We start from the raw sequence: 72,089 nt of genomic DNA on the forward strand, positions 1-72,089 counted from the left end.
AATTAAGAATTTTATTATTGTAACCGTAATATTGTGTTTTAATTTTATTACAGCAATGATCATAGCTACACTATATAACACCACAAGCACATCTATCTCATCAGCTCATCCTCTCACAAAAAAACATCAAAACAACATTATGGCTGATCTCATAGCCAAGAAGTCATTTCTAATCCCTACATTTCTTAGCCTTATCTTGACACAACAAGCTGTTGCAAGCAGTGTTGTCTATAATTCACAGAAAGAGAAAGAACCCGTTTGTATGTGGACGGATAAGCATACTGTGTCGATAAATGTTGACATGCCCGACCCCAACAGCGTAAGCTATCACTGCAAATCAGCCGATAACGATCTTGGCACTCACACGGGCAATTGGCACTGGTTCTTTTGCGAACATGCTATCATGAAAACATTATTCTGGTGTGATTTTACATGGGGGTCAAAGAAACGATCCTTTGAAGTTTTCAATAGTAAAACAAGGCTTAAGATTTGTGGAAAAGACTGCACATGGTCTGTGAGAACAGATGGATTTTATGTGAAGAAAGGCAAACAGGATGTGAAGATGTATGATTGGCAATGACGACGTAGTCGACTTGTGAGAGCAATTTATGAAATGTTTTTGGAAATAAGACTGAGAAATGTTGTCGATTCATTTTTATTAAATTCTCTATAAACATTGTGTCGTAACCTTTCTTTATAAATAATATTGAATGATTTATTTTTGTTGTTGGATTTTAGTATAAAACTTCTATGTTTCTAAATATAATTTCATACGCTTTTGCAATATGTTTTATCTCTTGTCATGTCAAAAATTAACACACATTTATGAAGAAAATAATGAGAAGGCACAAGAATGAATTCATGGAACCTGTGAAAATCCAACAGAGCAACAAGTACAATGTAGAATTACATCACTTTAGCTCACAATTCGTAATCGACCCACAAGTTTAATTTCTCAAGAAAATTTTTGAGAAATATAAGTGCAAGCAAGAAGACAACTCTCATCCAAGCCTAATGTGAGCAGAAATTATAAAACTTCAATGAGATTTGGACAATTTTTATGAAGCCAAAAAATGTGAAGCTTAAAGCTTTATAGGAGGAACCAAGAATAACTTCGAGAAAGACAAAATTATATGCAGATTGATGAAGACTTTTACAGAATTCGGAAGACATCCACGGAATTCGGAAGACGAACCCAAGGCTTTAAGAAATGCCAAAAGAAGTCCAAAAGGAGTGGCCGGATGCATAGTGATAAATCCACTATGTTGATTGGGCCATAGAAACTCAAGAAGAAATAACAGTAAATTTGAAAGAAAGCCCAATTCGATTAAAAAGGATAACAATGATGTTCGGCCCAAAAAATGCAAATAAGAAGTAATCAATGGAAAGACCAAGCCCATTAAAGAAAGTGAAAGAACAATGGATTAAGACGAGGATTCATGAGGATTCATAAAACCTCATTCGTGATAGGACTTTTTAATGATTCGTGTGATGATGAAGCTTACTTGAAGAAGTTACATGGATTCAAAGAGATCATAACGATGAAGGTTCCTTGGGGATTTATGGTGGGGAGGCACAAATAAGACTTAATATGGAGTATTAATGAAACTCCAAAATGTGTAAAAGGGAGAAGAAGATGATAAGAACAACACGACTAAAACTATCTTTTCCTCTATGTTTTGTTTGTATTTTTGTCTTATTTTTGTTCTTTATGTTTTTCTTGCAATGAATTTCCTCATCTTCCTTTATTACATGTAAATTTATCACGTTTTCCTCATATATATATTGAATTCCACCAATTTATTCTTGTTGTTCTTTCCTTATTTTCCGTACATATATAATATTATGCGAGACTAGCCTGGAGGCTTTATTGAGTCGGCCGGGGAACTCACTATTTTTACCCTTTTGACAGGTCTAACAAACATTGGTTGTCTGAGCAGAATTTCATATACAACAGTTGTAAAAGACGTAGCAAGTATTCTTTTACCATGTCAAATAATATTGGTTGAATTTTTCTTGTTACGGGTTCTATATATATATATGTAACAAATGGTAGGAAATCATAACAAAGCCATCTCACGTGCGAAAAACCACCTTGACCAACTTTTTGTAACAAAAGATGGCATAGAAAAAAAAATTGTGTTGAGAGTATATGTTACGGAAAAAATGCATAACAAAATCGAGACAAATAGACATTTTAAATGAAAAACAATAGCTTGTTATGGCTTATTGGTAGTCAATTCTCACCGTGTTTGTTGAATGACTATTAGACTTATTACTTGTCGCCAAGAAAAATGGAAAGTTCATAAATTTCATCGACTTTTGATACTGGAACCTCAAAACACCAAGTAGATTATGATTGTGTCTCTCATCGATTGTTGTGATGGGTAAATCACCAAAAGATAATTGTATTAAAACAGTAAAGGAGAATCAAAGAAATTAAGAGGTTGAGCATGTTGAAACATATTAATTATATTAAAACATATTCTTCTCCAATTAAGCTTTTGGCCAAAATCATAGATCTGTGTTGATTTCCTTTTGTGCTGGCTACTTCTAACTGTGAACTGAGTACATGAGAATGTCTTTTGGTTGCTTTTTGGAGAATAAATTTGTTCGGAGGCTATATTTTTGGGGTCAAGCATCGAGTGCTTGGGTGTTTCTTGAATTTTCTTATAGGGATGTTCATTTGCTTTCTTTATGGTCTTGCTCAACGATACTTGAGGGTTTGGATTTAACCATGAGTTGCAAGAAGAGCTATTTTTTAGTTACCTATAATTTATATTTCAAATATGTTATTTTGGTTGTGTGTTTGTGCTTTCATTTGCTTATCTATATTTTTGGCGAATATCTTAAGTTCCAAGTGAAATGAAACACTACAATAAAATGTGCCTTATTTTATAATTCCAATTGTCATTTGAAAATGGAAATTTCATGTATAAAATAGAATTGCCTTGTGAATACAACTTGCAAGGCTCCATCAATGTCTCACTGCCAATCATACTTCTTCACGTAATTAGGTGGAGAACCAGGTTCTGTACGTTGCAAATAAAATCCATCTGGTCTCACTGACCATATACAATTACCATTCCGTTCACATTGACTTTCCCAGAAGTTTGTATCAAAAACCCTAAATTCCCTTTGGTTCTTCCCCCAATTGAAATGGCAAGTGAATATTGTTCGACCCATAAAGTTTTCACAAAATGACCAGTGCCAGTCGCCTGAATGATTTCCGAGATCATCATTACCCGAAAAACAGTGATAGCTTAAACTTTGAGGATTTGGAACCTGACTATTTATCTTTACTGTATGTGGTTGAGTAAAACAAAATTTCGATTCAGAAAACCCTAAAGAAAATAATAGGAGAATTACCAACAAATTTCTTGCTATTATTGTATCAGCCATATTATGGTATTATTAGTTGGTATGAAGTATGAATATATCTTAGGAGAAAAAGGGTTTTAATTTGTAATGTATGTTAAATTAAGATGGGGTATTTATAAATGCAAAAATGAAGAAAAAAGTGTTAATACTAACTTGGAGTGATGGCATTAAGGATTTCAATAATGATATAAGTAATGATATTTTATTAATAATATGTAGATGTATTCAATAAAGACGTGTAACTATTATTGTAACATGGTATATACAATTTCATATTAATACTTGGAAGCAAAACTTTAATCTTCAATTGAGCATGTGATAAATTATTTACCGGGATAAAAACGAATGGTGTAGAATATATAATAGTATTGCTGACATTTCATGGAGTAGGATTTATTATTATTTTTTTTTATTTTTTTTTTTTTTTGGTTGAATTTATTTTGGTTTGTAAGAATAAATTTCCTTATACCATTATTTTCCCTGAAATTCATGGATTTTGCAATCCTTTTATAATATATATATATATATATAAATCATTTGATTTCAAAAAAATTCACAAAAAATTAAAGGAATAGGAAGCATTATATGCCTCCAACTCAATAACAACCCTTCTAACTCTAGTTCCATAAAAGTTTGAAACCACAGAGGGTTTCCACATAAATGTAAGATGTTCTATTATTCCGTGGTTACAAGCATTGTGAGTTGAAGAGTTAGTAGACTTATTGTTGTTCGAGCTTAGAATAACACAAGAAACATACAAAATTTGTTGACGAGTTCGATATCAAACCTAGTTCGAGTTAAAGAATAAGTTGACTTATTGATGTTCGAGTTTAGAATAAAAAATAAAAAGTAAAAAGTAAAAAAATAATAAAAATAAAAATATTGGCTTATAAGGCTATATGAATTCCAATAAAAAAGATAGATCTCTACAATAAAATATATAACCAAGTTCACAAGGATAAATATTTATTTTTTAAAAAAAATATTCCAAAAATCATTTCATCTCTAAAATAATAATAAAAGACATGCACACTCTCAAAAAGTAGATTAATAAATAAGTGAACAACCAACTCATTTTATTACCACAATTTCAAATGATAAGGCTGTTCAAAAACAAAATTTTGAATAAAATAACTTTTATTTAAAAAGTGCAAATTTTCTATGTGGAAAAACTCATTAAATTATTAATTAGGTGATGAAATCAATTATTATATTAGGGTTGTGATCACGCCATTACTTCTCCATATCTCATAGTGGAAAAGGACGGCACAGTGAACTATGATTTTTTGAGGAAAAGTCATTACAATTATTATATTGAATATGAATCTATTAAATTCAAGAACAAGAACGACATAGATAATTTATTTATTTTTTTGGATGAATCGATTTATTTGGATGTTCTATCAATTATGGGTATCTTGATTAAATGAATTGCTTGCTTAATTAAGATTACTCTCGATTGAAGTTTAATTTGAATTTATTAAATCATCAATCTGCAATCATATTTGTTATCGAAAAATATATGAATTCGTACTCGTTTATGCATTCATTTTATTATTACTAGACGGAGAATGAATGTTATTAGCACAATTAGTTGTAAAGTCATTCTCATCTTGTTAATGAATGTTATTAGCACAATTAGTTGTAAAGTCATTCTCATCTTGTTATAGATAGATTTGTTATTGATTTAGCTACTTGTATCAAGAGGCACTTATATGAAAAATATGAAGAAGTCTAATCCCTTTTGAAATTCGTTCTGTTGATTATTGTTCTTGATATGGCACATGACTATATTGATGTACGTATGTATGATGTTTGAAATTTTGGATTCTTGATTGGATCATTTAAAATATATAATCCAGAGTAAAATATAAGTACGTGTGAAATCACATTCATATTTAATGTCTCCGCAATTAGATTTAAAATACAATTCATATGAAGTTGATTGAATAGAAATGAAAACACATGCTTTTGTTTGTTTCAATACAATTTGATTCATATGAAGTTGATTGAATATAATTGAAAACACATACTTTCTCGTCTATGTCAACGTGTTTTGGATAGTATATATTTGTTTAAATTCGATTATAATTGTTTACTGTAGTAAATTTATAGTCTATTTTGGTGACATATTTTTTGTCTGTGTAATTCTGCTGCATTTACTAATTTTTTGGACTATTTGATTATTTATAAATTTGAATATTATTTGCTACTGTTAAAAGTTTTCATTTGTATTGGATACATATTTTTAATGTGAATTTAATTAACAATAAATAATATAATATTTATAAATTTGTGAACACAATATGTTGTTAAAGCAACATCTACTGTATAAATCAGTTTATTTTATATATTAGAAGGTATTATGTGTAATTTAACGATTGTTGATTGGCCTAGAGAAAAGTCGGCGATTAAATAGGTTACATGCATGTTCTGTGACATTTAATGTTGTAATGATAATTTGATTATTGTTGTGTGAATAATATATATATATATATATCAAAAGACGAAAATATTATTTGATACATTACTTTATTATCAACATTTGATTGCCAAAAAAAGTTTATCACTGAATAATCAGTAATTTGTCCAAAGATGATTATTGATGTTGCTCGATAACTTGTGATAAGATTGCTACTTTATTTTTAAATTCACATATGTTGCTTTCAGTTGTTTATAAATATTTTTTGTTTTTTTATGAAATCAAACTCGTATGCATTGAACACGATTCTGATTGATTTGGTTTGAGAAAAATAGAGATTCATTAATAATGTTTGTTGCAAACCGTAACCTCTCTAATATGATATTTGTACTTGATAACGTAAGTTTTTCATATGTGTATTTTGATTCACGTGATTATTTTCAGCTCAAAGGCAATTGGTGATCGAAAAATACGATATACATCTACGATAATGTATATGTGATAATTATATCACTCTAACTTATGTGAATAATGAATCATTCAAGTGATTTATTATTTGACATTACTTATCCGCATATAATTATTAGAAAAGATGACTGCTATCAATTAATATTATTAATCCAAATATGATCACTGACGTTGCACTTAGTGTCTTGAGATGATATTGCATTATTCTTTAGTGTCATTATGATGTGTGAGTATATATGTGTATATTTATCTAGTCCCAATACTATTTAGGAACAATTTCAAGCACTACAAAGAATCAATATTGATTTATTTGAGTTGTATGAAACTTGACTTTGCATTGATAATTAATATTGTCTCTATTGTCGAAAATCATTTGATGATGAAATATAAATTTATGTGGGCAATGATAACAAATTAAAGTTGATGCCATTTGTAATTTTAGATTATTATTAAGTATTGATTATTATTTGGATTTGTATGAGAACATTTGTGTGGTACCTTCTTTTAAGTGAACTTTTGTTTTCAACTTATATTTTGGACAAATTCAATTATTATTATTCATTCATAAATAAAGTTTTAGTCTCTTTAAGAATTCGAAATAAGTTGGAACTAGTAACTTATCTGATGGTGATAATCATTATTTGCTTAATAATATGACTTTATATCATGAATAAGTTATTGCACATATTGATACAACTTCCATTATTGCTGGTCTGCTTACTAAAGACTTTCCACTTAAGATCTATCATGAACATGTTCCTCGTACGATAGTGGAACTACATTTTGATATTTTAGTTTAGTCAGCCCGTTCCTAACCTTTTTTAGGCCCAGGGCAAAATTAGAATATTGGGTCTTAAATATATTTCTTATATTATTATAATAATAATACAATAATTATATATATATTTTTAATGTAAATGTATTAATAAAATATTTTTTTATATATTAAAATATCAAAATATAAAAATAAAATTAATGTGACATGTTTAATATAATATAAAAAATAAAAAAAAATATTTGATTTAATATTTTTTAAAAAATATTTTTATAAATAATCAAAAGTGTTTAAAAGAAAATTTTCAAACAAAAATGTTTATTAAGGGTTTGTTTCTTTTGATTGGTTCAGAGAAAAGGTTGGTTTGAATTTGATATTAAAATAATGTTTGATGAGATGTTTGTGAGAGGGAAAAATGTATTTTTTCTAGAAACGCACAGTCCTAATAGTAAAAATTAGAAAAAGTTTAGATTAAAGAAACAAATCCAGTGTTTATATAATACACAAATTTCTAAAAATACTACTAAAAAATATAATAAAATATACAAATTTAAACATATAAATATAAAAATAAAATAACAAGAACACACAAAATACTACTCTATCATATCTTCTTAATTTTACATAATTCACAAAAATATATAAAATCATACCATTAAATAAACACACTAAAACATACAAATAAATAATTTAAAAAATAATATAGAAATCATTTATTTAAAAATTAATTATAAAATAAATTTGTTATTTAAAATTTTATTTTATATATTCTATAGAAAAATTAATAATAATAACAATATATATTAATATATAGGTGTGTATATATATATATATATTATTGGCCCCTATATGGAATGGGCTGGCTCTTGCCAGGGCCGGGCTTGAGTTTAGTGAGAAATGATTAGTAATATTCAAATAAACTGGACGTTACTTTATTTTATACTATAATATTCAGTCTTCAATTCTAAGCATTCAATATTTTCAGTTATTATGAATAAAAGTTAAGGTGGACCAGTTGGAAATATGTATGTTAAAGATCATATTACATAAAATTTTCATACTGTGTATCTGCACTTGATGAAATCTTAAGTTATAGTAATGTTGTGACCATTGATAGGTCTAATTGCGACAAATTATTGTTTGAGTGATGCGGCCAATTAATAATAAGGTATAATATATTAAGATTGTGATCCTAAATATACACGTAACAACATTACTTCTCTATATCTAATTGTGGAAATGGACGACGCAGTGAACTGTGATTTTCTCAAGAATTATGTCATAGACTTGAAAAACACAATACCACCAATCAATTTACATATTTGAATTCGACTACATTAATGGAATCATGTTAAATTTATTATCTTATCTTCTTATCTCACTTATTTCAACACGGTAGGTCTTGGCTTATGATTTAATTTTGGATAAAGTTCTAACAATATGATCCGTTGTAATTATAATTTCATATAGGACTTAATTATAATTGAGATATTTAACTTCTACTTTCAAGCTTAGATGATTTATAAAGTAGACATAAAATTCACTTATAGTTAATTGTGGATTGACTAATTAAATTTGTGTCTCTTTTAACCAATTAAACCTAGACTTTTCTTGAATATTTTGTCGCAAAGGCCCTGGATAATGATTTAACAACTAAAAAGGAGTTTGATAAGAAAAAAGATGAAAAATCACTCTATATCTAGATCAAAAGAGATGTTGAAATATAAAGAAAGTGAGGCTTTCAGATCTGATTGTCCAAATCCAGATAGATGGGGACAACCGAAAATAGCACATGGCTAAATACAGAGATATTACTAGAGTCAACTTGGTTGAAAATTTTCTTAAGAAATGTGCACTCTAAAATCTGACAGACAAGGGCAAAGGTAAGGTCAAACAATCCAAATTTACAGGTAAATATTTTAACTGTAGAAAAACCAACTTATGACCATGAACAGAAAAAGCCAGGTTCTAAACCGGATTGACCATAACCTTAACGATAAGCCTAGTCCAAATATTTGTTTATATGCTTGTAAAATTCCTAAATGGAAGAAGTCAAGTTCCCAACTAGTTGAAAACTCCCAACAGATTGATTGTATCCTTAATTGTGATGATCTTGTCACTGTGGTGTACAAAACAAAAAATATGGAAACTCCGAAGGTGTGATTCCTTAATACTAAAGTCACCTGTCATGTCGATTCCGACAAGATGAGTTTCTCAACCTACAAAGAGACCGAGGTAAGAAATCTACACATGAGAAATTATGTGACTTTTGAGGTTAAGGGTTTGGGGAATGTGGTGCTAAAGATGACATTTGAAATGAGCAAAATATGAATGGTATTTTACATGTGCTAGAAATCCAGGAAAATCACGTCTCATGTTCAGTACTAGTTAGAAACAATTTTAAATTTGTATGTGTAACATAAAAACTATTTTATCAAAGAACAAAATATGCCTTCCGGGGTCCATGTAGCTGTTGCGCCCGCCCCCAGACGACACAACATTTTCGTTCAAATATAGGCTGACCGTATTTTTTCTTTTAGCGGAACTCGAAACAAGAGCTCTTGCTCGGCGGCGCTTTGAGCTAGAGATTATCTTACGAATGACTTATTTAAGCTTAATGTAATTGCTGCGCACTGAGCATGCCCTAGAGGTGATGAACAAATCACGAAGAAAACTTCACTAGGCCTTAATTAGGGCCAGCTCAACCCAATTTTCCAACATTATTACTTTGTATGACACGTCACATAATTACACATAACAAGAATAGGGTCACAACCTTCAAGAAAAGCTCCACAATATGTACATAAGGGTTCAAAGCCCAAAGTACACGTAAGTCAATTTATTTATTAGTTTTTTAGGGGCGTCAAACGGCCCACAACCCTCTAGTCTCTAATATAACATACCAAGAGGGGATTGTACGCAACCCATCCCTTCATCATGGATAACAGTCTAAAGACCTTTTCATCGTGAATGACGGGTACCTCGGAATCACCCAAAAAGGGAACCCGCCATCTCGATCCCTCGACCTAGCCCATTCGGGTTCTAGTTCGAGGTTAGCTAGTTATCCTAAAACAACGGTATACCGTCATGTATTTACAAGGCACGGAGGTGGAAGGCTATGTCTTATCCAAACAATCAACGAGTTGATCGAACTCGACGTGTAGTTTCAATTACCAATTTGACACAATACTCAACATGCTATTAGGCAAATTTAAAAGAGAGTTATAAACTCAAACTGTTCCAATTGCCAACATTTAACCAAGCAAAAGTAGGGTATTAAAACCCAACAAGTTCATTATAATAATACGCCTATTCCAATAGGCATGATCTAACTTCAAAAATCATAATATTGAAACATAATCATAAATAATTTCCCAAGAACCATAACTAGGTTAGGGCAAAACTAGGGTTTCAAAATCATTTCACAAATTCTACGATTTTCAACTTAAAATACTTTAATAATCTTTAAATAAGCCCTAGGAGACATTATAATCAACTTTGTAGAAGAAATTAGCAAAACCTAACACTTCTAAGGCAAATTCATTTGAAAATAATTTTGAAAAATATCACCAAAAGGGTTCTAGGGATTAAAACATATCATTTATCTAAGATTAATCTCACTTACCTTAAGAGAAGAGACCAAGAGGAAGAGTTTTGGAGAAGAAAACTTCCAAGGAAGAAGAAGAAGAGGCATTGGGCGGCGTCTGCTAGCTGCTGCCTCTCTATTCTCTCTTTTTTTTTTTTTTAATAAACATAATAGACTTGGGTCTTTATTATCTATCTTACCCTACTCGGGCCCAAAATGGTCCAAACTCAATTTTACTCCCAATTTTAACCAAATCCTTAATTTCTTACACCAAAAGCCCAAAATAAAATTTTTCGGACTCCGGCTCTTACTATGGCAAGTTCTGGCGAACTTCCGGAGATTATTTTTACGGGGTATTACGTCCTCCTCCCATTAGGACATTTCATCATCGAAATCGATCTGTACGCCCGGAGCTTTCTCAAACAACTCTGGCAATTTAAGCTTCAAAAGATTCGTAGAAAATTCTATATCTCCAATCATATGACAAACACTCCTATAATAAGACAATTACAAGGCACTAGCTCTCCTGAAGGAAGCTTAATCCTTACCGAATCCTCTGTTTGAGAATCCAATTTTAGTTTCTTAGCACATCTACTCGATTTGAAATAAATGGATGCACCGGACTCAAAGAGACTAACTACAACCAAAGACCTCACTAAGAATGTACCGGTCAGGACGTCTCCTTGGTTCTCCACAGCTTGCCCTCTCGTCATGAAATTGATGTGACCTCTTTGGCCACTATTTCCTCCTCCTCTCGCACGCTGAGGTGCCACTGACGGCGTACGACCTTGCTTTTCAATCGCATTCGGAGCTCCAACTAACTTGGGACAAAACCTCTTCACATGTCCCGGCTCATAGCAAGTGACGGACTTGCCATTACAACGAACTCCCGGATGAGACTTCCCACATCGGATACAAACAATCGGACCACCATGACTGCCATTCCAATTCTTAGGAGTGAATTTAGGGCGATATGCATTAGGCGTACCCGAGAACCTCTTCGATTGATCCTCTCGTTGATGGTTCTTCAACCCCTCCTTCACCTTCTCTTTTTCTCTATCTGTCCTGCGGATTTCATCCATCTGCTCTTCATACGATATCCGATTCACCCGATAGATGTTAGCGCCTTCTCGGATGCCTCCTGAAGGGTCATCACACTCAAGCCAGCCAAGAACCGTTGAAGGTCTCGGTTTAGCCCGCCAACAAACCTCGTCAACTTGCATCGATCATTAGCACCAAGGCATATGACCTTGGTGCAAGTACTCCTCCACCATCATATGACCTTGCACCAAGGCACTAAACTCATCCTCCTTTGCTCTCTGAACATGCGAGGGATAAAAGCGCGTCCTTATCATCCCTTTAAAGGCCTCCTACAGCAATCCCACCAAGTTGCTCCCGGAAGACTTCTCATTATTCCACCACTTATTGGCTTCTAAGTAATATGAGGCTATCATAGTCTTCTTTCATTCTGAGCATCTCACTACCTCAAATATCGTCTCTAAATGATCCAACCATTCTCCCAAAATAGTCAGGTCCGATTGACCAGTAAAAGTCAGAGGACTATGACGTAACATTGCATCAATAGCACTCTGGGGCTGCTGAGCAAAATGTCTCATAAACTGACGAAAGATCTCCAATGTCGGGTCTGAAGGCCGAACAGGACTCTGAACTGGAGGCTCGGGGTTTTGGGATTGCCTACTTTCAACCTCTTAATCGGACTCAAGTGCCACAAGAGGCTGACGAGCACACCTAGGGGGCATCTTGGTAATCGAGACTAGACCTAATAAGCTCTAACTAATCAAATAGCATGACCAATGTGCATACACACATGGAATAAACATAAAATGCAATACATGCCGTGAATGCAGTTGTAGACAGTAAAAATATATGTCTAAAATCAATTAAATATCATGTATTTTGGAAGAAAATAAAATTCCAATAAAATAAATATATGGTATTTAATTATGCACATATGTTAATTTTTGTACAATAAAATCAACCATTAATGCAAAAATCTGCTTAAAATGGAAGATATCGTACAAATATTACGTGCATAAATAGAGCCATAATAAATTTGGCAGCAAAATAAATTAATCTTGTCAATAAATGAAGTATATAAATTAATATCTTCCGAAGAATGGCAATGATATAAAGATTCTGGTGAGAAAGCAAGGTGCACAATCAAACCCGTCAAGAATGGAAAAGAGTATCAGATGGAAAATGAAAGATTATAAAATCTTCCTATTGGCCAATCAAAACGCGCATCGTGGCACCGTTAAAAAAGGAAGCCGAAGCCACCCATCCCTATAAATAAGAGCCATGGTCAGTTCATTTGAGAGACCGAAGTTACATCGAGGATTCAAGTAAAGGGGTAAGTCTCTAGACTCTCTCTGTATTGTTCTTCATGTTCTTTGTGTCCTTTGAAGCGTTCTTCGTCGAAAGTCACTAATTTGGACAAATGATCCAATATTGGTTAACGAATCGATGAAGTTAACATTTTTCGTCGTATGTCCAAGCCGGAGGAAGGATCAAAGCTCTCAAAGCCGTTGAGGAATTCGTCAAAGTCAAGGGAAGGTCTCCAAAGTTTCTCTCAAAGCTTCAAGATGTTCATCGCGTTCTTAAACAAAGCAATCAACTAGGCCTTCTTCGATCCAAAATTCAAAGGGACACGCCGCCAAAAGCGTTATGGAGCACCAAATCCACCTCTTCAAGAATCAAAATTCCAAAAGCCGTTGAAGAATCCATCAAAGCCAAGGAAGAGCATCCAAAGTTTCTTTCAAAGCTTCAAGATGTTCATCGCGTTCTTCAACAAAGCATCAACTAGGCCCTTTTCGATCCAAAAGTGAAAGGGACACACCGCCAAAAGTGTTATGGAGCACCAAATCCACCTCTTCAAGGATCAAAGCTCTAAAAGCCATTGAAGAATCTATCAAAATCAAGGAAGAGCATCCAAAGTTCATCCCAAAGCTTCGAGGTGTTCATCGCGTTCTTCACCAAAGCATCAACTCGGCCTTCTTCGATCCAAAAGTCAAAGGGACATGCCACCAAAAGCGTTATGGAGCACCAAATCTACCTTTCCAAAGATCAAAGCTGCGGATTGTCCAAAGAAGACATCAAATCCAAAGCTGAGGATCAAATCGTTCGCACGGAGAGCAAAGCCCTCCAAAAGGCGGCAAAGCCAAATCAAATATCAAAGCCTCGGATCGTCCAAAGAAGACACCAAATCCAAAGTTGATGATCAAATTTTCCACACGGAGACCAAATTCCTTCAAAAGGCGGCAAAGCCAAATCAAAGATCAAAGCCTCGGATCGTCCAAAAAGACACCAAATCCAAAGCTGATGATCAATTTGCCAACATGGAGACCAAAGTCCTCCAAAAGCGGCAAAGCCAAAGCAAATATCAAAGCTTCGGATCGTCTAAAGAAGACATCAAATCCAAAGCCGATGATCAAATCGCCTACACGGAGACCAAAGCTCTCCAAAAGGCAGAAAAGGTAAATCAAACATCAAAGCCTCGGATCGTCCAAAATGGACACCAAATCCAAAGCAGATGATCAAATCGCCCACACAGAGACCAAAGCTCTCCAAAAGGCGGCAAAGCCAAACCAAAGATCAAAGCCGCGGATCATCCAAAGAAGACATCGAATCCAAAGCCGATGATCAAATCGCCCACATGGAGACCAAAGTCCTCCAAAAGCGGAAAAGCCAAAGCAAATATCAAAGCTTCGGATTGTGTAAAGAAGACATCAAATTCAAAGCCGATGATCAAATCGCCTACACGGAGACCAAAGCTCTCCAAAAGGCGGAAAAGCTAAATCAAACATCAAAGCCTTGGATCGTCCAAAGAGGATATCAAATCCAAAGCTAACGATCAAGTAGCCCACATGGAGACCAAAAGCCCTCCAAAGTCTAGCAAAATCAACCAAAGACCAAATCTCTTCGGATCAAAGAAGCCATTGATAATCAAGTTGGAAAACAAATCGACCCGTAAGGAGAATCAAAGGACCCATTTAGAGAATAGGACCCGCTTTAAATTCAAATAAAATATAATTTGTACAAATTTTGTGTTTATTAAAAATAACACAATTTTTTTGTCCACAGCAGCCAAACCCAACTAAGCCTATGATCTAATTGATTTTAGAAATTCTGAAATCTTTCAAATTTTATTAACCAAGAAGCATGAGCCTTTAACATAGGCTCTGATACCAACTGTAACACTCCGGTCAGCTCAAACCGGAGTATCACCGCCACGCCACACCGAAAAACTTATTCGAACCAACGAGCTCTACGTTGTGGCGCTAAGGCTAAAATAACCACTATAAGCAACTAATTAGAAATTTAAAAGCACACCGGCTTATCATTTAAATAAATAAAGTTCGATTCAAAAGCATAAGTTGGGAATAATTCAAAAGACATTAGTTCTTAAACATTAATAATGAATTTCAAAAGCATTATAGAAGATTAAGTACTTCTAGTTCCCCCAGATAGATCATGTGACGTGAATGCATCATTTAGGTATAACGGAAACACCATCACCTACAAAAATTTTTAGAAATAGGGTCAACCCGGCGGTTGAGTAAGCGCAATTATTCAAAGACATATTAATACAGTATAAGTCATGATTCACGTATAAATGTCACAGAATCATTTGAATAAGATAATTTGAATAAAATGTCATATATCACATAAAGATAACTCACACATACAAATCTTTTAGTGCCTCCCTTATATCTCATTTTTATTCTTAAATAATAGTGATGAACAATCACGAAGAAAACTTCATTAGACCTTAATTAGGGCCAGCTCGACCAGGTTTTCCAGCCTTATTACTTTGTATGATACGTCACATAATCACACTTAACAAGCATAGGGTCACACCCCTCAACAAACGCTCCACAATATGTACATAAGGGTTCGAAGCCCAAAGTACACGTAAGTCAATTTATTTATTAGTTTTCGAGGGACGCCAAACGGCCTACAACCCTCTAGTCTCCAATATAACATACTAAGAGGGGATTGTACGCAACCCATCCCTCCATCACGGATGACGGTCTAAAGACCTTTTCATCGTGAATGACGGGTACTTCGGAATTACCCAAAAAGAGAACCCACCATCTTGATCCCTTGACCTAGTCCATTCGGGTTCTAGTTCGAGGTTAGCTAGTTATCCTAAAATAACGGTATACCGTCACGTATTTGTAAGGCACGGAGGTGGAAGGCTATGTCTTATCCAAACAATCAACAAGTTGATCGGACTCGACGTATAGTTTTAATTACTAATTTGACACAATACTCAACATGCTATTAGACAAATTTAAAAGAAAGCTATAAACTCAAACCATTCCAATTGCCAACATTTAACCAAGCAAAAGTAGGGTATTAAAAATCAACAAGTTCGTTATAATCTCAATTTATTTCACAAAATAAACATTTAAATAATATGGCAATCCCAATAGGCATAATCTAATTCAAAAAATCATAATATTTAAACATAATCATAAATATTTTCTCAAAAACTATAACTAGGTTAGGGCAAAACTAGGGTTTCAAACCCATTCCACAAATTCTACGATCTTCAACTTAAAATACTTTAATAATTTTCGCATAAGCCTGAGGGACGTCATAATCAACTTTCTAAAAGAAATTAGCAAAACGTAACACTTTTAGATAAAATTAATTTGAAAATAATTTTGAAAAATATCAATAAAAGAGGTCTAGGGGTTAGAACATATCATTTATCTAAAATTAATCATACTTACCTTCGGATAAAAGACTGAGCTGCGTCTGTTGGCTGTTGTCTCTCTATTCTCTCTTTCTTTCTTTTTTTAATAAACATGATAGACGTGGGTATTTATTATCTATCTTATCCTACTTGGGCCCAAAATGGTTCAAACTCAATTTTACTCCCAATTATAACATAATTCCTTAGTTTCTTACACCAAAAGCCCAAAATAAAATTTGACGGACTCCGGCAAGTTCCGGTGAACTTCCGCGATTATTTTTACGGGATATTACATATACTATATTCCCGGTATGAAAATGATATTATTCGCTAATACTATGTTACAATTTATCAATTTTATTTAAAGACAATATTTCATAATAATAAGTTTATTCGATTATCTGGGCTAAATTTTCTCAAAAATATATATATTGTATATTAATTTCTTCAATTAATATAAATAAAGTAAACTATAATTATCTAAATCATAAGCTAATTATGGTATGTTAATTAATAAATTTAAATTTTCGTAAATTATAATGATAAATTGATTTTTTTTATTTATTTGTGGATATAAATTTGTTTAAATTTTATGTTTCTAAAGCTTTCGAAATTCTTAATTATCAATAAAAATATTATTTTTCCTATTTATATTTACTTATACTAAGGTAATATTTTTTAATAAAATATTATACAAAATATAACTATAATTGGTTTTTCTTTTTAATTGGATTAGTGTGGCCAACAATTTTTGAAATTGGGCTTTATTCAATTTGGATTTTCAAGCCCAATCTAAAATTGGGTCAGACCTATTCGATACGAATTTAAAAATGGGCTAGACCATCTGCACAAAAAAAAAATTCACAGTATTTTTAAAGTATCACTTTTAATCTAAATTTAATATTTTACTATTTAAAATTCAATTTCCAATAACAAACAACACTCCTTTGAGATTTGTATTCTATAATTACAATTAAATCAATTATGAGTTATATTTATTTCTTTTGTATTTTTATTAAAAAAAAAATGAAATTAAAAATTTTCTGATGTAGAATTTATATATTATCATGAAATGAAGATTTTTTTTTTTTTTTGAATAAAAAACAAATGAAGTAGTTTATCACATGGCGTAGATGTATAATAATTTAGTCCTTTTCTTTCAATTAAATTAAACATATATAAAGCCCACCAATGTTTAATTTATAAACTAACGTCTGCAAATGTTTTATAATTTTGTGTTATATGAAATAATATTTTCTTTCTTCTTATTCCATGTATCAATTTTTTATTTTTATTTTTTAACGGTAGATTAAAAAATAATAACATTTTATTAGTTAATAAAAATATGTAAGATTATTTTAATATTTTTATTCTTTAAAATACAAATAAAATTAATTATTTTTAAAAATTAAAGATATTTTGATATTTAAATTTATAAATAAATATAAAATTAAAAAGTATAAATTAGTATTAAAACTATTTGTAATAACTAGAAAATATTTATATTTTATCAATTAAAAAAAAAGCTGATATAAATTGAAGAATTAAAAGAATAATATTAAAAAAAAGTGAGCATGAGAAGATGCATGGTAATGGATGGTGATGATGGATACATTAGCATGTGAATTTAATAGTGGCATCCATCATTAATCCTGCGCCTCTTCCTTGTAAATAAAATTTATTTATTTGAATTATATATTATATTGAAATATAATATTCATAATATTTAAATACATTTAAATATTTTTAATCATGTCAATTAATTTTTATTTTAAAATATCAATAACATCGTCCATATAAAAAATAATAAATAAATATCATAAAAAATATCAAAGAATCATTTGAATAAAAAAAAATACTCCCTCCGTCCCAAATATCATGTTCATATTGCCGTTTTTGTCAATCCCACATAACATGTTACTTTTCTTTTTTGGAAAATGATACACACTTTAATCTTATTTTAAATTTTTTAATTTTATTTTTTTAATTTTAATTAAACTAATTAGTTATTTTAATCTTAATTTATAATTATTTATATTATAGGATAATTATTTTCACTAATACATTTTTAATTATCTACTAATTACACTCCTCCTAAAATACAGTATTTACAGTGTAGCAGACACTGTATTTGGGACGGAGGGAAGTAATATTTTGAATAAAAGTAATTTTTTAATATAAATAAAAATAATAATTATTTAAATAATGTACTATATAATAATAAAAAAAAAAAAATTATTTAAATATTGTACTATATAAAACTGGGTTTTGAAGTACAAGCAAACACATTAGCATCCATGTGATCTATGCAGCTTTAATCCTACAAATCATAACCAACAGTCAATTTTCTTTTCTCTACCTTTTTTTTTTTTTTCTTTTTAATAATTCATAATTAAATTCTAAACATTTTTCACCTATTGGATGCTTAGGGTATGTCTTTTAAATTTTGGTTTGGAAAAATCTGATGTAGATTTAATATTTAAATAATATTTTATGATATATTTTATAAAAGTATACATTTTTAAAAAAAAAAAAAACAAAAATCAAATAGTAGAGTTTAAAATTTGTTATAAAGAAATACTGTTTGTTCAGGGATTGGATTTTAAATTCATTATTCATCTCATTTTTCTCCTCAAAAATATCAAATCAAAAACCTATTTTTGATTTTTTTTATTATACTAAAAATTAATTTTACATTCAAAACATTACATCAACACCTATTTATATCACATCATACAACTATTCAAATTCAAATTTTTTACTATTCAAAATCCCAACTTAAAATTCAAACCCCCAAACAAACATAGTGGTAAGTTATGTTCTGGTTGGAAGCTGAATTCTATTGACTAACAAAAGGTTTGTTTATTTTGTATTTTTGGATAAATTTATTTTTATATTAAGTATAGATAATTTTGTATGTTCTATTTCAAAGTATTTCATACATTAATATCAAAATATTCTTATTTTTTACCTAAATTACAAATATATCATTACAAATATAAAAATTTTTACATAAAGTCAAATGACAAAACCTCTTACACACTTCCACTGTCTAATAAAATATTATTTCTTACTTCACGGAGAGGCTAATTACAGAAAATTTGTTATACACCGAAAAATATTAGGACAAATGTATATACTGATAAAAAAAATAAAATAAAATAACCGTTTTATACCTAAATAGTGAAATTAAAAAAAAAAAATTAATTTTTTCATCAATATATTGAATTATTGGTATAAGACGATATTTTGAATACTAAAAATATCAAATTATATATGTTATCGTACAAGAAAAACTTCAATATTGTATTATAACATACGGAAATTTCAATATTTTCGACAATAAAAAAATAAATAAATAATTTTGGTACCAAAACTTATTATATATCAAAATTTTTATATATTTTTCATTACTTTTTTACCTTATATATAATTTAAAAATATATATTATATTGAAAAATATAAAGGGTGGGTGGGGCAGAGGAGCCACTTGCATCTATGTAGTTCCGCAGCTGCACTTTGAAAACACAATATCAACAAATTCAAAATTGTTGTTTGGTTTTAGATTAATTATGATATAATATAAATTTTATTAAAAGTAATTTTAAATATATTTTGAAAGTTTTAAGGTAATTTAGTAAAACATATTCACGGTGATTGTTAGCTTATAAAAATATAATTAATATAAAATGAAAATTATAGATAATTAATATAAATTAGCTATAAAACTAAGAAATTAAAAATATATATAATTAAATAATCGGTTTGTTTTGATTATCATGTCCAGATTCTCGTGGATACGAGAATTTCGAAGAAATATAATTAAGAATATATTATTAAAAAATAATTATCCTATAATATTAATAATTATAAATTAAAATTAAAATAACTAATTAGTTTAATTAAAATTTAAAAAATTATAAATTAGAAAATTTAAAATGAGATTAAAGTGTGTAATCATTTTTCAAAAAATAAAAAAATAAAATTAGATGTAAACGTTAACTATATGATGTTTGTATTTATATGTCGCTAATTGAATATAAACAATGTGTATTTTGCATATAAGTATAAAATTTTTCAAATATACTCTAAGTTATTTCTACCATTAATGCTAAATGAACGATAATTATGTAATATTTGTATTTATATATCATGTTAATTGAATATAAAGTATATGTTGTTTATATATAAGTATAAAATTGTCCAAATATATTCTAATTCATTTTCATCATTTAGTGCTAAATGAACATTAACTAATGTTTGTAAATTATAGGTCATGCTGATTGAATATAAATTGTGTGCTATTTGTTTCTATATGAATAAAATTGTCTAAACATTTTAAGTTATTTTACAAATTACCGTTGAATGAATATTATTAATTATGTGATATGTGTATTTATATGTTTTGGTAAACATATATTAATAATATGCCATATATATATATATGATATTAAAAAAAAAATTATATGTGCTTATGGAATATAAAATACTCTTTCTGTTTTAGTTATCGTATTCATTTTTTTTTTTTCTCACTTATTCTGTTACTTTTTTTTTGAAAAAAAATTATACATTTTAATGTCATTTTAAATTTTAAATTTATAGTTTTTTTTTTAATTTTAATTAAACTAATTAGTTATTTTAATTATTAATCTAAAATTATTTTTATTATATGATAATTATTTTCACTTATTTACTAATTATATCTTTCATGAATTCGTGTATCTACGATAAAAAGGACACCGTAACGGAAACGGAGAGAGTATGTATTTATTCTATACATATGATATATTGATCATGTGTGTATTAAGTAATATTTTCATATATAAAAATAAATAAGGTTAGTATATTAAATAATTGAATTTAAAGAATACACAAACTTTTACTCTTACTATTATAAGAATTATTAGAAAAAAAAAAAAAAAAAAGAAGAAGAAGTTCAAGAAAGAGAGAAGATAAAATAAAATGACAAACTTTTACTCTGAATTATTAGATTAAAAACTAATCTAATAAATTAGAATTAATTAGCTTGATTGTTGTGTTTTATTATACTACCATAAAAATGCTAAATTGTCTCAAAAAAATTGTCTTGGAATCTTTATAATTGCGAAACAATTAATTGAATAATCTCGAAAATTGTCTCGAAGCCCTTGTCGTGGCCGTTTGCTCGTGACAATCTGGATAGTTACATAATTACGAGACAAAATGTCTCGACGGATTGACCGAGAGATTTCCGTGACAATACATTGTCTCAAGAGTTCTCGCAAACACCCCGTCGAGACTATATTTTGCCGCGAACTACCATGACAACATGCGAAACTATATTTTGTTGCGAACAAACATGACAACATCCAAGGCTATATTTTGTCTTGTATTGCCAAGACAATATTCGAGACTAAATCTTGTCTCTAACGCTCATGACACTATTCAAGACTTTAGTTTGTCTCTAACAACCGTGACAATATCCGAGACTATATTTTGTCTTGAATCTCCATGACAAATTTCAAGGCAGTAATTTACCTCTAACAGTCGTGACAAGTGTTAGATATGTCTTAAATCTAGTTTTTCACTTCGCTGAGTTTTCACAGGAGTCTCGCTAAGCCATGATGTATTCCCTTAGTCTATTTGAATAGACTTAGAGATATGAAATCTGTAATCTGTAACCTTGTCGTCCTCAATAAATCTTTTCTCCATTTCTGCCCGTGGACGTAGACAACACGTTGTTGGTGAACCACGTAAATCTGTGTCGTCTTTACATTTCTATTTTTTATTCGATTATAATCCTAATCCATCACAACAAGTTTTGATACTGTAGTTTGTCTCAAACAACCGTGGCAATGATCGATCTGGTGGCGGCAGTAAGTTTTTCCGGCGGCAGCAGGGTAGTCCGACAATAGGGATATTCTACAATAGCACTATGACAATTTATTTATTTATTTTAATGTAAATTTGTATCTATATATTTCTTTTCTCATTTTTTAATGTAAAGCTGGAAACAAGGGATATGCGGTCGGCTGATGGACACCTATGCCCGGCGGGGATGGAAGCTGCCTCCGCCGGAAATACGGGTTCTCTGGCCAAAACCACTCTAATCGTTGCCCTATGCTTGCTCGGTCTCATCCTTCTTCTCATTCTCCTTGTCGTCTTCCTCTGTTGGTCGAAGAAATAAAAGTCCAATCTCAGCCAACCAGAAGCCACTCCCACCGGCAACATCGACCGCAACACTGCCGCCGCAAGAGAAGTACTCGCCTAGGCGGCAGCACTAAGAAACACCTCCGCCAAAAAATCCGACCATTTGACGCCACAACACACTAACAAATCGGCAGCACCGGCGGCAGCGCCGGCAAACTTACCTTCATCAATGAAGAGCGTTGCAAGTTCGACCTCCAGGAAAGTGTAGCATTATCAAATCTACCATCTATTGCTCGAGAAAGTTTTTGAGTAATTAAGATATTTTTCATTCTTTTTTTCCAAATAGCTGAATCTATTTTCTCATCAAACGGCTGTATGTTAAAAAAAATACCCACAAGTGCAATTATTTAAAATAAAAATATTTACCCACAGAGAAAAAAATCCAAACAAAGCAATTACCCATCAATTACCAAACAAAAGTACAAAAAACATCAAGATTATGAAGAAAGTATATCTATAATCAAAAAATTCACCAAAAAAGTAATTAAAATTCAGATTCACCAAGAAATTAAAAGGGAGTTTAGCCTTTTACCAAAATTGATCTATTACCAACAATCGATTTACCCGAAGATTCTGAGAGAAATCTGCACTCAGTTGCTTCGACAGGTTCTAGCTCTGATACCACTATTGTATTTTATTATATCTATCAAGAACAAAAATCTTCAATAAAAATATGCCCCAAAATTGATATCTAACCGAAACTAAATAACTAGACATAAATGAAATTAGAAATTGAATACTAACCGAAGGCATAAACTAGAAATGACCAAATGAAAGCAAACAAACAGGAGCATAATTAAATTGGATATGTAGACTTAAAACCAAACAAAAAGAATTTAAGAACCAAACAAATTCACTGTCCGTCATGTTCTCTGAAATTGGCGAATTGGAGAAAGTAATTTATGATTTTAGTGCACCGATTGACGACGACGAAATCGACTCCCGATTCAAGCATCGACACAACTTAACTCCAACGACGGCAGCAATTCACGTCTTCAGTGGCTAGCAGGCAGCGGACAACGGCGGGGAAAAGCAGCGACTCCGGCGACTCCCAAGCGATTCGACAAGAACGATTTGGGAAAAAAAAATTTGGCTTAGTCTACAATCTAATGGCTCACTTAGAGAATAACCCAACCGCCTCTAAGCAAACCTCAAACCTACAGACTCAATCTAAAACCTTAACTCCAATCGACCAATTTCTCCAAGAACTCACAAAGAAAGAAGCTAACAACTAGTGTTGACTTTCCTGTCAATGGTGAAGGTTAAGCATTGAGCTTTTAATGACTCTCTACCGATCATAGGTAGAGTATGACAAGATAATCTTGGGAGATCACTTATGCAAGTGCGAAATGGGGCCGTTTCAATTGAAGCAATTGTGAAGACAAATATGTTTTGTATAGCCCGAAATGAAAACAAGCGTGAGAACAAGCGAGATGTGAGGTGTTGTCGTTTTCGATAATATTGTTTAGGTGTATGCTGTGGAGGAATAGATCAAGACAAAGTTCATTAGGCTGCCCTTATACCATACGGTGTCGAGAAATGAAGATTCAAAGCCAAAAGCTACCTTGAGAGCACCAGACTCCCTCATTTATGAAAATGTTTAACATCAACTCCCTACTCCGTAATTTTCATTTATACTATTAGCCCAACCTTAATTCCTTTTCTACCCTTGTCTTTCCCACATGATTTCATTCGAGTCTGTTTATTATAGCGCAAGAGATATACATCTCATATTTCAGGTGGCATATTTTCGGTAATCCAACCCGGTGAATTAGTGATTGATCTCGATCCCAACTTTGGCGGGGATAGGAATTCTCGAATCGAAAATTTTGATTACAGACTTTTAACAAGATAAATTTTGATTTATTTATTAGAAACTTCGATGGCTTAATTTTGGGAGTTTTTTGTCCATCAGAATCGATGCCCAGAGAAAACCACAAGCACTGTCGGAGATCCTATTAATCGGTTCGATGGCAAAGGAGGAGTCTTATCTTGTTTTCTGAAGCTGTCATTGCCGACCGACTCTTAAAGATGTTGGTTTTCCATTCTTTTTGAAATCACTACTTGAGTTCTATATCCAACAAAAATATGAAAATATTGTGCAATTTATTAATGTAGCACGAACAAGGAAGTAATTTCTTTCATTTCAATTAAATTGAGTGTTAATTGGTTGATTCAATTTCTCAATTCCAAATTAATTTTATGCTCTATTGGTACCTCGATTTGAATGTCAAAATTTGCGTATGTTATTTTAGGTTTTAAGCTTTGATATATTTTTAGATTAATTTCAGTTTTGAATCGATTCAATATTAATTTGATTATTATTCGAATTTTTGGAGTTTTTTGTCCATCGGAATCGATTGTTATTACTTGAACTCATGTTGATCTGTGGGGCCAGTCTACGACAATCCCGACACGCTCGGCTTTGCAGAGCTTGCGGGCCGGGGTGTCACAGTATATTGATATATTACAGGGTATTTAGCAGTCCAAGTAAGATTTTCAAATTACAAAAAAAAGTATGTGAAATAACATTAAAAGTCATTGTCGTATATGAAATATAACTAGGAGTATATTTCATTTTATATGGATATTTGATTATAAGATTCAGATAGTGCTTGGTATCATTTGTGTCTCCCAAGTAGTCGTATTGGTATTACACGGCCTATAGAAAACTTTATTTGTCTACCTGAATTTACATTAACATAAATTGCATTGATTAATACAGGTATTTAAACTTTTATATGGAGTTCTTACAATTCTTTTAAGAGTATGGATTTACATGCCTAAGGTATATTGAATATTACCAAAGGCGTACTTGTTTTATAAACAGGCTTTGTCGTTGTGTATAGAAGTATTTATATTCCTATATGGGTATTTATTTGATCAACACACGTAACGTCTACTGAAAATATTTTATTGATTTTGGCTAGATTATACGGTTATGAGTTGAATAGATCGTTATCATTTCGTCTAATATTGGTATTTATCAACCAATACTATTGAAATGATCAATGATATAATTTTTTCATATATTTAAGAGTAGATGAGAATGTCACATAAGATAGGTTTGACATAACATATGATATTGTAGATCATGGTAAGAGATATTGATGAATTAGTAGATAACTAATGAGATATGTCTCGGTCCCCACATTCTTTATTGGCTTTGTCCATGTTAGCATTTTGTAGAATAGAAAAAATATTTCAAACGAATAAATGTATTAGAAGGTATGAAGAGTAAATTTTACGCATGAGACATATTAACGCTACTCACACTATAAGCAAACTTTTTTCATTGAGGTGTATATAAAATATGTTCATCGCCGCTTTCAGAATGGTTTGGTAAATACATATTTTATCACTACATATCGAATATGTATTTAGTTACTTATAAAGTTTATTCATTAATAGGAGTACATGCAATTATGTCAGAAGTATATAAGTTTGTTAAATAAATGAGCATATGTCTTCATTAGGGATACGTTGCTCAAACTTAGGGGTTTCTCGATACCCAACTGTGAAATTTTTACAAATTGAATTATATATCTTAATGATGCGGATATGTAACTCTAATATCAAGGTTCATACTTATGGAAAGCTGTATATATAGTATGTTAAATTGGAAAGTAGAATAATTCTAAAAAAGTCTTAGCAAAACTAACATCAATAACTACCCCAATTTGGAAACCACCTAAATCAAATCTCAATTGTTCTCAATTCATGCATAACAATTAACATACAAATACGGTATAAATAATACTAGGTAGTCCCTCTGGGGTATCTGATAAAATCTTTACAACAATTTGCTCGATATGTCTTAATATCATTGAATTCAATAACTCATCATTTAAGCGGATAAGTTTCTGTGTTACATAAAGTATAACTCTTGACGGATATCCATTAATGGCCCACAGTTGAGATTCACCTTGGGCTTAACAACATTTAAATAAAGATAAATATATACATTACCAATTCAAATAGCGGGATGAATAGATAAAAGAAAATAAACAATAATGATGACAAACACCAAATATTATCTTTTACAAATCAATTTAGAATTAAATAATAATAATAATTAGTATAAAATATATTGAAAATCACCCACAAGCAATGCCAGAGAAGCTTCAAATTTGGATAAATAAGAAAATGCCTTAATGAAGCGAGTTGTACATCCTTCATGTTTTTCTCGTTCATATCATCTTTTCCTTAAACAATCTTGAAAAGCTTTTGTATAGTAGAATAGCATTATTAGACACATACATGATTTTGCGTGTAATCCAAAAATTATTGAGAATTTCTCAGGAGAAAAAATTTAATTCATATTCATCTCCGATTCTAAATTATCAGGACTCGATGTCAAACATATCGACAATCGCCCATAACCGATGCCAAGGTAGCTTCATTTTCAAATAATTTAATAAATGCCCAAATGGGGTGAATTGTAGAGCTTTTAGTTGTTTCTCGTTCATCCCAACTTTTAGTTTAGTCATTTTTTATTTTTTATTTTTTTATTTTTTTTTTTTAGAAGAAAGGTATAGCAAATTTTGAGGTAAGTCATTTGTATTTTTTTTTGGGTTTGTCATCATTTCATACAAAGACATGTATTCATAAGTATACTCAACAATAATACAAGTTTATGGCATAACTAGAAGGTAAGTAATGTTCTCGTTGACACCCAAGAAATTATCAATTTTGTAATGAGATTTTTTCGTTTCTAAATTCACTTTTTCTGTTACTAATGATATTAGAGACAGAATTAGAGATGAAATTACGTTAGCTACGTGAACTTTAGGAACGGAATTCCGTTACAAATATACTATTTTTTTGTAGTGTGAGGCACGTAAATTAAAAATCACGGCACACCAAAAACAATTTGAGATGCTAATAAACAATAAATAAAGTAAGAAAAATTTCACTAATCGACAAAATAAATACATCTACAACCAATACCATAATAGAGACATCGTCCAACACCTTCAATGCTTAAAAATCGCTCCACAAGAGAATTTTGTCTATGGTATTTGAAAAAAAAAAGGAACACCACCTTTCTCATGTCTTAATCATTTTACTACAAATGTAAGCCTACAAAAATAAAAATAAAGGTAAAATAACTCATATTCAACCTGGTGTTGCAATACAAACACAAGGTATAATAACTCGGCATCCAAGTTTTTACAACCCAATCGAGGCATAAATAAAATAGATTTGAACACACCACAAATTCAAAATTATAAAAATAAAATATTGATTCTACCAAAAACATAAAATTTAACCTACGTTTTTCGAACTCTACTTTGGGGAGAAGATCTTTTTGGACATGTCGAGCGGGATCAAAGATTTCGGCAGCAACATAAGACTTCCAGAAGTGGCGAAGGTTTTTGCGGGGAGTTTCGGCAGTGATTACTTCGGCGGGGTGCTTCAACAATGATAGACTGAGTGGGAGGGGAAGGGTTTATAAGAAATAAACTCATTCACAATGTAAGATCGTGGATCTTATCATGGTTTTCTTCTGTTTTGGGGTTCAAATTACTGTAACTTATCTCAGTACATAAATAAAAATTATAGGCACATTACTTTGAATTTTTTTATACAGCGGGATAAATTTAGAGTACATAATTAGATAACGTAGGTTTATATAAAATTAACGAGAGTACATACAACACTTTTTACATTATATTGAAATGTTAGAAGAAATTGGTAATAGAGAGTCAAATATAAATATAAATAAAAAATAGGGAGTGCAGTGTGTTCTTAAGTATGGACTAAATTTAATTTTTTTTTTATGACAGAGAGATTTTAATCCAAGTTGCCCTAAAAATGAATGATATAAAATATTTAGGTCATGTCCAACTCATAATTTTCATTTTATAAAATTTTTAAATTTATAAATGTAGTTGCTACATTATTTTTATTTCAACTATAACTCTATTTATAACTAATATTTTTTAAATATTTTATTTTATATATCATTTTAAACAACTTTTTATTTTTATAATTTACATTATTTTTTTTTTAAAAAAAAAATCATAAATAAAAAAATAAAAGGCAACGGCAAAAATTAATGTGGGATTTGGCGTTGATTGAAGCCATCCGACACCAAATGAAAATAACTTTAAGGGAGTGGATTGGTTGTTAATTTTCCCATGCTGATTAGTGTACATATTATTATACATAATTATATAATTTATAAAATAAGTCAGCATAATTAATTTTTCACATTGGGCACTCAATCCTATCTTAATGTTTTAGATGCATAATTAATTTTTCACATTGGGCACTCAATCCTATCTTAATGTTTAGATGGTATATTATCACTGACTTGCTTTGTTGGGTCAAGTTTGCAGTCAATTAGGTTCGACCAAAGGTTTACTTAGAATGCATCCGAAAATTAGCGGCTGCGGATTATCGTATTATCAAAATATAAAAAAAAATCACAATTCATTCATAAAAAAATACGAGTATAAGTGTTGTCAGCAAAAATCGCCTCCAACCGTTTAATTGAGAAAGTATGTCGGAATTGATTTGTTCAAAAGGTTCCCCGACCTCCTCAAATAAGAGTCCGGGCTATATCGCGATAAACAAATAATTAAAGTATAGAAAGGTGAAAATAAAGCTGATAAAGAAGAAAAAAGGTAAAAAAATGAAAGTTGCAACTTGAAGAAAAAATTAAGAAAAAATACAGTGTTCTTGAGTAAAAAGTGCAGAGAAAAAATTATGGAAAAAAAAAAAGGATGATGAATGGGGTCTGTCTAGTCTGTCCTTGGTTTCTCCCTTGGTTTGTTTTGAAGTTTTGTATAAAATTTTATCCTCAGTTTTTCCTCCAACAACTCCAACAATTTTCACTTCCACCATCTTTCATTCGTTACTGCTCCAGATGCACCATGCCCAGCTGAGTCATTGGGTTGGGCGCTCCGGCAAGCCCGTTCGTTGATTTAGACCTTTTGTCGGGCCGCGAACCTTCTAGGACCTAAGCTGCACTGGTATTGGGCGGGCCCAATTAATTTGAATGTATAATAATTGTCAAACTTCTTAAAACTATTACTCCTTCTGTCTACTTAGAAGGTTGACATTTGTTTTTTGCATATTGATCTTTAAATATTAATTATCATATCAAAACGTAGTACAAATAAAGAGAAAATGACAAAAATATATTTATTAGTGTATTATAATACAAATATAATGACATTTGTATAAAAAACTATACAAATATAAGTATATTTTTAATGGTAAATACAATGATGCAAAAGGTAAATGTAAACTTATTAAGTGGACAGAGGGAGTATAATATACTAAATATATATATAAGTTTTTTAACTTAAACAAGTGTTAAATATAGTATTTTGTATAAACTAAAAGTCTAAATTTATATTTAAGCACATCCTAAACAATAACTAAAAAAATTAATTTAATGTATGTAATAATAAGGCTCCGTATCAAAAGGTAAGGTTAATTAGTTGTGTCTTATTGTTTAATGATTCGATGTGAAGTAGTAATGATTGGGTTTGTTTTTTCTTTTTCTTTTTTTTTTTTTCTTTTGTTTTCTCTATTTTTCTTTTCAATAATGACATAATTTTAATAAATACTATTAAAAATATACATTATATACCTATATTAACTTAATATATATTATATCGGTTTCATAATTAATTATTCATTTGCTTAATGTATTAAATTTTAAATATTAATATTATATTCATACATAATATAAATTAAAAAAAAGAACAATTATTAGTGTTGTATAATACAAATATAATTATATTTATATAATGTTAAAAGTACAATCAAATAAAAAGTAAATAGAGAAGAGAGAGTATAATTTATATATAAATCTTATTTATTCACAAAAAAATTAATAATTCAACATAAAATAATATTTTTATTATTAATACAATTCATCTTACCTAATATAAAAAATATTTATCGATCTAAAAATACAAATTCAACACATGCATTCATGACCTGCTTATTAAACTTATTTGGTCTATATTTATTTTATGTTATTTTTAAGTTAAAATAGCAAAGAATCTCCCTATCATTTTTCAAATTTGCTGAAAATCTTTTATGATTTTAATATTCTAAAAAATCTAGCCGTGGTTTGTAAAATATTGCATATGTATTCTCCTCTCTAAATTCCACTAACAACCAACTAAATTTTATCACAATTAATCATTACACTCTTATTTATATATTTTTAATTAAGGGTCATGATTATATAAATTTAATTTTGTAATTAAATAAATAATTTAATAATTAAGGGCCATGATTAAATTCAACCATATTGAATTAGAATTTTCAGCATAGTATGCCTCTTTATTGGGATATTCTCAAAACTCACACTGAATTAGATAAAAAGAAAAGTAATTTGGACAAAAATAAAGTTTTTTAAGAAGATATATTTTTTATATTATATGAAAAATGGTGTAAAGATAACATAGAAAATATTTATGTTAAATTATTAATTTTTTTTATAAATAGATAGAATCTATATCTTATATTTTCCCGTCTCATTCCAAATGATTTTGATTTTTTGGAATTTTATAGTAAAGCTAAAAATAATAGTATTTTATTGGTTAATGTAAGAGGTTTGAATATTTTTGCCCTTTGACTTTATAGTAATTGTATGTGTAATGGTATATTTGTAATTTAATTAAAAATAAAAATATTTTAGTATTAAAGTATAATTTTTTTACTAAAATAATAATAAAAAAATTTCGAATAAGACAAAGACGAAAATAATAAAAATAATACCTTAAATAAAAATAGTGCATATGTAAAAAGTATGTATATATTATATTTTTTATAATATTTATTGACAATCTTGTCAATAAAAATATCTTAGGAGAGCGGACCATAAGTTGTGTTTGTATGTGGATTTGATCTTTTGATTTAAATTTTTTTAATAATAAAAATTTGAATTTAAATAGTTACTCGATAAATATAAATAGACATTTATGTGATATTTTAATATAAAATTATTTTTTAATATAATATATAAAATAAAAATTACTTAATTTAATATTTAAAAAAAAAATAGGACAAAAGAAGATAATAAAATAATGAGCTCCTTTTAATTGTCGTTTTAAACATAATAGTACTAATAATTGCACATCGCTTTCGTTATTAATATTGAATTTGCAAATATAATACTCCCCCGTCCACAAATTAACGTCCTACTTTTCTATTTGGAATATCCAACAATTACTGTCCTCTTTTTATTTTTATATACAAAATTTACTCTTTTACCCTTACTTTATTTATTCTTTTATTTTCTATACACAAGATTAAGGACAAATTTATCATTTTATAATAAAAATCCTAATTGACTAAAAATGCGTGTAAATATCAAATAAGACATTAGAAAATGGACGGAGTAAGTATATATATATATTACTTAGACTCTTTAATTAGACTTATAGTAAAGTTTTAAAGTAGAATTGATTTAAGATTAAAAATATTTTTTTACAGATTAATATCTGCTGTAAAAATTTAAATTAGAAGTGATTGGAGTTGGATGATGCAAAATTTACAATTAAATGTTGTGAATAATACTCCCCCGTTCATCCAATTGTGTGCTCATTTGACGGGTTTTAAGAAAAATATGTAATAATAGAAATTTTAATTTTTTTTAACGAAAAAGTGGTATTTTTTTACTCAAAAAAAATAAAAATAAATTTAGATGGCAACTAAAAAATAAAAATAAAAATAAATTTAAACGATAGAGGGAGTATTTATGTTTGATAGTTCTCTACGAAGGGGGACAAGGAGAATGTTCAACGAAAGGGGCATTTCCGGAATTAGCCAAGGATCATATATGAGTTTCAGAGTTTGTGTTTATATCAAAAGGGGCAGCGCACGTTAGCGAATGATGACGCATAAAGATGGCCTGTCTATTTCGTGTGGTACTACCTTGCGCCTGCAGTATCCATTTGCTTTTCCTTTATTTTTTCTTTCAACGTTTCCTTAATAATTGGAATTTGGATAGTACCATTATCCACGTGACCCAATTATTCACACTAGAAAGGGATAAACATTTCCAATCAGATTTTAGAAAATATATTATATTGAGAAGAAAAATAAATTGCGTATACATAAAATTTTAGAAAAATATATATTTATTTATATAAGAGTCTATAACATTCCTTAATAAGAAAAAAGTGTGGATAGTAACTACGAATTTTCATGTTATTAAAAAATATATATATATTAGAAAAAAAATGTTGGATTTGTTTTTTTTTTTTTTTCCAATAGTGACATAATTTTATAAATATTATTAAATACATTAATACTATATATATAATATATATACACTTTATCTATTAAAAAAAAGCTCGATAAAGAAAAATGTTGGCAATTCTGTAAGAGGACTTAGTAGTATTGAAATACACTTGTATCCGTGAGGTTATAAATTCGAATAAACTATTAAGTGAAAAGGTTTACAACTCACTCAACTTATTTTCATTAGATGATAGGATTGAACTATTACATGAGATATTATTTTATTTTGAGAAACGAGAGAATGAGGGAAGAAATATTGTGAGATGCTAAAAATTAAAAGAAAAACCTTCTAAACAAGTCCCTATTTTAAAAATACAAAGAAATTCATGGAAAAATGAATTACAAATCATTTATGCATTTGGTGGATGTAAAAATTTTTTGTGAAAGATAAAATTTGTCAGTAATTTCTATAATGATTGTAGTAATTCTTATTTTAAGAATTTAACAAATCAATTTATGATTAAGCATTAAGCTTATTCTCAAAATCGAAATAAAGTGAGTGAGAAATAGATGAGATAATTGGTATAATATAATTATCATGACACATAATTATGTGTCGAATCGAGTTGCGAACTCAGATTAGGCACCGGACTGAGTCGGTGAGCTCATGATAAACAAATCCAAAAAAAATCTATCCACACTAAATGGATAAAGCATATCTTATAATTGATTTTCATATCTAATAGTTGATATCATATCTAAGTACTATATGATTCTTTTGAATGATGTAGTATATTATGATTCTTGATATCATATCATGTGAGATATGATTTTGGATATAGTTGTTATCAAGATTATCGGTACTATATCAAGAGAGAATTCTAAAAAATTTGTTATTTGGTAAGTCTATGAATAGATATGACCTTTAAACCTAAAGTCAATACACATAAGCCTAGATACTTTCATTCCGAGATTCTCCTCTACACCCTCTGCCGACTATCCTGCTTTTTTTCATGTTCTTTATGTCTTTTGCCAGTAGTGTTGCTTCGAGAGGATATAAACCGTTTCAATTTTAAAAGTGATACATATACACTGGACCACTACCAATTTGTATTTTGTTCTGTAGAAAGAGATATTTCTCAACTCAGCTTCTTTTCTGATTCATCATTATCGCCCATTTTCTTTTCCAACAATCGTAGAGTGAAATAGGGATGAAATGAATCATTATATGCCAATAGCTAGCTCTTTCTCCACAGAAAAGCATCCTTCCTCTGTGACCAATATAATATAAGTTTTTTCTGTCTTTCTTAACGCAACCGCCACCAAGAACCACTGCCACCTTCAGTGTTGTAGGATCCGTCGTTAATGTCGATGCTTCTGCTACTATTGGTGCCAGCTCCGTCAAAAGATAAAAAGAAAATTTCCGTCCAAAACTGTGTAGCCTTGGAAAAATGATGATTTTTACTTCATTAACCATTGGATCAAGCTGAATTTTTTAGAGAGTGTTCAAGACTCATTGCTTTTTCAATCCTACGGTGGGGTGAGATTTCTGATCAGAACTATGCAAATTGAGCAAAAATTTATAGTGTAGTAGAATTTTTTAGGTTTGTTTTCCTAATCTTGACTATTGTTCAGAAGGTGGTGTGCGTGATCAATACCACACTAAATGAAGTATGCCCCACATAAGTTGTCCGTTTTCCTTTTGTAAATCAAATGAGTGATGAATGCAGGACAAATATAAAAAATAACACTCTCCGTTCCAAACAAGCAAGATGCGATCAATGGAGACAATAAAATTTTGTTTATGTTCACTTTTTTTATTTTTATTTTGGATGAATTTTATGATTTATTGTACCTTGTTTTTCAATATGTAAAGAATACTAACAAAAAAAAAAAAAAAAAGAAAAACCAAAACTAAGCATGTGGGTACCAAAAGGTACCCTGTATCGAGAAAGTGGCCGTACCATATAGTCAACGGGTGCTCAATTATAGAACAAGTACAAGAGTTTCAACTCTTGGTAAAAGGTGTCCAAGTTGAGGGGATATTGTTCCTGATGCCTTTAATGTGACTTAAAGAATGAGGCTGAGAATGAACTTGGCATCCGAGTCAAGGAAATTAGAAGCGATAATAGTGGTGAATATATTCATTGCAGTTGAATGTTTTTTTGTGATTGCTTATTATGATGGTGATTGATGCCCTGCACAATCTAAAGATTCATCAGATGGATGTCAAGACAACGTTCTTATATGGTGATTTAGAGAAAGAGATCTATATGAAACAACTCATACGATTTATAGTACTTTGTTAAGAGTGTAAGATATGTAAATTAGTTATGTTCTTGTATGTACTTAAGCAAGCTCCGAAGCAATGACACTCAAAATTCGACAATACCATGCTATCGAATGGATTCTAATACAATGAGCGTGATAAATATGTTTACTATAAATAAGATTTCAGCAGTTTGTATTGGTTTTCCTCTACGTAGCTTATATGTTGATAATGGACAATGATCAAAGACTTATTGTTTAGACGAAACGTGTGTTAAAAAGAAATTTTGACATGAAAAATCTAGAGTTGGTGGATGTGATCTTCAAGATCAAAATTAATAGGATGCCATAAGGAATCGTCCTAACATAATCTTACTATCTATCGAAAATATTAACTAAGTTTGACCTCAATGATGAGCCAACAATGAAAACTCTGCTTGACCCAAGCGTGAAGTTAGGAAAAAATAAGGGTGATCTTGTAGCTCAAGTGAAATACGCAAGAATAATTGAGATTTTTATGTTTATGATGAACAAAACTCGCGTTGATCATGCGTACTCAGTAAGCAAACTGAGTAGATACACTAGCAATTAAGCATGGATCATTGGAAAGATATTTTAAGGGTTCTAAGGTAAGTAAAATATACTCAAAACCTAGGGCTATGTTATTCAAAATATTCTCAAATGTTTGAAGGGTATTCCGATGCTGATTGGATATCGGATCGAAGTGACTCATTTTCCACAAGTGGATATGACTTCACGATCGGATGAGGTGTTGTATTGTAGAAATAAAATAAGCAAACATATATAGTCCGATTCTCCTTGGATATATAGTCAGATATGTGTTCACGATCGGATGAGCTTTTAACGACTCTCTACCATTCATTAGTAGAGTACATCATGATACTCTTGGAAGGTCACCTATGCAAATGCAATTTTGGATCGGCATAAAACCGAGTCGATGAGCTCGTGGATTGGATAGAATATTCGAAAAAACTCTATTCATACTAAATGGATAAAACATATCTTAAAATTGATTTTCATATCTAATATTTGATATTATATCTAGTGAGATATGATTCTCGATATAATATCCTGTGAGGTATGATTCTTGATATGGTTATTAACGAAATTATCAATACCACATCAAGAGAGAATTCCAAAAATTTGTTACGTGTAAATTCTATACATAAACATGACCCTTAACCTTAAAGCTAATACACATAAATCTACACACTCTCATCCCGGGATTTTGTCTCTTCTCTCTACTGATTATCTTACTATCTCTCTATTTGTCAAGCTTATTGCTAGTGATGTTGCTTTAAAAAGATATAAATCATTTTAATTTTGGGAGTGATACATATATATCGGAGCACTATTGGCCATATTTTGTTATACAAGAATAGTCTTTTTCGACTCAATTTTCTTCTCAATTATTCTTTATTGCCTTTATTTCCAACATGGATGACCGTTGTTATTGAAATTGTGAAAAAAGTGTCCATATTAAATATTGAAGAGAAAGAGAAGATGAGTTGACTCGTAGCATTTTAAAAGAATATGCACCAATGAATTTTTATTTGAGAGTGATATTAAGTTTGTATAAAATAGAATAATCATTTGCATTTAATTGACTTGGTGTTTACCTTATTATGAAATTATGGGTTCAATTTTTCAAGATGAATATGATCAATTTTTAAATGTCATTTAATATTGAATTTAACTTATGTATAACTTTTAGTGTAAATAAAAAGAAGCAATAATAATGAGCATGCGGGTGTATTTATTGGTATTTTAAGTGTTTTAATTTATTAGAAAGATTGTAATAATAAATTACAAGATATATATTTGATATAGTATTTTAATATAAAATATGTATTTAAAAATATTTTAATAAATCATTTCAAAAACACAACACACATACGAGAACCCTTTTATTTATCAGTCCAATGGGCATCATTTTTAGCTCACTTTGTTTGTGAATTTTTTTTTATATATAAATATCAAATTAAATATTTTATTTATCATTCAAATTTATTTTTTTTTATTGTTATCTAAATTTTTTTGTTTCAATTTTTTAGTAAAAATAATACTCCCTCCGTCTTTTATTATCTATCCGTTTGTTTTTTTTTTTTCACGGAGTTTTAAGAATATTAATAATATATTGAGATATAGTGAAAATCTGGTGGCTTATAACTTCTCGGGAGAGGATGCTCATTAATGATACTCTCTGGAAATGGCCTTTGATATGCCGGCCTGTTCACCGTTTGCGGATTCATTCCGAAATGCATCCGCAGAACTTGGGCGATGCCTTCCGGATCCACTCTAGGAGGAATAGGATCGAACATTTCTCTGGGCAAGGCTGGTTCGGCTCTGACACCCAGTGGAACATTATTTGGGTATGTCAGAAGAGTCTTTCCTCTATCAACCATAGTAGTAGCACTTGGAAAAGTACTGTCTATATATGAAGGCCCTGCGAAATTTGCTTGTAACTTGGATGGTGACATCCCTGAGGGTGACTGAGTGGGTTGAAGAGTAACCCTTGACAAAGCTTGATCTAGCATGTTTTGCATGAGGTTTTGTTGCTCACGCAACATATTCTGCATGACCAGAGTTTGCTGATTGTTCAAATGTTGAATATAAGACACCCAATCTCTTCCGCCGGTGTTGAAGAGGCTTGGGGTTGTGAACCCGCCATATGGATCCTTCCGATGATTCGGCCGAATCTCAATCGTATGAAATTCTCTCTTGACGTAGGATCAGCAATCTTGCCTTTCTCCCGCTGTGGTCGCCAAATTATTGATGCAAATTTTCAATAATAAAAACTAAAATCCAAAATAGAGATTATCTTCGAATTTGATAAAATAAATGCTTGAGATTAAGAATCTCTAATCACTGTATGATACATAAGTAAACTAGGAAAATAAATACTACAGATTGAAAAAATAAAATGGTGATCCCAAAAAAAATTCTTTGAATTTGATTGTCGATTGAAGATGCCTTTCCAGAATAGATCCAGATTTTTAAATAGTCCCTAAAGAACCGTTTTGGAACCGTCGCCTGTTCGATTATAGCAACCGCCCACTAATTTATCCTCCATTGACACGTGTTTTAACTGTTTCACCAACCGCTCCTACCAGTTATAGAACCAAACTGGCTCGACCGACCGCCTCTGGGCACCTTACCTCCTTAAATGGACGGCTGGTCCCGAATGACTACTCAACCGCCCAATATACTTTAGACAGACTGCAGGTCGACCGATTGAAGATGGTTTCTTTAGGTCATGAACATACCTATTTAAAACCTATGTCAACCGCCACAACCAGGTCGTGCCTTCATATCCGCTCGCCGGTTGTAACTTCTCTCAACCGTCTTTTTAGACGGATCATAAATGACCATCCGACTGAAAAATCGTCTGGACCATCCACCGACTGAACCTACCAATAACCCAACGATTAACCAATCGACCAATCCAAATACTAACTGGTCGCTAAACCAAATGACTAATCAGTTGCCCACTCGAGCGACCACCATTCGGTCCCTTCAAACAGCTGAACAACCATTCGTCCAGACGATTCATCGGTCGTCCAATCAAGCGACCATCATCCTGTCCATGCAAACGGATGAACAACCGTTCGTCCAGACGATTCATTGGTCGCCCAATCAAGCGACCACCATCCAGTCCCTGCAAACGGCCGAACAACCGTTCGTCCAGACGATTCAATGGTCGCCCAATCAAGCGACCGAACTACTGTTTGACCAAATGACCGGCCAATCAATCAGTCGATTAACAAGTCGCTTAATTAAGCGACCAATTAACAGACCTTTCTTCGCCTGACCAATTAACAAACCTTTCCTCTTGCCCGACCTCCGTGTCTGCCATCTCATCTTTCTTCGCCCGACCTTATCTTGTCCGACCTCCTTATCGACCGTCTCATCCTTCTTCGTCCGACCTCCTTTTGACCGACCTCCGTATCGGCCGTCTTATCTTTCTTCCCCCGACTTCCTTTTGACCGACCTCCGTATCGGCCGTCTCATCTTTCTTCGCCCGACCTCATCTTTTGATCGACCCCCGTATTGGCCGTCTCATCCTAATCACAGGTTTCTTCCGAAAAAACCCATTTCTTAATAACACTTGGGCCGTTTGGCTTATATTCAGACTCATTTAGGATCCCACTGCCATTAACAGGCCCATTGAACTATATACCAGTCCACAGCCCTAGGCTCATTCTCGAAAACCCTGCACATTGGTTTTTTCTTACTCAACAATAATAATTTTATTGACATAAAATTTTATTTTTGTATGTCAATAAGTAATAATTAATTTGTCACTATCTTTCTACTTATCACATAATATCTTATTTTATTTTCTAAAGTATTTTATTTTTATACTAAAAATTACTATCTCGGTCCGTTTTTAAGGATTATATTTGTTTTTTCCATCATTGTACTTAACATTAAAAATATTTTTATATTTGTTTAATTTTTTTATACAAATGTCATATTAGTATTGTAAGACATCAATAAAAATATTTTTGTTATTTTTTCTTAATTTATACTTTGATATAATAATTAATATTAAAAAATAATACGCGAAAAAATAAATATAACCCTTAAAGCATAGAAAAAATATTATTTTGTAATTCCTATATATAATATAAAAAACTCGAACGAAAGAAAATATAAAATATTTATTTCAATTCAAAACTTCGCTGCTTTGACAAAAATCTAATTTCATGTCCAAAACAAACGTCATTTAATTAATTGTAAGTATTAATTATATAGGGTGATCTGGCACATAAAAGAACATAAAATTAATGGCCAGTGAAAGCCACGTAACACAATTATGGAAGTAATCATTAATAGCTTCATATGTACATGTCCCTTAATTTTACTATCTTTATATAATTGAGAAGCCAAGCCAAATGGTTTGCTATTTTTATCAAATAAATCAATATATTTTTCTAAAAAATTAATATATTACAAATAATTATTGTTTTAATATTATTTATATAATCTTTTATATTTTATATAATTAGAAAAATTAATATATTACAAATAATTATTGTTTTATATTATTTATATAATCTTTTATATGTTATATAATTATTATTCTTTCAAGTTATTTCACAAAATAAATATACCTAAAATTACTTTTAAAATAAACATAAACTTTTGTTATAATAATAATAATATATTATACTTAAATGAAAATTTAAAAATATATTTTTAATTTATATATTATATTTGAATTGAAATTTAAAATTATAATTGAGATATTAAATTTAAAAAATTACAATTAAGTCCGCTTACAAAGTTTACATTTTTTTTAGTAAGTATGGACCCCACCCCATATTACTCATACCCTTACTTTTACACTTATTTACACAAATACCATTATATTTATTTATACAACTATTTTTTAAATAAATACAATTATTAACATTTAAACACAATACTTAAAACTAAAACACAATTATTAAACATAAAACCCAACAATTAAAACTAAAACAAAGCACGTTTTTTAAAATAAAACACAATATTTAAAAACAAAAAATAATTTCTAAAATTACAATAATTATCTGAATCTCTTCATTCTCGTCGATCCTCTCTCGCTCCTAGGGTTCTCTCGCAATCTTCGTCTTCATCGTTCTCTCTGAATCTTGGTTCCACCGTCGTTGTCGACCACCCGAATGGCGCAAAATCGCCCAAATCGTGATCGAACGGAGGATTTATCAATGGATCCTCCTCCGGCTTCGCCCGTCGACCTTGTTTGGCAGTCGCCCGAGAAGCCATATTCCAATCTTTCACTCTTTGACTCTGATCTTTACAGATCCATGGTGCCGGAGACGTGCGGGACCTTCGACGGTGGGCTTGAGACCTTCGAGACGGGGGGCTGTCGGCTGTCTGTTAAGATGCCTTACTCTTGTACAAGCTCGGAATATTTGGCCTCCGAGGTGCCGGAATCGCCCCACCTGTACTCCGGCTGGGTTGTGCCAGACTCCGAGGATGCCATTGTGTGTCCGTCGCCAATTGTCGTTCAAAATGACATGGCCAAAAAAACCCTTGTAGCTGGAATCGATGCTCGTAGCTGCCGTGAAGTGTTCCTTCAGTTCCTGAGGATTTACTGTCCTCTTGCGACCACCTTGCCTGAGTACTCTGAGGTATACCTTCTATGGTTTTTATTTTATGAGTACTTGGAGTTGGGAATTTCAATTTTAATGGCTGAAATGATGATTTTCGTGTTGATTATGTTCAATATAGGTTGCTGGTTGTGTGTAGTGCATATTGTTTATGGATGACTTACTCTATAAGTAATGCACCATATATGTACAAGACTTTTTGCATAACTAGCTTCCACTCGATGACGATTTTCTTCTGAGAGTGTCTCGATCGTGCATAGTTGTATCGAATGCTTACTTTATAAGTAATGCAACCACTGTGCATTTTAATTTTTTATGAAAAAATATATTTTTGGGGAATGATGGAAGAACACAACATGATCCTAATTACTATGACTAGTTTTGAATTGGTTTTATATTTTTATTAATGTTAGATACAAAGAAATATGTAATTAATATGAAAAATAATATTGTATATTTTTAATTATCAATATTTTAAAAAAATAATAAAATTGATAGAGTATATAAATTACGTTTTTCGTCCCAATTTTTAAAGTATTATTTTTATCATTTTTGTCTGTTCCATTTTAAAGTATTCATTTTCTATTTTAGAAAAAACTAAACATACACTAATACGAAAATATCTTTAATTTATACTTAAATTACAAACATACCGTTACACATACAATTACTTTTTACATAAAATTAAAGTTAAAAAGACAAAAATATCAAAATTACTTACACATTTCCATTAATAATAAAATATTATTATTTTTTAATTTACTATAAAATCACAAATGAAGGAAGGGAATATATATATTTCATAAATATATATTTTTTATACTATTAAAACTAGTATTTACTCCCTACGTTCATATATTTATGTTTGTTTTGTTGGATACAAAGATTAAAAATATAATAATTTTTCAATATAACATGGTAAATAAAAATTAATATATTAATATTATGAAAATTTTATTAAAGAGTTAATTTAAAAATAATGAGATAATTTACAAAGATAATAATAATTTGATTATTTTTATTAAAATAAAACTAATTAAATTATGAGTCAATAAAATAGTTTACTACCAGATGAAAAGCCTATTTATATAATAAAAATTTACTTTATCAATGAATACTTCAAAAAATTTAAAAAATATTTAGACCGTGTTTCATAATTAACTATTACGTATATTTTAACTGTTAGCTAATTTGATTAGATTATTTAACCAAGTGAATATATTTGCACTTGTATTAGATTATTTGCTAACTAACTCTTTATATATATATATATATATTTGTTAATTTTATTTTATATTGAATATTTTATGTATTAAAATTAATTTTAAAAATATTTGACTAATTATAAATTAGTACGGACAATTAAATAACAATAGTAACTAAATTGATTTTAAAAGTTTAAGAGATAATATTAAAAATGTAGGTTTGTAGACTTGTAAGATTTTATCTCTTATTTTACTATTCTAACTTTCTTTTTCCTCCAAAAATATCAAATCGAATATTCAATTTTTATTTATTTTATTACACTAAAATCTAATTTTACATTGAAAACATCACATCAATACATATTTATATCACATCAAATTACTATTTCAATTCAAAATCAAAACCCAAAATTAAATCTCAAACAAACACAAAAATTTTAATTTAAAAAATATTTTACATAAAATTTTCTAATTTTTTCCTTTTTAAAAATACTTTAACCACTTCTATCCATACAAAATAAAATAAATGACATAAATTGAACTCAGTCATAAATGTCATTGTCATGAATAAATATTTTTTTTTTTTTGTTATTTGTAGAAAACAATTATAATAAAGTCAAATCACACTATTCATTATTTTTCTCTACCTATAATATCACATTAAATATTCGATCCGTTCCGCAAGAAGGGTGGCGTTTGTTTTTACACGTAGATTTTTAAATATTAGTATTATATTGGATTATAGTAAAAAAAATAAAAATACCCCTATTAATATGACGTAATATAAAAGTAATGACATTTGTGTAATATATTGTAAGTTAAAAAAGTATTTATTATGTGAAGTAGGTAGTACAATTACTAAATTAGGAAATGATAACCTTGTTTTGGGACGGACAAAAATGAAAAATTGTAACCTTTCAATGAGACGGAGGGAGTACTTAATTTCTAATTTTTATTTTAAATTAAAAATTAATGTAATATTTCAAGTTTCCCATTAATACTTTTTTTTATATAATATATCAAACAATTATTCAAATTAAAATATGTATTATTAAAAACTCAATTCCGCATTAATTTTTAAAGAATAAATTAAATTCCAATTAAAATTCAAATTCTAAATTAATTATTTAGTTTTTTTACCAAATAAATCAAATCAAATCAATATCTATTTTTTATTTTTTATATTATAATAAAATTAATTTAACATTTAAAGTTTTAAATATGTCAACTTGTATTTATATTATATTAAATAATTATTGCGATTTAAAATTTTATCAATTATAATGCAAATATACAATTATTTTTTTTTATTTATGTCTATAAAAAATAAAATTTAAATCTAAATTTTACTATTCATTGGTCTTTCCTAAAATATAAAATCAATTATGCATTATTTATTTTTTATTAAACTAAAAATTAGTTCAAAATATGATATTTATGTTATATAAAATAATTATTTAAAAAAAATTTATTATTTCAAATTTAAATTTGACTATCAAACAAATTTGATATAATTATTAGTAAATATGTAATTAAGTTTTTATGAGATATACAAAAGAAAAAAAGATGAGACTATTTCAATGGAGACAAGTCAGCATGGTGCTATTTATGCAATATGTATAAATATATGTTGATAAATCTTGCAGTATAGTGTCGGTTGAGAGATTTGGACAAAATCTCACTATTCATCTAAAATTTTTCCCCCAAAAACATCAAATCAAACACCTATTTTTTATTTTTTATATTATACTAAAAATCAATTTTACATTCAAAACATCACATCATCACCTATTTATATCACATCATACAACTATTCAAATTCAAAATTTTTACTATTTAAATCTCAACTCAAAATCCAAACCCCCAAACAAACACACCCTTAGTCCATTTCACCTACAGTGTCAATTTCGTCTGTTCCATTTATTCTATCACTTTAATTTTTTTGAAAAAATATTATATACTTTAATTTTATTTTAAATTTTAATTATACTAATTAGTTATTTTAATATTAATTTAAAATTAGTTTTGTTAAATAAAAATTATTTTAACTAATATATTTTTAATTATTTACTGATTATATGTTGGTAACCTTTGATCCTTTACTCCCTTCCTCCCAAACATTCCCAATATTTCTTTTTTGTTTGTCCCAAATTTATGCAATATTTTCAAATTTAGAAATAATTAATAATATATATATATTAATATACACTTCACTTTATCCCATCACATTACTCAAATAGAAAAACAAATAATTATTTCTCTCTCCAATCACATCACTTAAGGGTTGTTTGGGAAACAGCGTTTTGAAAAGCTTTTAGCTTATTGAGCAGTTTTTAGTTGTTTAACCAGTCGAAAAGCTAATTTAGGTGTTTGGTAAATTAGCTTTTTGAAAGAGCTTTTTGGACAAAAAGCTAATTTCTGAAAAGCTCATCTACCCAGCGTTTTGAAAGAACTTTTTCACTTTAATTTTGCTTATTCCTTATTTACCCTTAAAACTTAATTATTTATTTTTTACATATAAATATATTTTTATATAAGTATTTATTAATTATTTTTAATATATTTAATATATTAAATTATATTTTTATTTTTTTTGTAAATTTAAAATAATTACTATTATTAATTATTAGATATAAATTATTTTATTTGTAAAATATATAATTTAAAACTAAATCAAATAAAAAAAACAAAGGTTATTAATTTATTTATATATATTAAAATAATAATTAAAATAATAAAAATATATATACGAAAGATTTATTATTTTATAGTTTACATAATTTCAATAAAAAATTATTATTTTTTAGTAAAAATAATTTTCTTGAATCTAAATAATAAAAATAAAAATAAATATTTTTATAATTTCAATAATTCATAATAAAAATTCTCAAATTTCAAATCAAAATGAACAAAATAAATATTTTAAAAAATAACATATTAATTCTTTAATAATAATTTTATTTATAAACAGCTAATATAAAAAAGTTGTTTTACCAAATACTTTAATACAAACAGCTAATTGTATCAACTAGTCAAACCAACTAATTGAATTAGCTAACACCTAATTGAATCAGCTTACAGCTAATTGCCAAATGCACCTTTAATATCCAAATTATCTCCGATTATCATATTTAATACTCTCCACCTAAATTCGTCGTGAGAAACACAAATATTGCACATTAGTTGGAACGAACGAAGTATATTTTGAAGGCAATATATTTGAATTAAAATTCCAAGTTAGACGGAATGGAATTTGGTTCCCTTGCCAAATAATATTTGTTCATTACCAAAAATCGGTCAAATGAATTATTTTTCTTCCATCTAAACATAATGTACTCCATTTTTATATTCCACGATACATATACAAAATATATATATATAGAGAGAGATAGAGAGAATGCTAGAGAGAGAGGGTGAGGTCTGCTTTGTCCCCTCCCCCACTACGTGATGCAGACGAAGGTGTGTATGTATATATGAAGCTCAGAGACAACCTTTATACATAAAAACTTTGTATATGCTAATAGTACAGTGTAGAGTAGTAATTTTCTCTCTCCATCTGTGCGATGAATAAAGCGTCTCAACCTGAGGAACGAATGATTTGTGTTTGTGTGTGGGTACAGACACAGTCCAGCGGATGATAACGATTGATTGCTGGTGTTGATAAGCTCTCATGATTTCCTTCCTGCTGTTGGGATCGGGAAATTTTTGCGCCGATTGGATTGGAGTGGTGCCCGAAGAGAAGAACTGTGTAAAGTAGTTTGTTAGTTTTGCCGTTTCGAGCTTAATTAGCTTTCGATCGATTCATCCTGCGCTCGCACCTCTCGCCTCGCCAGTGAATTCCTCGCTCGTCAGAGGTGTGTATTATTCCTCCATTTATTGGCTTCATTAATACACCCAGCCTATTGTTTGATTTGCGAATTCCTTTTTTTTCTTCGGGGATATTAAATGCGTGGTGTTGGTGTTGCAGCGGCGGAGATCATTGATTAATTTGGTACCTGGGGACTGACGAAAAAGATGAATACCAGAGGCAGAGGCAGGAGCAGGACCAGTTTGCAGGCTGTGAAGGTGCCGGAGACGACAGAAAAAGTACTGTTCGTGTTATTAATTCGCCCTATTTTAATGAATATGTACAGAGACAGAGTTATTGTTCTGAGCTTGTTTTATTTAAGTATCCATTTGTTGGATTTTGATCTTGAAAAGAAGAAGAAGAAGAAATGGCTTCATCTTGTAGTGGCAGGAGGATCCAGAGGATTAAATTCTTCAAATTTTTAGATAAAGTATGCGTCTCTGGTTTGAATCCCTAATTTGATTTTCAAAATCTCCTGATTTGTAGTAGAAGATGGATTACATTGTTCAATTGGTTTTGAAATTTCGATCTTAATTTGCTCATGATTGTTTTTCAGGCTCTTGTTAACTGTTAATCCCTGTTCTTGATTGTCTTTGTAAAGCTACTGATACTTTTTTTTTTTTTGGTTATCTTTAGCTTATACATGTTTACTGTTTGAGATCTTTTTCTTTTTTTCAATCAGTGTGCACTTAATATCAAGAGAGCTTTATCTTTATCCTATAGAGTTGTAATTCCTTTCTTGTGGGGATCTGATTGTTGTTTGCAAAACTTTAATAGGAAAAAGTGGAAATCCAAAGGGGTAGAATGGTGAATGACAAGATGAGAATGATGACGAACCGTCGAGGTTCGAGTAGGGAAAGGAAGATCGCACTGCAGCAAGATGTGTGTGTGTTTTCGCGATCTGCAGTCACTTTTATCGTTATCTCTTCGAATTCTGAGTAATTTTAGTTACATTTCTCATTTTGCAGGTTGATAAGCTGAAGAAGAAGCTCAGACATGAAGAAAATGTTCATCGAGCTTTGGAGAGGGCCTTCACCCGGCCACCGGGAGCTCTTCCTCGCCTCCCACCTTATCTTCCCCCAGATGTCAGTCTCAAATCTCCTAGTTTACTGTTCTTTAAGTTTCTGATCTTTTATTACACAATTAATGGAATTCCTGTAACTCAAAAGGACATATTGGTCGAAATTGAAATAACTTGTTCTGTAATGAATGGGAGTAGACAAGCTACTGATCATTTGTTTAGCCTGGTTTGGAAATTTTTGTAAATCTTGTATGGACATGTGCAGACACTTGAGCTTCTTGCCGAAGTCGCAGTTTTGGAGGAAGAAGTGGTTCGGCTCGAAGAAAGAGTTGTGCATTTCAGGCAGGGGCTATATCAGGAAGCTGTCTACATTTCTTCATCGAAGAAGAACATGGATGGCTCTGCTGATTTCTGCAATCCCGATCAAATTACAGATCTGAAATCAATGCCGGCTAAATCATTGCTTCAGATGGAGTCGAATGTGGCCGCTTTATCAGGGAAGAATTTGCTCTCTCTTTCAGGTAACACGACTAATGAGTAAGCTCTAGCTTCTTTAACTAAAAATTTATGATATCAGTGACAGATTGCATTTGGTTATTGTTGTTAGATGAAAAGAGGGGGAAGGAAAACCAATCGAGTGCCAATTCCTCGAAGAATAAGCAGCAATCGCCAAACTCAAAGTTAAGGCTGAAGATCGGATCTCCATTAAAAAATTCTCGCGTCGAATGTGGATCAGTCGAGAGGCAAATTGATGCTAACAAATTACAGGTTCTCTTTTTCCACTTGATTTGTTACCACACGACGAAACACTTAAAGAATCCATTAGATTTAACAAGAAATTAATTTTTGCATTTTCTCTGTGTCTTTTCAGTTTGAAAGCAATGTAAACATGGATGCTCGGAGTTCAAAAGAGAGAAATCCCGTCAACCATGATGAAGTACCAGAAGTTTCCGACAACCCAAACAAAATTTCCGAAAACATGCTTAAATGTTTGATGAGCATTTTAGTGGGAATGACTTCTTTGTCAATCCCAGACTCGGAGAATCTCAAGTACACTGAGTTTAAAGATCCTTACGGCATATCTTCAAAGTGTGGGAAGCTAGACATTGGTTCGTATAAAAACTTGTTGTCTATTGACGCATCCTCGATCAAGCAAAACCAGACAACCATATCTATAATTCTAGTTCGAAGATTAAAGTAAGTTACTATCAATCAAACTTTAAAGTTTTGTTCTGTTATCATAACTTTAGTAATCGTGCAGCAGCTAATGCGTTGTCTGCCTTCAATTATAGGTTTCTACTCGAAAAACTGGCATCGGTTGAGCTAAAGGGCCTCAGTCATCAAGAAAAACTTGCATTCTGGATAAACTTGTACAACTCGTGCATGATGAATGTAAGATCAAGAGCTATCCTCACTTTTACGACGACCATTTTAGGCATTTCGAAATTTATGAAGAAAGCGATGTAGATAAAAGATTCATTTATTTCAGGCATTTATTGAGTATGGCATTCCTGAGAGTCCTGAAAAAGTTGTTACGCTGATGCAAAAGGTAACCATAACTTTTCCCTTTCTCTTTACATTTATGCTATTCTTTTTGTGACATTACATTAGGCAGTTTTCGGATATGTTCTCATGTGCTAATGCTAATACACGCCTGTTTTCGCGTCTATAATTAATGCTCAGGCGACGATTAATGTTGGTGGACACATTCTAAATGCTATAACGATCGAACATTTCATACTGAGACTGCCTTATCACTCGAAACATGTAAGGACCTTTTAGCGCAAGACCCTTTCATCCATTTATCCATTTGGGTTCTGTTTTTATGACTAATCTTATAATTTCGACATCCTCAGACATTCTCAAAGGGTGCAAAACATGATGATGCGACTACACGCAGCATGTTTAGCTTAGAACTGTCTGAACCATTGGTGACATTCGCACTCTCTTGCGGAAGCTGGTCCTCCCCTGCTGTAAGTTACTTCTCCCGGTAATTTACAATTAGCTCGCTCGAAAATACGAAATATTCAAGAAATCCTCTGCAAATTTATTAACAATCGAAGTAATCATTCTGCAATGAACATGGTTTTGTATCGAAGGTGCGAGTGTACACTGCATCTGAAGTTGAGCACGAGCTCGAAGCTGCTAAACGGGAGTACTTACAAGCCGCGATTGGCATTTCAACATCGGAGAAACTTATATCAATACCAAAATTACTCGACTGGTATCTTCTCGACTTTGCTAAGGACTTGGAGTCTCTACTCGACTGGATATGTCTCCAATTGCCGTACGAACTGAGGAAAGAATTAATGAAGTGGCTGGAGATGCAGAAGGATCGACCTCTTCGACAACTGGTCCGGATAATGCCGTATGAGTTCAACTTCAGATACCTTCTGTGGAGATGAACAAGGTTAGCTAGCTCAAATTCTCCATTGTTTTTCTTCAAGTTACAGCAAAATTTTTGTAGTTGGAATTAAGTTTGATATATTATATAGCTAAAATTGTATAATCAATCAATCCTTCATGTAAATTATAAGGTTTGGGTTGGGTTGGGTTGGGTATATTATACCCTGAAATGTTTGGTTGGTTCCTTCGTTGATGTATGAATTGAAAACTTCACTTGATAAATAAAAATGGCTTTATTTATTTATTTTCTTGTCTTGTTTGTTAACTCAATATATACTTGAAAGATATAAAAAATCATACAAGGAGTAGGCAAGACTATCCATGCATGCTCCTGAGTAGGGGTGGGCAAAAAAATCGAATGGAATTTTCGGTTAATCGAGTAAATTCGATTCGAATACAAATACTGTATATTTGATATTTGTTCGAATCGGTTCTCTTCTGAAATTTGATCGTTATGTTCGTGCTATCGAGGAATCCAATAATATAAATAACTATCTTGTAGTAAGTGGTGTCAAAGTTCTATGTGAAAAAGTTCTACCTAAAAAGACTATGAAATAGTTTATGTAGTGAGGATTAAAAAGACCTATTAAAAATAAAATCAATTGATGAAATGAGGATAAATCTCTCCGGACAAGAAATGAATAAGAAATTAGATTAAGGTTTCAATCATTAATTTAATATAATCTTGTTGATTAATTAATAATTTGATTATAAACATTAGATATGATCAAATGCTCAATTTTTCTTTACTTTGTTGGTGGTAATGATACAAGTGATTAATCATATCTTTAATAAAAAAAAAATAAACTAAGTACAATAATAGAATAATTTTTCCAATTGAATTTAGCAAGAGAAAATCTAGTTCGAATATTTTCAGATATTTTTTTGTTTGTTTTTTTCTGGTTGATCATATAATTTCTAGGCTAAAATGACCAATCTATATACTACTTCATCAAATCAATATACAAGTACATATATAAATATTCAATTGACACACAATTGCAAGAATATTTTAGAATCTGATCACAATAAATTTTTTTTTTTTTTTTTTTAAAATAATAGTCATAAAACATAAAAATTGCAAAAATATCAACTAACAAATAAAAGAAACAAAAATTCCATCAAGAATGATCATGTTGTGTTGTGAAGTCCAAGTTGGAACCCGAACGAGTATTATACATCTAACCCCTGACTTAGCCACTCTCAGATATTGATCATTTTGATCGAATTGACTCAAAAAGATTTCGTCTTCTTGTGTGTGCGTTTGTACGCATATTTGTTTTGTTTTGTTTTTTATTTTTTTATATTTTAAAATTTTTAACATATAATTATGATCTTCTTGTAATTCTCTCTCCTCCACTGCCAATTATGTCAACCTATCCTCCATGCCAAACAATGGATAATGACGAATTCTCCCATCCGCTCAATCCATATGTATATACACAATATCGTTTTGACTAAATGTTGATTCTATTTTTTATGGCATTGATTACTCTTTTATTCATAAATCAAATTCCAAATCTATTAAAATATTATCCTTTAGCCCTTAATGTTTATCTATAGTCTTTCTTTTGACTTTGATACATGAGCATGCCTAACGGTGATGTTTTTTCTTAAATTTATTTTTCCTCGTTTTCAAACATCAAATAAAATTCTATCACAAGTTTGTAGGTTTCATGATTGTTAGATTTGTTAGATATATTATGTACGGAGGTATTTTTGTATTTATAATAGTATAAGGGCAGTTTAGGTATTTTGTATAATTTTAATATATTAGGGTATTTATATTTCGTAATATTCAATTTTTATCAATGAGAATCGCGATATTCTTCATGGTAGCAGAGCTACCCTAATCCCGTCACCCATCCAACCCTGTCCAGCCACTCACTGCCCGCCGCCCGCCACCACGTTGTCCTCTCTCCCTTCCTTCGGTCTGGCTGTCCAGTTAAGGTTGTTTGGTGTTTTTTCTCCGGGGTTGAATTTTTATTAGGTTGTGGCTTAAGATTTCAGTTGCTTTTGTGATTATGAATTTATAGAGCTCTCTTCAATTCAAATATTGCCCCAAACATGTTTGCTTTTACTTTTTTTTTTTTTTTTTTTTTTTTTTTTTCGGGTGTTCTTTCTCCAACTCCGGACATTGCTACCGAACGATTGGTTGGGGGTTCTAACTGTGACTCTTGGTCCAAAGCACCGAACGATTGGTTCAGGGTTCTAACTATGACTCTTGGTCTAAAGTTGTCCAAATGTGGTGTATGGGTCAAGGTTTGGTAAATCACCTTGTTATTCTATCCGATCCGATTGTTGACACTGAGACAGTTTCATGGCTTAAGGCTGATGCTTTATTATGCGGTTTGCTTTGACACTCATTGTTCCAAGCCTTCATCCAATTTTTACCAATTTTACAAACTGTGATGATCTTCGGAGACGTGCGAAGACTTTATATATCAATTATATTCAGCGCCTCTATAGTGTGGTATCTAATTTGGTCAATTTTTATCAACCCGGATTGACAATTCTAGAGTATCTCGGTAAACTTTCATCCATCAAAGTTGAACTCAATTCAGTTTTACCTCCGGGGAAAAACAGTTGCGGAGGAGCTTGCTTAGCGCGATACATTCTATATAGTGTGTGCACTAGTTGGTCTTGGTTCAGCTATGAGTCCGGTTCGGGATCACCTTATTTTCAGCTCAAAAGTTTCAACTTTTGATGATATTTATTCTCGTTTATTACATGTCTCCTCTGTGGCTCATCCGACTTTTTATTCTAGAGATAAGTCTGCTCTACTAGCTTACCTTCTTCACCTATGCAAAGTGATCCTAGTCCTCATGGGAGCTTTCGTGGGACCTCTCGTCCATGTTGCACTTATTGCAATAGGTGGGCTATAATTGTGATAAATGTTTTAAATTGTATGGCCGGCCACCTCGGGCTGTTGTTTCGCAGGCTGAAAGTCCTCAGTTATCATGCAATTTTTTCACTTTGATTGATTCAGACTATGAGCAATATCTTGCATACTAAGCTTCAAAGCAGTCATCTTCTTCACCCATTGCCTCTGTCGCTCACACTGGTACCTCTCTTGGATCATGGGTCTTTGATTTTGGTGCCTCTCCTCACCTATCTGGTAATCCAATTTTTTTTTTTCCGAATTTTATAAGTCTACCTCGTTACCTTATGTTACTTTAGCTGGGGGGTCACGAGTTTCTGTTAAGGCTGTTGGTGATGCTCAACCATTGCCATGTGTTCTCTTATCTTCCGTCCTTTTTGTTCCTTATTGTCCATTTAAATCTTGTTTATGTTAGTCCATTTAAATGTTCTTTAGTTTATCTTCATTGTCTTGTGAGTCGTGTCAGCTAGGAAAAAAAATCGCATTTTGTTTCCCCAGGGTTGATATGCCTTTTGCTTTACTCCACTCTGATATATGGGGTCCGTGTCGAACTACTTCTCTATTTGGATTTCAGTACTATGTTACATTTTTTTTATGACTTCTTAAGATGTACTTGACTTTATTTGATGAAAGCTCATTCCGAACCATTTCTGTCTTTGAAACATTTTATGGTGAAATTCAAAATCAGTTTGGCGTGTCTCTTAAAATACTTCACTGATAATGCCACTAAATACTTCTCTACTCCAATGACTCAACTTATGTAATCTCATAGTATTTTACACCAGTCATCTTGTGTTTATACTCCTTAGCAAAATGGGCTGGCTGAACGCAAAAATCGTCATTGCTCGTACTTTGCTTGTGGATCATCATGTTCCTTTCCGGTTTTGGGCTGATGCTGTTCTTAATGCCTGCTATCTTATCAACCGCATGCCATCCTCAGTTCTCTAGAATAAAATTCCCCACTAGATGTTATTCCCTCAAGATCTTTTATATTATTCACCCCTTTATATCTTTAGGTGTACTGCATTTGTTCATGATCACTCCTTGGCTCGGGATAAGTTAGCTCTACGTGCGTTGAAGTGTGTTTTCCTTGGCTATTCTAGGGTTCAAAAGGGTTATAAGTGTTTATCTCCTTATACTCGTAGGTATTACTTTTCAGCCGATGTTACATTTTTTGAGTCCATATCTTATTTCTCTTCGTCATCTTCGATCTTGTCTGTCAACCATGTGTTACCTATTCCTTTTTTTTTTTCCCTCTTCTTTCACATCCACCTCTTCAGGTTTACACTTGTCGTCCTCGCCCGCAAGTGTTCCATTCCAATGGTTCTACCGCTCATGTTCCTCTAGCGTCTATCGACTGTCCCGGCTCTCAAGACTTGCCATTGTCTTCTTTTCATGCAGCTCCTATCCTGCCAGATTCTGTACCATTACGATGAGGTACTCGTTCTTCTCGTAATCCTCACCTTATTTACAATTTTCTTAGTTTTCATCATTTGTCTTGCACATACTATACCTTTGTGTCAAACTTATCATTCGTCTCCCTTCCTAAATCCCTTTGTGAAGCTCTTTCTCACCCAGGTTGGCGAGAAACAATGATAGATGAAATAGCTGCTTTGCATGCTAATGGTACTTGGGACTTGGTGCATTTGCCTTTAGGTAAGTCCCCCGTGGCTTGTTGTTGGGTTTATGCAGTTAAGGTTGATTCGGATGGTCAAGTTGCTCGTCTTATGGCCCGTTTGGTGGTTAAGGACTTCACACACGTTTTTGGTGAGGATTATACTGAAATATTCTCACATATTGCCAAAATGTCTTCGATCCATCTTTTTATTGCTTTGGCTGATATACAATACTGTCCTCTTCATCAGCTTGATATTAAAAATGTATTTCTACATGGAAAACTCCAGGAGGAAATTTATATGGAGCAACCACCTAGATTTTTTGGTCAGAGAGAGTCTGGTCTTGTTTGTAAACTATGTTGTTCGCTTTATGGATTGAAATAATCTCCGCGTGTTTGGTTCGGTCGATTCAGTAGTGTTATACAAGAGTTTAGCATGATCCGAAGTGCATTAGACCATCCCGTCTTTTATAGGCAACATCAAGTGGTAAGTATTTATATCTTAGTGTGTATGTTGATGATATTGTTATCACTGGAAATGATCAAGAAGAGCTCATTCAATTAAAGCAGCACCTATTTAAGCATTTTCCAACTAAGAATATGGGACCGTTAAAATACTTTCTTGGTATTGAGATTGCTCAATCACGTGATGGTATTGTTCTTTCAAAATGGAAGTACGCATTGGATATCTTAAAAGAAACTAGTTTGTCTGACTGCAAGCCAGTAGTCTCTCCCATGGATCCAAATTTGAAGCTTCATCTGAGACAAGGAAAGCTATTAGCTGATGTAGAAAGATATCGTAGAATGGTTAGTAAACTTAACTATCTCACACTTACTCGACCTAATCTCTCTTTTTCTGTAAGTGTTGTGAGTCTTCAGTCTCCATGCGATTGTCACTTAGATGCTGCCATTCGAATCTTAAAGTACAACAAAGGGTCTTTCGGTAGAGGTTTATTGTACACTAATGAAGGTCACACTGAAGTAATTGTGTACTAAAATGCTGATTTGGCAGGATTCCCAGTTGATAGATGCTCTACTTTAGGATATTGCATATTTGTGGGAGGTAACCTTATCTCATGGGAAAGTAAGAAACAAAATGTTGTTGCTCGATCAAGTGCAAAGGCAGAATATCGAGCCATGAAATTAGTGATATGTGAACTTATTTGGGTAAAACAACTACTTCATGAACTCAATATAATGGAAGTTTTAGAAATGAAACATTTTTGTGACAATCAAGCTGCCTTGCATATTGCATATAATCCGTGTTTCATGAGAGGACTAAATATATGAAGATTGATTGTCATTTTATTTGGGAAAAGGTGTTATCTAGATGCATTGCCACTCGTCATGTTGCTTAAAGTGATCAACTTGCAAACATTCTTACCAAATCTCTTAGAGGCCCTTGAATGAAATTTCTATGTGACAACCTTGGATCATATGATTTGTATTCTCCAATTTGAGGGGAGTGTTAGATATATTATGTATATGAGTATTTATTTATTTATAATAATATAAGGAAAATTTAGGTATTTTGTATAGTTTTATTATATTAGGGTTTTTGTATATTATAATATTCAGTTTTTATCAATGAGAATCACGATATTCGTCAATAATAAATTATGAAAGACAATCGAAATGAATATACATATACATGCAAGAACTTATTGTTAGTCAATGAATTGATAAGCTCACTTTAAACTCATGACAAAGGATTAATAGAATACAAAATGAGTTCCTTGAGTAGGGATTTTAATCAAAGATTTTATTATATATATATTTTTTTTCTAGAAAAGACTCACCAAAATTATATATATATTTTTCTAGAAGACTCACTAAAATCAACAACAAAGAAATTTTATAGAAGAAATCAACCCAATCGCGGAAGAGAATGAAAAAAAAATATTTGCTTCCGAAAAAAAAGAAAACAAATCTAGAAAAAAAAAGCGCAAAAAGAGTCCATATTGGATTATCTACAAGAACATCAATCGTTGTTGTTGTTGTTATTATTATTATTATTTTCAAGTATAAGAGGTGTCAAGTTGAAATCACCCTTGAGATGAAAAAATGGGAAAACTGAAGCATACTTTACTAAGGAGTATAATGTAGAGTCTTAGACATCATATTATTTAACACATATGCTGAAATATGAAGAATATATATATAATGGCTATATAACAACCATATAAAAAATAATAGAATAATTTTTTACATCTCGACAGAGGCTGCATCACACATATAAAGCATGAAAATGAAAAAATACAGATCACATAAAAAAGAGAATGATTGTAGTGTTTACCAAAAGAAATAACAAAAAAAATTAATTGATAAAATTCTATACATGCCAAATCTAGTGGAAAACCTTTAAGCGTTAGGCAACTTATACAACATGGATATTATGTAATTTTTTTAGGATGAAAATGCCAAATTTTTAACAAGAATAATGACTTTTTGGCTGATGTTGACATGTGTATGAATAAAATTTTTTCTTGGATTATACCTTCAAGCAATCAATTTGTCGTGAAGAATAAAGTCTTGGAAATTTTATCACGTGACATTTAAGCTATGACCACTTAGATATAGTAGCATTGTGTATTTTGAAACAAAGTAAAATGGTTATTGGATTACCAACCTTCGTCGCAAAGAAAAATTATATAAATGGTACTATTATAACAGAATGCATCGATCTCTACTTTCTAAAACTTCATAGAGAGCTCCACTACCTATTGAGTTGATATACTATGATAAATGTGGTTCTACGAAGATAATGTCACTCAATGAGAAGAAATACTTGATTTTAGTTATTGATTTCACAAAGATGCTGTAAGTATAGTTTTGAAAGAAAAAACTAAGAGGTTTTTCAATAGTTTCTCAAATTAAAAGGCATCGTAGAGAATCCAAGTGACTGCCAAATAAAAATACTCTTGAAAAAAAAATAAAATAAAATAACCCAAAGAGTTCATATATGCTCTATTCTTACAACATTTCAAAAAAAATAAAAAAGACATGACAAAGATATTTTATTGTGAGTTATACCCCACAACAATTGGTGTGGTTGGAATAGGAAACTACATTGTATTGGAAGAGGCTTGGAACATGTTGACAGGGAAAAGACTTTCATATAATTTATGGGTTGAAATAGTTAATACCATTGTTTATATGCTAAACAAATCACCTATCAAAGCATTACAGAATAAGACTCCATTCAAAGCTTAGAATAAAATAAATTCTGGTACTAAATCTTTTAAAGATATTTGGAATAGATTCTTTTTCTCATGTACTAATTATAAAATGAAGTGATGAAACGAAGTGGCAAAAAATATTAAATATAAAGAATACAATATGCTTATTTTTAGAGATGTCATCTTTGGTGAAGGTGGTGTTTGAAATTGGAAGAGAAAATTTATTTTAGATCATAAAAAGTTAAAATTAGTATGATATATATATATATATATATATATATAAGCAATGAACAAATATATTGATATGATTAAGAAGATCCAAACATGGAAATTCTCAATTTAGTGGAAAAGAAAAATATCATTTGGATGAAGTGGATCTAAAAAATAAAATATAACAAGGATGATTTATCACAAAAATACAAGGTATCACTTTTTGACAAAGTGTAAGCACAACATTTTGATCTTGACTTTAATGATTTTTTTTTTTTTTGGTGGTGAGAATAAATACTATTTGGATTGTCCTTGCAATTATGACCACTGAATCTTTATCAATTTGATGTGAATTATGCCATTTTAAATAAAAGATTAGAGGAAGAAGTATATTTAAAACAACTATAATGATTCATGATGAAATAAAAAAAAGAGAAAAGTCTATTGTCTTTGAAAGATATACGGGCTAAAGTAAGCCTTACGAGCCTAAACAACAAAATTGATAGGCACTTTTCAAGTTACAATTTTCATTACATGTCAAAAGAGCTTTCACTATACCTTAAGAAAAAAAAAAAAAAAAAGAGTGATTTTTCTTGTTGTTATTATATGTTGATGATTTAATTTATTTTGAAACTAACTAATCATTGCTAGAGAAGTTTTAGAACAAGATAAAGATGTAATTTGAAATAACAAATTTAAGAACACTGAAGTATGAAAATACAAATGTGGTAAAGTGAACGAGAAATTTTTCTTTCAGAAGAAAATTATGTTAATGTCACCATGATATGATTTTTCATAGGTAATTACAAATCCAAATTCACACCAATGATGGTAAATAACGAACTCCAATAGTTAGTGATAATTTAAATAAGGTGAATGTTACAATCTTAGAAGTATAGTGTGGTTCCTAGTTTATTTAATATACACAAGTCCAGATTTGTCTTTACAATTAGTGTTGTTTCAAGGTAAAAGAGTGATGCTAGAAAAAATTTATTTGTAGCAGTTAAAAAAATTATGTAGTATATCTTCAAGAAAATAAAAAACTTTTTATTTTATGAAAAGGAAAGACAATTGCAGTTTGGTTGGATATGTTGTAGCGATTGAATTGGCTGAATTAATTGTAAAAAGAGCTTCACAAGCTATATGCTCTATCTTAGGAAATCTCCAACATCCTAGTGTTCAAAGAAACAAAAAATCGTAGCCTCATTATCTACCGAAACTAAGTACTTCGCTTCTACTGAAGCGACTTATAAAGAAGTTTGCCTAATAAAAATGTTAGAAGATTTGCAATTGAAACAAAAGCATGTAACAATAGTTTTCTATGAAAAAAATCCTATATCTCATTAATCAAAATTCTAATCTTTCGTGCTCATTTCATACATATCGATCTGCATGATCACTTTCTTCAAGACTATGTATTAAAGAGAAAAATAAATATCGTTTTAATCAATTCAAGTGAGTAATATTCTCACCAAGCCACTAGGTGTAAATAATATAGAGTGATACAAATGACATATGAAATAATTTAGTTTAGCAATTAATCTGGCCACAATACCAAACTAAATCAAACATTATTAAACTTTAAATCAGAAATCACAGAAATACTTAGCAACTGAGAAATTTCATAAATTACCAAGTTGTTTAATTTTTTTCACTCATAAACTAGAAAAAGTAAAATACTCCCTAGTCATGGGAAGAAGAACAAAAATAATAAAGATAAACATCGTCTTAGAGTAATCGGATTGACGGGAAGAACTTGAAACCGCCTTATTGCTTTTATTGCTGCCCTAATTTTGTAGCAATTGAGCTTTTGGGCCTTTAATTAATTCTTCAAAGTCATTGGACCTTCTTGTTCTTTTTTTCCTTTAATTCTACTAATTTTATTATTTTTGTCCTGTAAATCATAAATAACAATATATACACAAATTAGGTAGAATCCAATCAAATCAATCAAATATCACAAATAATATAAATATTTAACACATGCGATTTCTGACATGCGATTTTTGACTATTATAAAAATTGCAAATTAAGAAAGGATGTTGAAAATAAAATTTATAATTTTCAAGTCAATTATTATTATAATTATATCTTATGCCCTAGGAACTATCAAATACTCGTTCCGCCCCTGATAATTATGCCAATATTTAATTTTTGATTGTCTGTTAAATTTGTTTTTAATTCATTTATAATAAATAAGTTATCAACTCATAATTTTATTATTCTTATTTTAACACATAATAACTAATGTGTCGTTACTTTTCTATTTATTCTATAATTTTTTTGTCATTTTTTTAAAATAAAATTTTTATCCTACACTATTTTACTTTTTACATATTCTATGTTTAAAATAACATAATAATTTCGAACAGAAAAATAATAAAATATTAAACTAATATTCCCTCCGTCCGAGAAATTTAGCCCATTTTCTTTGTGTTTTTACAAAGAAGTGGGATTTAATTTCCCGGACAGAGGGAGTAGTATATAGTTAAAAAGTCATATCTAAAACGGAAAAAAAAGTCATACCTACGGGACAAAAGAAAAATTGCAAAAATTTGGAGGTGCGGAGAATTGAACCCCGTGCCTCTCGCATGCGAAGCGAGCGCTCTACCATATGAGCTACACCCCCAATTGATATATATATATTATGTGCTAAAATCAAACATAATATATATTGTACTGTACTATTTTGTTAGTTCATTTTGATACAAATTATATTTATATTAACATTCATATAAATAGTATATTGTATGGAATTTTGGTATCCTCCTGATGTTGATTAAATTTCAGGAGCATCCTGAATCATTTTAATCCGTTGGATTGTTTTTATTGGCAATTCAACGATTGAGTTTGATTGAGGGTATTTTGGTAATTGAAAAAATTCATTAAGATATCTAATTAGAAAAAATCAATTAGAAAAAATTATCGTAACTACCTCCGATAATTTCGGGATTAAAATTTTCTTAAACAAACAAAAAAGTTTCCTAAGTAATTACTTTCAAAATTGTATACACTCAAGTTATAATGATGTATACATCATCCCAAAATGATGTCTCTATGATACTATTATGATGTTCTACCACGAAATACTTTTCTTATATAAGATAATTAAACGATGTCCAAAAATTATCGTAACTACCTCCAATAATTTCGAGATTAAGTTTTTCATAAACAAACAAAAACGTTTTTCAAGTAATTACTTTCAAAATTGTATACACTCAAGTTATAATGATGTATACATCATTCCAAAATGATGTCTCTATGATACTATTATGATGTTTTACCATGAAATACTTTTCTTATATAAGATAATTAAACGATGTCAAAAAATTATCGTAACTACCTCCGATAATTTCGAGATTAAATTTTTCTTAAACAAATAAAAACGTTTCCCAAGTAATTACTTTCAAAATTGTATACACTCAAGTTATAATGATGCATACATCATTCCAAAATGATGTCTCAAGTTATAATGATGTATGCTATTATGATGTTCTACCACGAAATACTTTTCTTATATAACAAAAACGTTTCCCAAGTAATTACTTTCAAAATTGTATACACTCAAGTTATAATGATGTATACATCATCCCAAAATAATGTCTTTATGATAATATTATGATGTTCTACCACGAAATTGCACTTTTTTTTTTTTAATTTGATTGCTTAATTAAGATTTTAGAAACCCGAGCGTTTCTTTATTTCCAGCTGCTATTCTCAACACATCATATGATGATCTTAAGGAAAGGTCTGCCTCTTTATTAATTGTAGCTGCAGTCATCTGAGCGTCATCTACGGCCCTATTATACGCTCCCGCTTCTCCACTATTTATTTTCTTCGATGGACATCGGTGAAAACAAAATGGAGTTATCTTTTTTTCTTTTGGATGTGAAGCGACTAAAATTATGAATACGATATGCATTTATCTCTATTTATATTCCCTTAATTTATGTTAAAACAAAATATTGATTTATTAATTATTAAAATCAAATTACATATCTATCCCTGACTGCAATTTCATCCGTTGATTAAAATTTTAATCGAACGGCTGATATTTTTTCAGGACCATACCCGGATTGCATTGTATGTAGTAATATCATATATTTGCTGGTGGCAGTACTTAAATTCAACACAATAATAGTAGTCTAAAAGAAAAAAAAAAGAGTTCACATCTAGATAGATATTATAGGTGATATATATTTGCACCCATATTCATTAAATAAAAAGGAAAAAGCATATTATTAAAAAAAAAAAAAGTGTAAAAACACTTTAATTCATTAGTATTTCCTTATCTCCATACTCTTTATCAACAAGATCCATCATCTTTTATTTTGAATTGATCTTTGGTTATTACAATTGTCAAGCAGTTGAAATTACTTTCTAATCTTGAGGTCTGTTTGGTTTGAGGGTTTAGGAGGGGAGGGGAAGGGAAGTGAAGGAATGGAATTCTAAAAATTTTTGTGTTTTGTTCAAGTTTTTTGAGATGAGAGGGAAAGAGAAGGGAGGGGATTTAATTGTTTAGATTTTTATTCCCCTTCAATTTGGGAGAATTTGGAGGAAATGAATTTTATTAAACAATTTTTACCTATTATACTCTTTTAAACATTTTATTAAATTTTTATATCATTTTTGAATTTTAATGTTTATTTATTTTATTTTTAATTAGACGAATAAATATTAATGTATATTGTGCATATATCTAAATACATTATATATTTTAAAATATTTTAAGTTAAAATTTGCATTAAATCTAGTTATAATATTTTCAAAAAATAATATATAATATTTTTTTAAAAAATAAATAATTTTAAATAATTGAATTTAATTTTAATAACTGATTTTATCAAATAAATATATTTTAAAAAATTAATATAAATTTTATAATTGATTTAGTTTATATAAATTTTACTATATCTATTGTTATACTTGAGTGGATTTGCTTGGAGCCCTTCTACTCAATTATGGGATGCCGAACTAAAAGTTTGGAATGCTTTAATAGAGGTTTGTTTTAAAATCTTATGTTTTTTTTTTTATTATAAATATTTTTATTAAATTTTTATAAGTATTGTGTGACTAAATTTTTTAGCATTAACGACGTAGACAATCTTGTTTCTCATAATGAAGTCACTTTAGATCAAAATGATGTGTTTTCTAATGATGATATGAACAATTTCTCAATTCATGAAAGTAATACTCATGGCGCAACTACTGGAAATAAAAATAAGAAACAGAAGAAGCTCAAGAAGAAAATTAATGAAATTGAGGAGATCGGAGGAGGATTAAAAGAAGTAGCGCAGACATAGAACACGGTAATGCAAAAATGGAAAGAAAGTGAATAGCAAATTATGTCAACTTTCAGGAGAAAAAATTGGAATTTGATTAAGGAACGTGGAATTGAAACAGCACATCAGCTCAGATATATTTTTTTCTTATAACTAATCCAGACCAACTTCGAGCGATTATTGAATGTCCACCCGAAGCACGCAGATCGGTCATTATGTATATGGTGTTTGGTTATAGTTTTTTGTTTTATTATATTAGACAAAGAAATTTTGTGTCATGCTTTGTGAATAAATTAATCAAATTTTATTAAATACTTTTATTTATTTTTATTTATATAATATAGGGCAAAATAATAAAATTATTCTATTTTTCTTTCCCTCCTCTGCCTAACCAAACACAAAAATATTATTTTCCCCCTCTCTATTCCCCTTCGTATAAACCAAACACGCTATTACAATTTTAATATTCTATTCCTTCCATTCGTCTCGCCTCTCTTTCATTAAATTCTCTTCCCTCTCCTCCCTTCATTTGAATCGGACAGACCCTTGGGGTAGATCTTTTAGAACAGAGCCTTTCTTTTTTTTTTTTTTCTTTTTTTTTTTTTATTCTTTTATCAAATTTATTATATGATTGTCGGCGATAACAAGCAAACTTGCCATTAGATTGGCTAAAGCAATTGAGAATAGATCTTATGCTGATGTATATATTACTTTAAATATGTTGAATTTATTTTAACATTTAATTTTATAACTAATAATCTTAATTAAATTTAAATGTGATCTAAATAAATCATTGTAATTAAATTCACTAATTTTGAATTTACAAATTCTAACATGCAATCATAAAGCCAATTATGGGTAAAAGTACCTATTTAATAATATTTAAAAGACAATTGGCGTGTTGTGCTTTTAGATAAATGAATTTTTAATGTTAGATATGAAAAATTGTATCGATAATATAAAAAAACTAATATTTTACTTTGAATTTTTAATTTTTTTTTTAGTAAATAGAATATACTTCAACTGTCCACCAAATTTACTTTCATTTTCCTTTCTTTTGTTAGATTATCTTTGTTCATTTCATTTAATTACTAATTAAATTTTAAAAAATATAATTAATTATTTTCTATTTATTTTACTTTTTTAATAAAATATTTATTTTTCTTAATCTCCGTACCAACACCAACTTCCAAGTGCTAATTTTTGCGGACGAAAGGAGTAATTATATATTGATTAATTAATATGAATACATTATATTTTTATAATATATATAGGAAATGATCCTATCCAAAAATAAATTGAGTGAATAAACTAATTCAATGATCATTTTATTATTATTATTATTTTTTTTTTATCACATCAATTTTTATAGTTCGTGAGCTTTGAAGTAACAAATGCATATGAATTTTGTCCCGAGGCAAGTAGAATGTCATAAAAATAAAAATGTGAGCATCTGATGTATTATTAATTAATTAATTAAATGTATATATAGTGAAACGAAAGAAAGAGGACAGACACGAAAGACAGACAATAAGGAAACATACAACTCATCATAATGACTTGTAATAATTATAAATTATAGATCTCGACGTATATAATAATAATAATAATAAATAAATAAATAAATAAAATAGAAAATAGTGGATAGTGAGGCAGGCAAAACAATACGTCAGGGAAAGCAGTTCGTCCATTTTTCCAAATAAGCAAATGAGAGATCACTACAAGAAAATATTATTTTTGTAACGAAATTTTTTCGTTTTTAAATTCATTTTTTCCGTTACTAATGATATTAGAGACGGAATTAATGATGGAATTACGTTAGCTACGTGATCTTTAGTGACGGAATTTTGTTACAAATATACTATTTTTTTTTCTAGTGGATGATTACAGGTAATAATAAGTGTACATTCATATCTACATACATGTAAATACGAAGCCTTGTCTGTCCTATTCTATTCAATAGAATAAAATAAAATAAAGGCTAAAATATTTTTTTAGTCCCGTAAGTGGAGCATGTCGCAAATTACACTACAAAAAAATAATATATTTGTAACGGAATTCCGTCCCTAAAGTTCACGTAGTTAACGTAATTCCATTGCTAATTCCGTCTTTAATGTCATTAGTAACGGAAAAAGTAGATTTAGAGACAAAAAAGTTTTGTTACAAAAATAATTTTTTCTTGTAGTGTTAGTCCCATAAGTGAAAGTTTTTCACTGTTTTAGTCATCCGGCGCCGGAGACGCCTGCGTGGCTCGCCGGAGGTGACGTGTCTGCCAGGTGTGGCGGACACGTGAATTTACTTTTTTTTTTTCATTTTTTTTTTATGTTTTTAATTTTTTTAATTGGACCAAATAAAAAAAAATACAAATAAAATTTAAAATAAATTAAAAAAAATTTAAAAAATTTTAAAAAATGAAAAAAAATAAAATTCCACGTGTCCGCCAGGTCAGCGACACCTGGCGGACACGTCATCTCCGGCGAGCCACGCGGGCGTCTCTGGTGCCGGAGGACTAAAACAACGAAAATTTTTCACTTATGAAACTAGTTTGCGACAGACTCCACTTACAAGACTAAAATGATAATGGAGTCCAATTACGGAGTAAAAATAATTTACCCTAAAATAAAATCTAAGGAAGACTGACACACTAAAATTAATACAAGTACGTACACTGTATAAATTTTATATTTGTCCTCAATACACTCACATGTCTTTTCTTCCAATTCTTTCCAATCTATCTATCTTGTTATTATTATTACTGCTGTATGTATCTCTTATTCAACTGTTTCTTCATTTGACAGAGTACCAAAAATAGGTAAAAATAAAAATATTTCTATTTTAGGATAAAAAAGGGTAGAGAGTGGGGCACTTTTTTGTCCCAATGATTTTATTTTTTATTTCCGTTAGTCCCAAAACAAGAGTATTATTTTCTAATTTAGTAATTGTAGTATCTATCTAACATAATACATATCCTTCTAACTTACAATGTATTTCACAAATGTCACCCCACATTTATATTACAAAATACTAATAAAGGTATTTTCATTTTTTCTACTACAACCCAATATAATACTAATATTAAAAAATCTACGTGCAAAAAACAAACGTTACTCTTTATATGGAACAGATGGAGTATTTGTTTTACTAAAAAAATAAAAATAAATTTAGATGACAACACAAAAAATAGTAAGAATAAATTTGAATGACAAATTAAATAGTACTATTTTATATATAGTATCATAGTTACTAGATACAACAATTTAAGAAGTGTGTGACTAGTAAATGATTAAAAATATATTAGTTAAAGTAATTATAATATAATAAAAATAATTATATATTAAAATTAAGATAATTAATTAGTATTTTTAAAATGTAATATTGCTTATAACTTCCATGTGGTTTCGAAATTTTGCATAAAATTTTCCTGTATTTTAAAAATTGCATGACACTCCCTTGTACTTTAAAAAGTGTTGCATGAAACTCCACCACCATTAAACCTATTATGTGATGGAATGATGATTTCTTATCCATATTTTTTGAATAGCGGGGAGTTTCATGCAATATTTTTGAAAGTATAATGGGACTTATACAATTTTTTTTTTTTTTAAGTAAAATGAAGATTTACATTGAGTTCAAAACCACAAAGGGGTTTTATGCAACGTTTTTTTAAAGTATAAAGGGAGCTCAATGTAATTTTTAAAGTAAATGAGATTTACACTGAGTTTCGAAACTACAAAGGAGTTATGGACAATTTTACCTAATTAAAATTAAAAAATTTATGAATTTGAAATTTCAAAATATGATTAAAATATATAATTATTTTCTAAAAAAAACTAATACTACCTCCGTCCACCGCGAATCTATCCATTTACTTTTAGCATGTTAATATTTGAATATTAATTATTATATCAAAACGTAGTATAAATCCAGAAAAAACGACAAAAACAATTCTATTGTTGTCTTATAACACTAATGTAACAATATTTTTACAATAAATTATACAAAAATATAATGATATTTTTAATGTTAAAAACAATGACGCCAAATGCAAATGGATAGATTGGCAGTGGACGGAGATAGTATAAGATGTCCGAGGAACAAAAATAAAAATCGTAATATAATAGGTGGAATGGGATGGAGTGATATTATTACTATTATTATTATTTTTATTGGAAACATTGCTTTAAATCTCCGGTAGTCACCTATCTTTTTCTTCTTCTTCTTCTTTCTTTTTTTTTTTTTTTTTTTTTTTAAATCTTTAAAACAAATAAATGCAATTTATGATATGCTTTAGATAGATGTTTTAAGAATTTTGAAATATTTTAGATTCAAATTAATCTGAATTAAAAATAAAATATTGTGCTCTAAAAAATGTTTAGATTGAAGTATTTTAAGATATCTTGAATGATTTTGAAATATAACAATTACACCATAATCGACCATGCTTGATAATATGAAAAATAAAATATTGATTTAATATATTTTATTGATTTCAAAATTTGTAAAGGTTTTAATATAAAGTATAATTAATATTAATATTAGTTTGTAAAGAATACAATTTTATATAATTACAAATAATAAAATAACTAATTAAGTACTAATACAAATTAATTTAAAACACCTTTTGTTTGTTTATTATTTTAATTTAAAATATTTTTATTGTAAAATATGAAAATTTGTATCGACAATATAAAAAATATAATATTTTATATTATATTATTAATTTTCACGGAAAAATAAAATATAAATATTATATATATTGAAATTCTTGTTAAAATAATTTAGTTGGTAACAAACCAAAAATATATTAAATTAATATATAATAATATTAAATATACTCTATCCGTCCACATCAAAAGTTTACATTTATTTTTTGAGGTGCCTTACAAAACAATGCATAGCCTGCGACAGTGGGCACTATATGTTCCTAATGATCCCGAGAAGTTCTCGTTTAAACAGTTATGCCAAGTAAATTAATTTTAATTTTAGCAATTACCCAAATGCAATCTGAATTCATGTATAAACAAAACTTTCACTAATTTTGTGAATCAAAATATTCACCAATATGCAAATTCAATCAATTTCAAAAACCATGATAAGGTAAACTCAATACCAGTGCAATTGAAAATTTATCCTCGTTATCAAGAAATGAGAGTGATGGATAGTCGGCTTGTCTGAAGAAGAAGAAGAGAGAAAAGGTAAAAATAATATCAAAAAAATCAGAATGTGTATACATTATCAATATATATATATATATATACATATAGAGATATATGTATATTTATTTTAAGAGTGTTTTACTATGTAATTAGAACAATACAATTTGTTGTGCAATAATTTTATTGCATGAATGAACAGAAAAGATGTTTTGTGTCTATCTTAATTGATAAATTTTTATAGAGAGTGTTTACTGCATTGGATTAGGGTGTATACCATTATTTTAACCACCACAATTCAATATTTGTAATAATTTGTTTTGATAAATACTGTAGCCAAAAAAGATTAGAAATATAATTGTTTCCTTAATTGGAGAATTAATTGTATTCTTTGATAAAAAAAAAAATAAAAAAAATAGTTTTATTTATTGTATCCTTAATGACATTGTTAATTATTCATTTTTTCTCTTTATCTTTTCCAATAATAAAGTGGGAATATTTTGATCTTTTAAAAATATTTTTACACTCAACATTAATATAATACTATTATTTTTTAAATCCCTGCAATCTCAAATGTCTTTATTGTTTTGGACGGGAAAGTATATTATTTGTATTCTTTACAAATGGTAGATGATAAAAATAAAATAAAATAAAACCAACGACAAAAGGGTTAAAATTTTATCCTTTTTTTTTTTTTTTGTGATGCTTTTTCCAAACCTGTGTTTGATGTCTTGCGAATAAATTCAATTTTCAGCCATATGATCATTATGGTGATCGGATGCTTGATTGTTCTTTGGTATTTATTGGTTCGCCTTTAAAATGCTGTAATATTTTGCATCCAACTCAATCTCTCAAAATCTTCAAAGGCATGTTGATTGGGCTAATTAGGCTGGCTATATGGGATATTGCAAATTTGAGAGTGTAAATTGATCTTGTTGTTGGTAAATTTTATTTTATTTATTTTTTTATTTATTTTTTTCTTTTGTCGATTTTATTGTGTCCTCTCAGAGCATAATATATCTTGAGGGAAGTTGTGTGAATCGGATGGTTGGCGGTTCGGTTCGATTGTTGAAGCCTCTCGGGTTCTGTTCCTATGGAACAGTTCGGAATTTAAAGGCTGGCTTTTTCTTGGCATGTTCTTCGAATGAATAGATTCATCACTACATCAATCCAAGTAGAATGTTGTATTGAACATGGTGGTCACTCATCCAACATTGCTCGAGGTTGTTTGAGAGGTAGATTCTTGGTGCCGATAATTTAGGGTGTGTTTCTTTAGGGGATTTTGGAAAAATTTGGGTTTGAGTTTGGGTTTGATTTTTATTTGAATTTTGAAGTGAATTTGAATTTATGTGTTCCTTTTGGGTTTGAGTTTGAGTTGAGTTTGGAGAGTTTTGATGTGCAGTGATTTGATCGTATAATGAATATAATAATATAAATGTGTATTAACTTGTATAATTAATTGATTATAAATTTATTTTATATTTACATATATATTTATAAATTTTTATTTGTTTATATTATAAATATTTATTTGTATATATTTTATTCAAGTATAATTATTATAATTTTTTTTATATTTATAATTTATAAAAACTAAAAAATAAAGAAATAAAAAAAAAGAAACAACGCCCACGTCAGATCGTGTCTCCCCAATCAAACAGTTGCACCGTATTTTTACCCAAACTTAGGCCGGAGAAACATATCCTTAATTTTTGAATGATTTAATGAATTCGGATTTTTTTGGTGGATCATCAATTTTGATTTAATGAAAAGGAATTCTAATATGAAATATTGCGGAATGTTCCCACGCAATGCTCAATCTGAACAAAATGAACCAAATTTTTATATCTTTTTATGTAACCATTATATTTATTGAAAACTAAATTATTAATATATTTAAGTCATTTTCTATTCATTGATTCAGCATCTCCAGATTATATTCAATTTTTAAAATTTGAGTGTATTTAATTTAAAATTTTAAAATTTGAAGGTATTCAATAATTTATATAAATTTTATTGGATTTTAATGAAAAGTTACAAAAAAATTGTATAAATTTTTTAGATTTTGAATGTTTCTTAAAAAAATATTATTATTATTTATTAATATTATTATAATATTTTAATAAAATAATAAAATTTCACAAATTAAAATATAATAGTAAATTATTAGCACATTTTTTGAAAAAATATTTTTAATTGAAATTTTAAATTATTTTTTACTTTTTTTTTTGTATAAAAAAATATCCAAATAAATTTAATTAAAAAGATATAGAGAAAATTTAAACTTGATCGAATCACTTGACAATAAAATATTATTCCTGTCCATATCAAGTTTATCTAATTGTCATTTAATATTAAAATTTTTAAATTAATAGTACATATACACATATAATAAAATTATGTTAAAATTTAACCTATTAAAACAAATTAATTTATTGAATGATAATATGAAAAAAATACAAAATTAAAAATATTAATATATAAAAACAATATTATGCTATAATTATTATACATAATTGATAATATATAATATATAATATATATATATTCATATATACTTTATTTTATAAAAATGTAATACTCCATATATATATATATTTACATTTTATTTGTATTTTTATTTAATTATTTTTATTTTTTACTTTTTATTTTATCTACAAATGTTTTTCATATAAATTAATACAAATTATATAAATTAATTAAAAAAATATATTTTACAATCCTACAAAATATATATAAATTTATAAAACAATCTAATCAAATATATAAAAATCCATTTAAATCAATACATAAAATTTAGTCCTCTAGCGTTGGAGATGCCTACGTGGCACCCGCTTGGATCGCCGGAGGACACGTGTCCCCCGGGTCAGCGATATTTGACGGACACGTTGATTTTTATTATTTTTTACTTTTTAAAAAAAGTTTAATTAACTTATTTTGTCTTTTTGTGAAAATTAAAAATTTTAATAAAAAAACTTAAAAGAAATTAAAAAAAATAAGTAAAAAATTCACGACTTCGTCGGGTGTAACTGACTTGGCAAACACGTGTCGTCCACGCGAGCCACGGGTGCCACATAGGCATCTCCGGCTCCGGAGGACTAAAATTGCGAAAATTTTCTACTTACGGAATTAGTGTGTGACAAATTTCAGTTACGAGACTAAACTGATAAAGGAGTCCAGTTATGGAAAAAAAAAAAAAAAATCAGTTTAGCTTATATAATATTGCATAAAATTCCTGAAAAGTCGTAAGTTTGAGTGAATTTCATACAAATTTTAAATCAGAAAAGATAATGGTGTAGAATTTTTAAACACACGTCCTCATTATAAGAAATTTTGCCTATAACATTTAATCTAATTTTATGTTGTGAGATTTTGTGATACTTGTTTTGTAAGTAGCTTTACTTAATATTCTATATTTAGTTATGTTTTTGTTATTGTATTTTTTGTATTTCTTACATATTGCAAAAATGACCATAAAAAGTAATAGCCACAAATCACATGCGTTAAATATTTATATTATTTGCGATATTTGATTGATTTTAATTAGATTTTACCTTATTTGGATATATATTATTTATTTATAATTTACAGGAGAAAAATAATAAAATCGATAGAATTAGAGGGAAAAAAAAGCCCAAAGCCCAATTGTTATAAAATTAGGACAAATATAAAAGAAAGAAAGAAGGGGAGGCGCCACCACTTGCCGAGAAGAACACCGTGCAGAACAGTCCTTGGGAGAAACCGTGCAAAGGCAAGAAATAAAGATTCTTCCAAGAAAATTTTGAGTTCTACCCCTACCAACATCATTCTGGGCGATGTTTCTCTTTGCTTCCTCAGTTCTTCCTCTTATGATTAGCGAATAGTTTACTTTTTCAGTTTAGGAGTGAAAAACAACTTGGTATAGATTTGAAAGATTAGACTTGTTTTGATTTATGATATTTATTTGGTTCCTAAGTATTGTGTTTCTGATTTGTTTTGAGTTATAATATTCTTTTATTTGATTAGGTATTGTAGTCAGCTATTTCAGTTGGATTAAGGATTAATTGCTAAACTAAATTAGGCGTCCATAATTGCATTTTTAATTTGGTTCAAGTATCGGTAGACACCATTAGAAAATGACAGAATCA

At 29.7% G+C, this 72,089-nt stretch overlaps 2 protein-coding genes and 1 non-coding gene across 5 annotated transcripts; 2 read left to right on the forward strand and 1 right to left on the reverse strand.

Moving 5' to 3' along the window:
• Nucleotides 1-139: 139 nt before the first annotated feature.
• Nucleotides 140-580, forward strand: LOC127257274 (S-protein homolog 5-like). The gene has a single exon (XM_051283655.1). It carries the CDS (start codon nucleotides 140-142, stop codon nucleotides 578-580), a length of 441 nt encoding a protein of 146 aa, XP_051139612.1.
• A 45,189-nt stretch (nucleotides 581-45,769) lies between these two features.
• Nucleotides 45,770-49,873, forward strand: LOC127257543 (uncharacterized). Of its 3 annotated transcripts, none has more exons than XM_051284008.1 (12): nucleotides 45,770-46,222; nucleotides 46,336-46,454; nucleotides 46,993-47,097; nucleotides 47,184-47,300; nucleotides 47,502-47,757; nucleotides 47,844-48,004; nucleotides 48,108-48,433; nucleotides 48,529-48,628; nucleotides 48,711-48,785; nucleotides 48,920-49,003; nucleotides 49,093-49,209; nucleotides 49,336-49,873. In XM_051284008.1, the coding sequence occupies exons 2-12, from the start codon at nucleotides 46,383-46,385 to the stop codon at nucleotides 49,639-49,641; spliced, it is 1,719 nt and encodes a 572-aa protein (XP_051139965.1). In that variant the 5' UTR covers nucleotides 45,770-46,222; nucleotides 46,336-46,382; the 3' UTR covers nucleotides 49,642-49,873. The 3 variants fall into 3 exon arrangements, with proteins under 3 accessions (XP_051139965.1, XP_051139967.1, XP_051139966.1); XM_051284010.1 differs by having other exon boundaries at nucleotides 45,772-46,222; nucleotides 48,726-48,785; XM_051284009.1 differs by lacking the exons at nucleotides 45,770-46,222; nucleotides 46,336-46,454 and adding an exon at nucleotides 46,508-46,645.
• Nucleotides 49,874-60,083: 10,210 nt separating this feature from the next.
• TRNAA-CGC (transfer RNA alanine (anticodon CGC)) lies at nucleotides 60,084-60,156 on the reverse strand. The gene has a single exon. It is a non-coding gene; the product is annotated as a tRNA-Ala (tRNA).
• Between the last annotated feature and the right edge of the window lie 11,933 nt (nucleotides 60,157-72,089).

The sequence above is a fragment of the Andrographis paniculata genome, unplaced genomic scaffold (assembly GCF_009805555.1).
Source record: "Andrographis paniculata isolate CXL003 unplaced genomic scaffold, ASM980555v1 Contig57END, whole genome shotgun sequence".
Taxonomy (NCBI): domain Eukaryota; kingdom Viridiplantae; phylum Streptophyta; class Magnoliopsida; order Lamiales; family Acanthaceae; genus Andrographis; species Andrographis paniculata.

What these genes read in the sequence shown, in the direction of transcription:
- LOC127257274 (XM_051283655.1), top strand. Translation starts at nt 140, where the DNA reads ATGGCTGATCTCATAGCCAAGAAGTCATTTCTAATCCCTACATTTCTT.
- LOC127257543 (XM_051284008.1), top strand. Translation starts at nt 46,383, where the DNA reads ATGAATACCAGAGGCAGAGGCAGGAGCAGGACCAGTTTGCAGGCTGTG. An exon ending in TTGATGCTAACAAATTACAG is followed by an intron (nt 48,005 to 48,107) that starts GTTCTCTTTTTC and finishes GTGTCTTTTCAG; the next exon opens with TTTGAAAGCAATGTAAACAT. An exon ending in ATTCTAGTTCGAAGATTAAA is followed by an intron (nt 48,434 to 48,528) that starts GTAAGTTACTAT and finishes CTTCAATTATAG; the next exon opens with GTTTCTACTCGAAAAACTGG.